This window comes from Cannabis sativa, chromosome 4, assembly GCF_029168945.1.
Source record: "Cannabis sativa cultivar Pink pepper isolate KNU-18-1 chromosome 4, ASM2916894v1, whole genome shotgun sequence".
NCBI lineage: Eukaryota > Viridiplantae > Streptophyta > Magnoliopsida > Rosales > Cannabaceae > Cannabis > Cannabis sativa.
In genome coordinates, this window is record NC_083604.1 from 52,796,429 (window position 1) to 52,868,517 (window position 72,089).

Consider the following 72,089-nt stretch of genomic DNA (forward strand, 5'->3'; position numbering starts at 1 on the left):
ATTATACTTTGGTTAGAGACTCGTGCTAATAACGTACTATAAAATAGGGAAATTTACACCCATTACTGATTTTTCCCAATTTATTTCTTTTATACTGTTGTTACACGCTGGAAACAACGTTTATACTGTTTTTTTTTTTGGCAGTTTACTGCCTTGAAACTTTATTATGTAATGGGCTGGTGATTGCCACTTGTCACGATAGGGTTTTGCCACGTTTTTTTTTTTAAAAAAAAATATTATTTTTAATTGTTTGATTTTGACGGTTATGTATTCTTATCAAAAGGTATTGTACTTTTGCATTTTTCTTTTATTTTTCTTTTATTATTTTCGAATATAAAATTTGTAATTGCAAATCTCTCTCCCCTCAACTGTTCATCTTCTTCCCCATTTTCAGTTTTCTTATACGGTTGTAGTAGTGGGTGGTTTTAGCATTTTAAAAAATTTCAAATCCCATCCCACTTTCTTAAACTTCCCTCTCATTTTCCCTCCTATTTTTATTATTTTTGTCTATAAATACCTTCATAGTTCCTGATAATGGCCGTTACTCGTTCATCACCATCTCCGGCTAAAGTTACAAAACCCACAAAACAATCGCAGAAAACCAGACCCAAATCAAAAATGGGTAAAAAAAATCTGAAAGAGAACCCTCCTAGCCCCACTTCCCCTTCTGTTAAAAGAAAAACTCTTGCTGGACCTTCGAAGAACACTCGAGGAAAAAGACCTCGAACTGTTGTTGAAAATTCAGACTCAGATTTTGAGTTGGATTCTGAATTTCTTAAGTCGCCTGTATCTGTTAAGGTATTTTACTATTTATCTGTTGTTGTTTTTGAGGTTTTTTGTTTTTTTTTTGTTAAATTCGATTTTTGAAGTTCATATATCTGGCTATATGTTTGTTTTTGTCTCTGCATTTGTAATGGTTTTATATATCTTGTTTGATTTATTTATGTATTTTTGTTAATTTTTTATTTGTTGTTTTGTTGGTGTTGTTTTGTTTTCTTTTAGGGCAAGGGTAAATCCCCTGTAAAGGTGTTGCCATCATCAGGTGTTTCTGAGGAAATTCCTGTTAATAGGATTGTTGAGGTTTGTCATGTTATGCATTCTGTTCTATGTTTTTTTTTATTGTGTTTTTGTTGTTGTTATTTTCGTAGTGTTTTATGGTGTTTTATCAGTGTTTTTATTATTCTGTTTTTTAGGATTGGGAATGCAAGTACACCCGATCTCAATTCTATCATTCTAGAGTAGTAACATCTGGGTATTACTCTGTACTTGGAGACATTAAGAGAATTCTAACTGAAAGCCAATTGGAAATTTTTTCAAAATCTGTGTTTGGTTATTTTCTTCGGATTCCGGAGTACATAATTCATTACCAATTGCTTCATTGTTTGCTGTTGAGGGAGGTTCAGCAGCCTAATGGGTTGGAGTTTTGGGTTTGTGTCCAAGGGAAATACCTTAGGTTTAGTATCGAAGAGTTTGCGTTGGTCACGGGGTTAGATTGTCATGTTGATTCTGATTTTTATCAGTTTAAGCAAGATGATAATGAATTGGTCAAACATTGTTTTAAGGGGTACAAAAAAATTACCAAGGGTGCTATTCAGACTGCTTTTATTGCTGACAATCTTAAGGATAACGACGATCTTGCAGTCAAGTTGGCTGTATTGTATTTTGTGCAGTGTTATTTGTTAGGTGGTCCCCCGGGTAAAGTTGTTTCGTCTGAGGAAATAGATGTTGTCGATAGTGGTCGATATAATGAATTTGGTTGGGGCAAGCATTGTTTTGATATCACTATGCATTCTTTGAAGGGTAAGATAGATTCTGGTTATAAGAGGGTAGTTCGTAGTGACGAGGATGGTGGGTATTACAGGTTATTGGGTTTTCCTTTGGCTATTCAATTCTGGTTTTTCGAGTGTTGCCCGTATGTTATTGGGAAACTGTCGTTGTACTCAAATGTTGGCATTCCAAGGATTTTGAATTGGCCTAAATTACCCAAGGACAAGGAGGGTATGGTGAAAATGGATGTCATGAACACCCTCATTTTCGATCGGTCTTTGAAAGAGGTAATCCTGTTGTTTTTTACACTATTTCCACTGTTGTTTTAATGTTGTTTTTGTGTACATTATTTATACTTTATGTTTTGATTGTTGTTGTTATTTTATAATTTCAGTTTCATGTGCATATTGTTTTTTGTTGGTTTTTGTTGTTTCAGTTAAAATTAAGAAACATCACTTGAGTTTGAGCCTCACTGATTTTTTCTCTGGTGAGACTACTCCCGAGGCTGTAAAATTCAAAATTAAAGGTGGTTCCAAGCCTGCTGGTCAACCTGGCTTGATGGGTGCTTCTTCATCATCTGCTCATGAGAATGTCTCCCGAGTTGAGTTTGAGGAATTTAAAAAGTGTTTATCTGTTGTTGTCAGCCAGCAAGGGATACTTATGAAATCTGTTGCTGAGATGAACAAGATTCTGGACATTCTTATTGAGGTGTTTTTTTAATTGTCATTACTTTTTCTGTTATTTTTTTAGTAGTGTTTTTATGTTTTTTTATACAGTAAATTAATTTTTTAAGTTTTTTTTGTTCTCAGTCATCCCAAGGTGGTCTTACTCACAATGGATCTCAGTCTGAAGATGCTCTTCGTACTTCAGAAAATGAGGATGATGAAGATTCCACTTCGGAGGAAGACGAGGATGATAAATTCGACGATGACAAAGGAGATGATAATCATGACGATGAAACTGATGATGATGATGATGATCTGGGTGGAGATGGTGTTGGTGCTGGTCAGGATGAGGCTCACACGGGCGATGTTCGTAACGATGAGGGTGTTGTTGTCCCCGAGGTTGTTTTGAGGGATGATGATACCGGCAAGGTGGATGATGCCAAGAATTCTGACCCTGTGGAACCTCTTGCAGAGATCAAACAGGTGTATTTCTTGTTTGGACATCATTTTTTTGTGCTTTTTGTGTGGATTTCTGTGTTTTGTGTTTGTTTTAATAGTTTTTTACTGTTTTTTTTGTTGTCAGCCTCAACAGTCTCAAGGTGGGGAGGAGAACATTGATGTTGATGCAACAATTGCATCTGCTGTTAAAGCTGTGGAGAATTTGGTTTGTGTTTCTGTTTTTGTTCCTTTGTAATTTGTGTTTATATGGTATTCTATTGTTGTTTTTATGGTGTTTTGATTGTACTATTTGAAATTTAAAAAAAGTCTTCTTTTTTTCCTTTTTCTTTTTTAGATTGGTTCCTCAACTCATGCCCCTGCTTCTGTTGAGACTTCTGAGAAGACTGATCTTGAAATGGTTGTTTTTCAAGAGACTCCTATTTTACGTCCTCAAAAGAGGGATCGGAAGAAAGGAGCTGTTTTGAAATCCCCATTCACTGAGCTTGCTTCTGGTGCATCTAAATCAGGTTCATCCTCAGTTTCTCCTGATGATTCTGTGTATAAGGTCGTTAAATATGTGCGTGGTTTGTGCCCGTTGGACAACAAGATTGGTGAACCTGTCGATCCGCAATTGGAAGCTGAGTTTGTCAAGTGGGTTGATACAGGTCTTAGAAAGCATAAATCTAAGTAAGTATTTTTGTAGGTGTTTTCAGTTATATATCTCTTATCGTTTTCTATTTAGTTTTTAATTTTTTATTTGTGTTTTGATATTTTTTTATTTGTTTTTTTTAGCACAACAACTAATGTGTATTGTAAGGGTAAGGACACAATATTTCCGCCTTTTCGTTTTGGTGTTGAGGACATTAGCAACAAGATGTGGTTTCACAACCTTGCCTACCCTAATTGTTTCCTTACCAATTCTGTAAGTTTTTTTTTTATTATTATTATTATTTACATATTGTTTTTTTTATTTATTTTTTTTAATGTTTTTAAGTGTTGTTCTGTTAGTTTTTTTTTATAAGTTTGAATGTTTTTTTTACTTATTATTTTTTTTTTGTTCAGCACATTGACATCATTTTGTATTATCTTCGTAAGAAAATAATGTACTCAGCCGAGCCGAAAATCAAAGTCACCACAACTGATTGCCTCTTTTGTTCTAGCATAACAAGTTTGTATGAGAAGTTTGTTGAGAAAAACAACGATATATCGGTGTTGTCTCTTTCTCACAATGTGGCCCAGTACATTCAAGGTGGTAAGATATTATGTGCCACTCCTTGGCATTTGGTTGATCATGTTGTTATGCCTATCAATGTAAAATTACAGGATCATTGGATTTGTGGTCGTCTAAACATAGCTGAGCGGCGGATATATCTGTACAATTCATTGCGTTCTGGGAGGTATATGACAGCTGCCAAAGAGGCTTGCAAGCCTTTCTCTGTTATTTTACCATATTACTTCTCTATGTTAGACTTCAAAGGCCTTCGCAACGAAGCTAAGTTTAGCACTATGGAACCGTTCCCTATTGTTGCTGTTGATGGTTTACCCGAGCAGGTCACAACGTAAGTTTTATGTTTAGTGTTCAATGTTTTTCACTGCTTGTTTGTATTTTTATTTTTTGTTATGTGAATTTGATTTTTATTAGTGTTCTCATAGTGTCTGTTTTTGTGTTTTCTTGTTGTTTTTTTTCCAGTGATTGTGGTGTTTTTGTAGCATCATTTGCTCAGTATTTCATTGATGGCAAACCCATCCCATCCTCTGATTTTGATGTGGAAATTCACCGCGATCGTTTGGCTGTGTTATTTTATCAATATGACATGAAGAAGCAAACTGAGAACATTGAAAGTGAATCCGAGGCCCCTCCCAGCCTTCCCAAGAAGTGATTTGTTTTTTCAATCAGACTGTCATTGTTCTTATAGTTTTTTAATGTTGTTTTTATGTTTTTTTATGTTGTTTTTCGTAAACAAACATTGGTGTTCTGTTATGTTTCCTTACGTTTTGTGTGGACAATATGTAATCTTTATTTTTGTATGTTTTTTCTTATTCTTCTTATGTACAAACAAGTTGGTATGTTAAAGTTGTTAGTTTTTTCATTTCACATCCCTTCTTTTTTTGTTTTTTTTTTTCTTATAGTTTATCTATTTTTTTGAATACAAATATTCATTTCAGTATTAAAAACACAAACTGTTTCAATAACAAACTTCATATATATATTCAATTTAGTATCCAACATCTTTTAATATCCAATCTAAAGTATCAACAATTCCCAATGTAATCAATGTTTTTCAAATAAAAACTGTATTCCCTTTGTATTTCAGAAATTTAAATTCCTCAATATCTCATTCTCAAAACGTATGTGTAGTTTTCTTTTGTTTTTCCACTGTTGTTCTGTTGTTGTTTTTATTCCCTTCTACGTCTTCTGCTGCATGTTCTTTTGTTATGCCCCAATTCACCACATTTGCTGCACTTGTTGTGTTGATCCTTTTCCCATCCAGCCTTCCTTCTTAATGTTTTTGGTCTTCCTGATTTTACTCTTTCATGTGGAGGCAAGACTATAATATTCTTCACTTCTTCCGGTACCTCCCACTCACTTTGGTGTCCTATTGGGTAAACTGTCCCTGAATAAGTTGCCAGCCAATTTTTTTTTGTGTAGTAATCTGAACAGTAGGTGTACGGGTCCATGTTCATCTCCCTCATCACGGCCACAACGTGCCCGCATGGCATTTCATCTATTTGGAACCTGTTGCACGTGCATGTTCTTTTTTCTAGGTCTACTTCCCACGATTCTTTCATTCTTGTTACCTCAAACAAGTAATCTGTTGTTGCTTTAACCTGTTTTAAATTTTATTACAAAAAAAACAAACATAGCTGTAATTCCTACAACAACAATACAAAACTATTAAAACAACACTACAACAACACCTTTTACTTACTGTTTGTTTTTTTTTTTTTAAAAAAAAAAGAAGCATAATTAATATTTTACCTCCAGATTCAATGAGTATGTGTAATTTTTCAACAGTATGTCTTCTCCAGTTGGTGATAGCTTAGTGAAGGTGTTGTGTGCTTTTGTCCTATTAGTATGCGTCCATTGTTGCACCAATGCTCTCAAGCATTCTAGCAGCGTTGTAATTGGTAGCTCCCTTGCTGCCAAATTTGCAGCGTTCAGTGATTCTGATATGTTTGAGGTCATTGTGGAATACCTCTTGTTTTGGCTATGAATTCTTGACCACTTTTCATAACCGATTTTTTTTAGGTAAGGTCTTATGCGTTTGTCCAATCCATCCAATTCAGCCATGTGGAACTCGAATTGCTTTTCTGTGTAGGCTTTGACTGCTCCAAAGAATGGCAGATTGTATTTGGCAGCATGTTGTTTGAAGCTTGTTTTAAGGTTGCTCAAAATGTGGTAACCGCAGTAACTGTGTGCAATTTCTGGATAGATTTCTCTTGCTGCTTTGATGAGGCTTTCATTCCTGTCTGAAATTAGGCATTGGTGTTCCCGTACCCCATACGCTTCTTTAAATTTTTTGAAGAACCATTTCCAAGATTGGTCATTCTCAGAATCTGCAACACAAAACACTAGTGGAAAAATATGACCTGCTGCATCTTGTGTGCATGCGCACAACAAAGTTCCCCCATAAGCTGCTTTGAGGAACGTTCCGTCCACAACAACTATCGGTCTGCATGCTCCCCACCCTTTTATGGATGCATCCAACGCCATGAAAACAAAGAGCAAGCTGTTGTCTTCTGCCGTTTTCAGATCGACAAATGATCCAGGGTTTGTTTTTTCCACCATGTGTAAGAAACTCGGTATTAGGCTGTACGAGTCACTAGCATTACCTCTCAAGTCGTTTACTGCATGTTCCTTACTTCTCCAAGCTTTCATATAGTTCATTTTGATGCCATATCTGTATTTCAACTCCCCTTTTATGTCCATCGGTGTTGCCTTGGTCTTTATGTTCAAGAACTTCGGTTTTATGCATCCCCCTATCAGTTTCGATGTTGCTTGCCTTTGGTCTTCATGCCTAATATTTATGGGGCATGTGTGCATATTTGAGAACCTATTGAAACAAAAAAACAACAAAAACAACATTAAAAAACTATTAAAACAAACCTGTTGCAGATATCAAACATGTGTATTTCAGTACAAATTGTGGAAAAAGGGCATTTGTTCAGGCTGACAACAAAAACAACATTAAAAAACTATTAAAAACAAACCTCCTGATTATGAATGTGTTTGTTGGGCCATTTCTCGATGCTCTTAGTGACCAATTGCAGCTTTCGTAAACACATTTCAGACTGTACTCTTGAGAGCAGGACTTCCACACTTTGTACTGAAAGTTGTTTTCGATTGCGTAGTAGCTGAGGACATTTTTTAGAGTTTCTTTGTCTTTGTATGCCTGTCCTTTTTCCACTTTGGGGTGTTGCTTGTCTGTTATTAACTTTGCATTGTTGATGTCGATTTCTGGATCCAGTTTTTTACTGGTGTTTTCAAGTTGTTCTACCATTTCTTCAGCAACCAGATTTGCATAGTCAATTATGTCGAATTTGTCCTCCTCATCTTCTATTGTTTCTGACTGTTCCCCTTCTTCTGTTTGCTGTCCCGTTGTGTATGATTCTGTTGTTGTTATGTTGTTTTCAAGCGTTGTTGTGTTGTTTTCGATCATTGCCACATTATATTCATACGGTGTTGTTGTGGATATCGAATTTGGTGTTGCAGCAGGTGTTGTGTTGTTGTTTTGCTGGTTGACACATAGTGGATATGTAGTGAAATCTGTTTCCTTCATTTTCAATTCCAAGTAAAAGTAGAGGCTTCGATCGTTGCATATTTTGATCGGTGGTATTCCTTCTTTAGCTTGGTACTGTATTTGTAGTGTTGTGCTGGTGTTTTCGCACCCTAATGAAGTAAGCAGTATTTGCAGTAGCTCTTCGTACTTGCATTTTGTTGGTATGAATTCTCCACTAGCCACATAGTTCACATAATTGTGATCTTCATTCCATTGTCCATTGCTCTTGATGAGTACTGGTAGACGTTCCATTACCTGTCATTCCAGGGTCTTATTTAATGTTAAAACAATAGTACAACAACAATAAAACAATAGCAAAACAACAAAAAAAAAAAAAAATCAACAAAAAAAATAAAACAACAACAATAAAACAACACAAAAACAACCAAACAGAAATATCCATTATATTTTTTGTTAGTTTTTATTATTATATTTGTCTGATACATATATGTAGGAATGTTTTTGTATTACTAACCGCAAAACAACTTTAGAACAACCCTAATTTTTAGTATGAATAATTGTACTAATTTATCAAATATTTTTTTCGAATCATTTTGTGTTACAAACGTCAAATTAACAATAGAACAACCCTCATTTATCTTTTTGCATCATAAATTAAAGAATATCACATTTGTGTTTTCGTTTTTTTTTAAACTTCAGATCTAAATCTGGTCTTTTATTTTTTTTTATTTTTTTTGGTTTCTTAAGAATTAAATTATTTTTTGGGTTTTGTTGTGTTTACCTCTGTTATTTTGGGGGGACAGTGTTCTGTACGTCTTGTTCTTCAATTCTGATTCCTTTACAAAAAACTCTTCGCCGGATTTAATGGTTTTTTCTTGGTGATGTCCGTCTCCGGCGACTCCCCACACACGAAGCAGGTTGTTTTCCCGTGTGTTTTACTGTTCACAGTATAAATGTTATGTTGTTGGGCTTGGGCAGTACAAAAGTAAAGAAATTGGGCTGGGGCAGTAAAAATGTTGTTTTTGCCGTGTCCTAGTATTTTTGTAAAGTTTTGGTCCAAAAACAGTATATATGTAAATTTCCATAAAATATTATAATTTAGAGAAAGAAAATAAAAAAGTTATGAGAATTTTTTTAGTATCTTATTTCAATAAGTGATCTCCTATTTATACACATATGAAAATTAAATATTAGGAAACTAAAAAAGAATAGAATATTAATTACAATTAATAATAATAAATAAAATACTTAAAAATCTATATATTTATTAATATTTATAACCGTAGCTATTATATTTTAAGAAAAAAATTTAAAAAATCAGATATTTTAAAGAAAGAATGTAAAAAGTTAGTCTAAAAATGGTAATTATTCTTCAGTTAAACTTAAACCCCTCCGACAGTGTTGACTGTTGAGTATCAGAAATGGCTCTCTCTGTCACCCCTACCACACCCTACTACACTACTTGTTCCCTCTCTTTCCGCCATGAACGCACTATCCCTTCCTCACTCCATATCAATCAACTCCACCACTATCCCATTCTCTGTTGCGCCGCCGCCAAGTCCCAAACTGGTCCAGTCGAGAAGAACCGCCATTCCTCTTCCGCCAATAAGAAGAGGAAGAAAAAGCCCAAGCGACCCATTGACCAACGCGACCACATCGACGATTCCGAGGGGTTGAGCTTCAGTGAGGTTGAAATTGTCAAGTCTGAGTCTGTTTCGCCTGGGGTTGAGGCCTCGATTTCCGGCTCGGATTCTCGCTCTTTGGGTAACTATGCTACGCCAATGCCGAAACCACCAGCTGGGTTCTTGGTGGATGACCATGGAAAGGTTCTAATGGCTTCCCATAAGCGAATCGCTACCATTGTGAGTTATTTCACTTATGCTCAACTTTTGATTGATAAGTTTGCTTTAGTCATGATTGGTTGGAATAACTTGTTTTCCCTTCCATAAAAAAATTCACAATGGTTACTAACCATACTCATACAAAGAGAGAAGTTAATGGTATTACAAACATGATTCTTCCTTTACTTTCCCGTATAGTTTGTCTGTAGATTCTATAGGATTGATCAAAGCTAGGAAATAATTTGCAAGATGGTTATTGTTTATTAGCCCAGCATGAAGGATACCAACATGGTTATCTTCATCTCTGACAAGTTAGTTTCCTTACTGTGATCAAATTGTACTTTATAAGTTCGACGTCCCCCACTTATCTGTCACTCAAAAGAATGGAAAAACCTTTTTCTTACCCCTTTAAGGTTGCTCATGAAGAGAAAGAGTTACCAGAACTTGCATTTTGCATGTGGTTTTGTTTTAATTAGGCCTTCTCTGGATTTGAGCAGGTAGGGATGTGAGAGATTGAGTTTGAAAATATTATATGGGTTAAATGGTGCAACAGAGATGTCATATATATATTTTCTTTCCTTCTTCTTTATTATTATTATTATTATTATTTAAAATATAATAATGTTTATAGAATAGGCCATAGGGTGTTTATTGTACTGCTCGATGGAATCATTGTTATTAGGAAATGTATTCTGAATTGGTAAAGTGCAGTAAGCACCTGGCTTTAAGTTCATATAGGGTATATTGCAAAAGTAATATTTTTCACTAGGAAAAATTGTAATAATAATAATAAACTAGACGTTGTTGTAGGTTATAATCTCTTGTACAATTTAAGTTATGGAACCAGGAGCAAATAGAAAATAATAAATTAAACAAATGAAAAATGGAAAAAAAGAAGTCAAATGAGAAGAATATGTTGTTGTATTTCTAAAGTTGATGAAGAATGCTTTGAAAGTTCTTAGCCCTTCTGCCTCTCCCTCCACAAGATTTAGCAAACCTATCCACCCTACTCTTGTCAGTTTCCCAATACTTTTAAGAACTGTTTGTTTTCAGCTTTAGTTTTATATTGGTGAAACTAGAAAGTCATTATTTATGTTGCTCTAGAAAATAATTATTCCCTCTCCAATGCAATGTATTGTATTATCTGGTAGGTTGACTAAAAAAATCTTACTGTGAAGCATTATCTGTATAACTCTGACAGACACCCAATCGTGTAGTGAAAAACTAGCACACAAGTACAGAATGCTGAACAGGAAATAGGACATGTTTTGATTGAGGGAAGTCTTCTGTTTTACTGAAAATCTTAGAATTCCTTGTGCAGAGCAAGAAAGGGTGAAAGAAGAAGTTTAGGAAAATATGAGAATCTGCCTGCCTCCAAATGAGAAAACAGAATTTACTGAAGTCTTGCTTAGATCATTCTTCTTTATCCAACCTTAAAACATCACTCCCTAACAACCTAGCCGTGTCAATGCGGTTCAGATCAACTTCAGCCACTAGACTCAACCTCAGTTGCTTTCTTGACTCTCGTTAATTAAACCTACTTAATTGAGGGGTTATCAAAGTTAACATCTATATGTATAGTGTGTGAACATAAACTATTATTATAAATTTGATTTTATGCTAATTTTTTTTTTTGACTTCATGGTGATTTTGGAATATTGTTTTTTTTTAATCTTTATATGAACTTTGAAAAAGTCTAAAGAAATTGTGAACAGGTGGATCCTACCAATAATTATCCTTTGGAGTGTGTTATAAGGAGGATATTCAAAAGTTCGCGAGGGGATGATTGTATGTTGCTATGTCCAGCTGACATGTAAGTAACATATCTTAATTGACTGCTTTAAATACCAAAATATAAGAAGCTATGCTATTCTGCCTATTAATATGTACATAATATCTCTTGCAGGCCTGTTCAGATATTGAAGAGCACAAATATTGAAGGCTGGTCAGCTGTATGTTATCGTGTTGCAAATTTTTAATTTTCTTATCTTCTTGAGAATGAATTATTGATTGTGGAACAAATTTCTATTCAAATTAAAGCACTAGAAAAACTCGTAATTAATTTGCGATCATGGAAGTGAATAACCTCTTTTTGTCACCACCCAGGTTGTATCCCCCTTCCCTTATTGAATGAATAAGTTTGGCTGGTTTTATCAAAAGCTTGTTAATCAACATATGATAGTTATGATGAAAATAGGATAATTATATATATATATATATGCATATATCGTTTTCAGAATATTTGACTTTATTGCTTACTTTGGGTTACATTTTAGGTAAGCGATGGAGAAGTTGAAGCAATTCTTCCCTCTGCTGATTATGCCCTTGCAAAGATTCATATGCATTTAGTACATAGCGGGTAGGATGTAATTGATGAGCTTAGTTTTGATGTATATTGACATCTTTCATCTTGTTTTTTTTTTCATCCTTAAAATATGTGAGAAGGAATTTTTATTCGTTACCTGTTTTGCAGATTCTGCTATACAGCACGAGGAGGATTTTGCTACTCGGAAGATGATATATTTGATTTTCGCACAGGCAATGCCAGTTTTTATTTGTTTGTCCTCTCTTGTAAAACTTTTTTAAAGTATTGTATGCCTCTTTTACTGTTTAAATGTTTTCCTTACATGTTGAGAAAATTCAAAAGATAAATGAATATATAACAAGACTAGATGAGTTGACCAGGTGTTCTCTAAAAGGAAAAGCTTACTAAACTGACATCACATTTCAGAATTTCACACAAAACCCTCACAAGAAAATTAGGAGGGAACTTCAGGAAATCCTTAAACAGCAAAACCCTCAAACATCTCAAATATCTGGTATCCCACGTAAGAACCAAATTTTCTTTTTATAAAAGAAAAAAATCACTGTAGAAAGAAATCTGAGAGTTCTAATATCCTTCTTTTACATCCTTCGAGATAGATGATGCCAAATACTGCCAATATTGCTGAATTCAGTTATTTTATGTATTTATGTTTCTTTTACTTTTAAGGACCTCATATTTGGTACCTTAACCCACATGGACTAATAAGTGGGGAAACTGGTATTTTTCTGTACGGATACTATTTAATATCATTTAATGTTAGCTGTTAATTGAGTGCTTGTTCTCACTGTCTTGCAGATGACGGTCAAGATGTAGATGGGTTACCAACTGAGGGTGTAGAAATTACATGTTTCCATTTGGTAATAAACTATACGATCCTTTTCAATTTTCTTTTCTCATGTTTATTTTCTTAGTAGAAAAACAAGCTCTTTTTTTTTGTGCGACTCTTTCTTGAAAAAACTAGTTATGCCTGATTAAATCCTTTTTCTCAATGAGTTATTTTCTTATGTCAATGTAAATATATATTTCTAGAAAACAGAAAGAAAATTCATTTAAGTTCTGTTAAATTTGTTTCTCTAAAAGTTGTACAAATACATATTTTGCAACATTGGAACTTCAGAGTTTAAAGCATTTGTTAGCATCATCACCAGTAGATGGCAGAGTTTACTTTTATCAAATATAACTTTAATATTTAGCTTTCTCTAATGGTTTAGTTTCTTTGGCATGCTAATGCACCAGAAGAGACTACCCTTTGGAATTATATATATGACAAATTGTAATAAACTCTGATTGGTAATGGCCATAGATAAATAAGCTTAACGTTGTATTTATTTTCTCCCGACATTTTATGTCACAGTTTTAATATTTGCAGGATGGTACACATTACATGATATATACCCCATCCGATCCACTTCTATTTGTTGCCGTAAAGGTAACTACTTTTTTTTTTTCCTGCCAATATCCAACTCTCATGGCATGTGAACTCTCTGTATATTCTGATGGAGATTTGATTGTTGGTAGCGGAACCTTATTAAGTTGAATCTTGTTTTCTGCAGGACAATAATGGACTTTTGCAAATTGCTGATGATGTAAGTAATTTCACTCAGATGTTTTACAGTAGCCATTCTGTTAACATCTTATTATATATTCTAATCATTGTTTAGTTCGTTTAAAGGTCAAATTCTTTGGCTTTATTAAAAAAATCCCTGGTCTTGCCTCAGTCAGTGACTGATTTTCTTAATTTGAAACAAATTGTGATGATTTAGATGTTGGTGTTGTTGTATGTTGATGAGTGATTTTATACTTGAAGAATTAAGTAACAAAAGGTTTTTATTTTGGGTGTATTATTGGAGCATTGCTATTGGGTACTAGTAGTGCCCAACACCTTTTATAGCTGGCGCCCCATGATTGGCTAGCGATATTCTCGAAAAACTATTTTCTTAAGTTATATGGGACTCGATACTTAATTACACCAATAGCTTTATAACACCGAGAAGAGTGCTAGGCACCACTGGTGCCTTTTAGCAATTCTCATATTATTGAGTATTTTTTGCTGCAAGAAATAAGTAATATGGAGTCACATGCACATACCTAGCTAGAGATTGTGAAGAAGAAAAATAAGAACATGTAAGAGTTAGTGTTAGGCTGCTGGCTTTCAATACCATTGGTTATTTAGACCAAACTTCCAACAGATCTATCTCATGTGGTCAATATTACTGTTTTTTGAGGTCATCATTATAGCACCGAAAATGATCATTCTTCAGAGCCATGGGCAATGGCTAATGAAGCTATGATGGTCAAACATCTCTTCTTGGCTTATCCCCTGAGAGCTAGAGAGGAAGTAAATAGGTTTAATGTCTAATACCTAGGTAATTGCTGCTTTCAAAATAAAAGACTGAGTAATGAATGACTTTCAGAAATTTCATGTTTAGTAGTTTAGTATAGAATAAATATGCATGTTTTGGCCATCTTTTTTATTTGTTCTTGGAAATAGGATCTACTGGATGACCCTGCTATAATAAGCGCCATAGATGAGGAGACTGAATTCAATGCTTTGGTGGTATGTCGCTATTATCTCTATTCTCAGTGGACTTCTATGTTAAAAGTGACAGTCTGCCAAATTGAGTTTGTCTTTGTCATTATTGTAGGAAGAGGAAGCTGCTCTACTTGATTCTTTGTTAGGGAAAGAATAATAGTGTAAAGTAAGAAGAGCTGCCCAGGGGTGTCTGGACTGGCCATTTATATGGCTGTAAATGTGGGGAAGAACTTGAAATCTTGCACCATTAGATGCCGTTAGCAGCATGTTTTATTTGGTGTATATGGTAAATTTTGTTTCCATGTTTAATACGCGAGGACTTCACTCTACTGAGTGTACTCAATATCAGTTTTAGGCATTTTTATTAGTATTAGTGTAATAGTAACGATGTTTGAATTTGAAATAGTGGGCCAATGATATGTTTTTATTAGAGATTATTTCATAAATACCCAAAAATAACAAAAAAAGTTAAGAGGCTGGTTGGCTTTACAGTTTAAAAACTGTTTTCAGTTTTTTAAAACTAAAAACAGTTTTTAAAAACTATTAGGAGTTGTTTGGTAAAAATTTTAAAAACTATTTTTTAAAAATTGACTTTTAGAAACTAGAAAACAGAAAACATCAAAAGTTGTTTTTCAATTTTCAAAAACAATTTTATTGTCTAACATATTATATTTTATATTTTGCTCACATACTCAGATCCTAGATCCGAAACCATACTTGAACCTAGACCCGGATGGGTTAATGTCATTGTATGGTGCTAAAATATTGATTTTTGTTTCGTAAGAAAAAAAATCTAAAAACAGTTTTTAAAAATTTGTGCTAAACCCCATTAAATTTTTAAAATGACAATTTTTTTTTTTCTATTCTCACTTTTAAAAACACAAATTTAAAAACTGAAAACTGAAAACAAGCTCTAATGTTTTAAGGATTTTTTTTTTCTTACCTTCTGTTTTTAAGCTGCATAATTTTCTTAAACATTATTCTCCAAATCACAATCTCTCTCTACGATTCTGATAGACCACCTATCACTTATGTTTATGCTCGAAGGTGTATGAAAAAAGTTGTAGGGAATTAAAGGTGAGTTGGCAGTTTTTTAGGTGAGTTTTGTTCTGGTGTGGTGAGTTTTTGCTACACCCATAAGCTTGAATAAAAGTTAGCTGGTTTTGCTTTGCGCAGGCATGAAAATTCTGTTTAGCTTGTAACCAATTGTGGGAGAGAACTAGGCTCAAGAATTCCTGGGTATCAATACAAGGTTGCTGCCATTTTTATCATCCAATACTCTACTGTTATTCTTCTCTTCTTCTGCAACTTTCATTTTTTTCTTGCTGGTTTTGCAATTGAGATCACGTTGACGGGGGAGATCCTATCAAAGTGGTATTAAAGCATTTATGATCCAAGACATGTGGCTTAAGAAGGACACTACAATGGAGCAGATGGATGAAATTATGTAGACCTTGTGCCTGGAAGTTCAGAAAGAAATCGCAGAGGTGAAGTCCCAGCTGGGCAAGGAATTTTTTGAGACACGGGTAGAGATCCAGAGGTTACCGGAGCTGTTGATGGCACAGATGACCCGATTTGTAGCTGTGGGTAAGGTGCCCGCCGAGACTACTACGTCCAGCCATGATCTCCGTCCACCGATCGTGCCCATAGATGGGTCATCGTCAATCGGGCCGATGGAACTTGAGATTCGATTCTCTCCCACACCACCGCACTCGACATTTTTTGCCACAAGCGCCTCCTCCTCCGAATCCATATTCTCCAACCCAGTATCCTAGTATTGAATCTCGACCACCGAGATTGGAGTTACCAGTGTTCACTGGAGCCAATCCCAAGGGGTGGATTTACAGAGCCGAACGTTATTTCCTCATATTTCGTCTCTCCGAACCACTCATGCTTGAAACTGCTGTCATCGGGCTCGACAGGGACCCCCTCCCTTATTCAAGTGGGAAAATCAGAGACATCCCATTACCTCGTGGGCAATGCTCAAACATATGGTGTTACAGCACAGCTCCGATTGGGTCACTGTTGGAGGAGCTTCTATCCGTGACTCAAATCACCACCGTGCGTGACTATAGGCTCTGTTGGGAGGCGGCGGCCTCTGGATTACCAGGAGTGCCGAAGTATATATTGGAGGGGAGCTTTGTTAAGGGCCTTAAGGAAGGGATTAAGGGAACTCTACATGTGTTGCAGCCTGTGGGCTTGGCACAAATCATGGATACGGCACAGCAGATAGAAGAGGGAAACCAACTAAGTCATTTGAGCCAACCGATTAGGAACGGTAGACCTAACTTAAGCCCAATCACACCTCCACGACCACATCTGAATGATTTCCAAACTAAGTCACTCACAACCGCACCAACATCAACTCCTTCACAGACAACAGTGGTGACTGCAGCTGGGAAACCACCAACAATGCGTCGAATGTCAGAGACGGAGTACCAAGAGAAGAGAGCTAAAGGGTTGTGTTTCCGTTGCGACAAGAAATACCACCATGGCCATGAGTGTGAACAAAAACTATTGCCAGTAATGTTGTTTGCGGATGAGGATGAGCCCCAACTGACCGTGGAGTCGCCCCCCCCCCCCCCCCCCATCTTTGGCAGGGGATGAAACGGATGCTACTGTAGAAACTTTGGCCACTCTCTCACTGAATTCCATGATTGGAATTACTTCAGCCCACACCATGAAGTTGGCTGGAAGAATTGGTCAACAGGCTGTAGTGGTGTTAATCGATAGTGGCGCTACACATAATTTCATCTCTCTGGGGGTGGTTAATGCCACGGGACTTGAAATTAACCCAACTAATGGCTACGGAATTCTCTTGGGCACAAGGGATAAGGTCAAGGTGGAAGGTGTGTGTGCTAATGTGACCTTAGAGTTGGGCGTTCTACAAGTGGTGACTCATTTTTTACCGTTGGAATTAGGAGGGGCTGATGTTATTCTGGGGGTCAAATGGTTGGAGACCCTAGGCAATATGCAAGTGACTTGGCAGACAATAGTAATAAAGTTTGAACGTGGAGGTGTTGGAAATTATTTTACCAGGATCTTAGATCTACTCACAAGTATGTTTATTAACACCCTAAATATGAACTTTCTAAAACGATGAAATAAACACATATAAAGTTAAAGAAACCTTACATTGGGTGCAGCGGAATAATATGACTCCTTCCGTTCAAATATCTAGCCCTTGATTCCTTTCTGTAGCAGAGCATTATCAATATCTGAACCTGGATCTCTTTCTCTGAATCTTTGATGCTGAAACTCCTTCTTGCTGAAAGTCTTTCTTCACGATCTTCCTCACTATGATTGAGGTATCACTTGCTGTGTGTGGGCACTACTCTTACACTAAGGATTTCGAAATTTGAGAGAGAAGAAAGAGAGAGTGGGTTCGGCCAAAGATAGGGAGAGAGAAGGCTCAGGTTTTTCTGAATCAGAAGTGTCAAAAGAAAAGTGTAGAAATTTAGTGTAAATTTCCTGAAGCCTTCACTATCTATTTATAGCATTCCACTAGGGTTATGTTTGAATTATTTGACATTAAAATAATGAAAATATCAGAGGGAAAAACCCTACGAAAGTGGCCGGCCCTATACTTGTGGATTTGGGCCTCACTTTTTGCAATTTTGCAGTTTTATCTTTTCTGCATCTGATTTTCTCAAAAACGCCAATTTTCTAATTCAACCATTTAAATGCCAATTCTAACTATTTAATAACTATAAATAATTATTAAATAATATTGTCATTTATCATATTTATTAATTGAACCATACAAAGTATCATAATTAACAAATATGCCCCTATAAACTCTTTCTTTACAATTTTGCCCTTACTTAGTGAAAAATTCACAAATAGACATAGTCTAATTTGAGAATTATAATTGATTAATCAAAACCAATTACATGAGTCTTACAAGCAATATTATCTCAACTAGTGCGGGGACCATGGGTCTATATAACCGAGCTTCCAATAAGTAGATCAAGAATTTAGCACTAAAATTCACTAACTTATTAATTCTTCATTGAATCCACGCATAGAACTTAGAATTGCACTCTCAGTTATATAGAATGCTCTATATGTTCCACCATATAGACACATCATTAGTTATCCATTGTTATAATCCTAATTTGATCAATGATCCTCTATATGAATGATCTACATTGTAAAGGGATTAAATTACCGTTACACCCTACAATGTATTTATTCCTTAAAACACTTGACCCCGTATAAATGATATTTCAGCTTATGTGAAATGAGTACTCCACCATTTATGTTCGTTTGGTCAAGCTCGAAGGAGATCATCCTTTGCTTACTATTCGCCAAATAGTAGCTATAGATTCCATGTTTATGCTAGCGCTCCCACTCAATTGCACTACCGTGTTCCCAAAATGTACGTATCACGCTGACCTAAAAGTAGGCTTAACTAACAAATCAAAGAACACGAATAGCCTCTCGAGATTGAGCCTAATCATATCAGGATTAAGATCATTTGATCTAGGATCAACTAGGCGATATTGACTTGAATAGATATTACGGTAAGTTTAATAAATCTAAGTCAAAGTTCAATATCATTCCCTTCCGATGCATACTCCATGCATCCAACCTGAGCTTTACTTTAACCAATGCTCGGAAAGAACATAGCACTTCTCCAAATGCAAGTAAACTCTGTTGTAGATTATCATATCAGCAAAACCCTATGTCTGATAAATCTAGGAAACTTTATTCACATAGTCATGTTTACTTTCCAATGTGTTGACAGCACAATAAACAGGATTAAGTATGTGAAAAGGGTTTCAGATGAATTCATACATTATGTACATATAATCATGAAATAAATCATGTGAACCATGCAACATTAAATGTTATTTCTGATCTATATTAATAAGTAAATCTGATTATATTGAAATGAGTTTTATTTAGGGCATAAAACCCAACAGGAGGTACATGGGTGACCTTGCAAGGAGATCCCACTCTTTGTAAGTCTCCCATCTCATTGAAGGCAATGGTGCATACGGTCGAGCAGGTGGGGTGCAGTTTTCGAGTACATCTTGGGTCACTACATTCGCAAGCCAGTGAGCAAGAGCAGATGGTGCCTGAAGAATTGATGGCGTTATTGGAAAAATATGATACGATATTTCATATGTCGTCCGAGTTACCTCCGAAGCGCGCTGCAGAACATTGCATCACCTTGAAGGAAGGAGTTGGGCCAATCTCCGTCCGTCCTTATCATTATGCCCAAACTCAGAAGGATGAGATAGAAAAATGGTGAGAGATATGCTTCAGTCCGACATTTGTGTACCAAGCAACAATCCTTTCTCAAGTCCTGTTTTGTTAGTTCGAAAGAAGGACGGGAGTTGGCGGTTTTGTATTGACTACCAGGCCTTAAATAGAGAGATGGTAGCCGACAAATTTCCTATTTTGGTCATTGATGAGCTCCTGGATGAACTACAAGGAACGAAGGTGTTCTCAAAGTTAGATCTCAAATCCAAGTACCACCAGATCCGAATGGCAGCAAAAGATGTGAAGAAGATCGCTTTTCGCACACACGAGGGCCACTGCGAGTTCTTGGTGATGCCTTTCAGCCTCACTAACGCACCTGCCACTTTTCAGGCTCTAATGAACACCATTTTTCGAGATCTCCTTCGCCACACGGTGCTATTTTTCTTCGACGATATCTTGGTGTATAGCCCATCGATGGAAACACATGTCAACCATTTAGAAGAGGTTCTAAGACGCCGATAACAACATCAATTATACGCAAACTGGAAGAAATGCGTGTTTGGCACTGACACCGTGGAGTATTTGGGGCACATCGTCTCAGCCCATGGAGTTTCAGCTGACCCGACAAAGGTGGCAGCCATGTCACAATGGCCAATACCAAGGACTATTAAAGAGCTGCGATGATTTTTGGGGTTAATAGGTTATTATCGGAAATTTGTGAGGAATTATGGTTCTATTGCTCGCCCTTTGACAGACCAGCTTAAGAAAGATGCTTTCGGATGGACCTCGGAAGCCCAACAAGCCTTTCTCCAACTTAAGGAGGCTATGTGTTCAGTGCCGGTACTCGCCTTATCCGAATTTTCCAGCCCTTTTATTGTGGAAACAGATGCTTCAGGTGTTGGATTGGGTGCTGTCTTCATGCAAAACAAGCGCCCCATTGCTTATATCAGCGAAGCTCTATCGCCTCGAACCCAAGTAAAGTCAGTCTATGAGCGGGAGTTGATGGCTATTGTGTTGGCCTTTCAAAAATGGTGTCCTTATTTGTTGGTTCACCGATTTATAGTCCGCACGGACCTGCGAAGCCTTAAGTACTTGCTGGAGCAGAGATTAGTGGCAGAGGAACACCAGAAATGGTTAACTAAGTTACTTGGGTATGACTTTGAGATTCAATATCGCCTTGGGATCGAGAACAAGGCGGCTGATGCACTTTCACGGGTTCTACTGCCCACTTCTCTAGCTGCCATTTCTGTTCCCCAAGTTATTTCGATTCTGGATTACAATCCCAAGTGCAAACGGACCCGATGTTGTCCAAAGTTCTAGCTGAATTGTCCAAGGGACAAGTTGGGGCGGATATAGCTTGGTCCAAGGGGTCTTACGGTTCAGGGGACGGTTAGTATTGCCCTCCACCTCACCTTTCATTCCTTTAATTTTATAAGAGTACCATGGCAGCCCAGTTGGGGGGCATTCAGGCATATTTAAGACCTTTCAAAAAGTGGCGGCTGATCTATATTGGCCAGGAATGCGGAAAGATGTTCAAAAATTTGTCGCTGAATGTGCCATATGTCAACAAAATAAGTATATGGCACAGTCTCCGGCTAGTTTATTGAACCCTCTTCCCATACCGGAACAAGTTTGGGATGATATCTCAATGGATTTTATTGAGGGACTGCCCATGTCTCATGGGTTTGATTCAATCTTGGTGGTGGTGGATTGTTTGACGAAATGTGGCCATTTCATCCCTCTCCGTCATCCATACACCGCAGCGACGGTTGCTGAAATATTTGTGCGTGATGTGGTAAAACTCCATGGTTTTCCTCGTTCAATTGTGTCTGATCGAGATAAGATCTTCCTAAGTCTCTTTTGGAAGGAGTTGTTCCGCTTACAAGGGACGCAATTGAAACAGAGCACCGCTTACCACCCCCAATCTGATGGACAAACTGAGGTGGTCAATTGTTGTCTCGAGACCTATCTCCGGTGTTTCGTGGGAGTCCAGCCCAACAAATGGGTTAAGTGGTTGGCTTGGGCCGAATATTGGTATAATACTACTTACCATGTCTTTGTCGGGATGACCCCATTCAAAGCACTCTATAACCGTGAGCCACCCCCACTACTTCGATTTGAACCAGCCAGTACGAAAGTTTTGGAAGTCGAGCAACAACTCCAAGCACGAGATGCTACTATTGTATTGGTAAAGGAGAACTTACAGCGGGCTCAATAGAAGATGAAGGCACAAGGTGACAAGAAACGGAGAGACGTAACTTTTGAAGTGGGTGATTTGGTGTATGTCGAACTCCGGCCATACCGACAAAGGACAGTCGCAAAGAGGATTAACGAGAAGCTCTCTCCTCGGTATTTTGGTCCATTTCCAGTGTTAGCTCGGGTGGGTGCAACGGCATATAAGTTGCAGCTGCCTGCACATGCTAATATTCACCCTGTCTTCCATGTGTCACTCCTTCGGGCGGCCTTGGGACCACAACAACAGCCAATGGTTCTACCTCCGGGACTTACTGCTGACTTGAAATGGATGCTCGAACCCGAGGAAGTCTTGACAGCTCCTCAAGCTCTCATCAAGTGGTGCAACCTGCCTGCAACAGAGGCCACCTATGAGGAGTTCTCTGTCATTCGTGAGCAATTTCCGCACTTTCACCTTGAGGACAAGGTGAGACTTGTTGGGTGGGCGGGGGTGTATTGATAGACCGCCTATCACTTATGTTTATGCTCAAAGGTGTATGAAAAAGGGTTCGGGCAATGCTGTAGGGAATTAAAGGTGAGCTGACAGTTTTTTAGGTGAGTTTTGTTCTCGTGTGGTGAGTTTTTGCTACACCCGTAAGTTTGAATAAAAGTTAGCTGGTTTTTCTTTGTGAAGGCATGAAAATTCTGTTTAGCTTGTAACCAATTGTGGGAGAGAACCAGGCTCTCAAATTCCTGGATATCAATACAAGGTTGCTGCCATTTTTATCATCCAATACTCTATTGTTATTCTTCTCTTCTTCTGCAACGTTCATTTTTTTCTTGCTGGTTTTGCAATTGGGATCACATTGACGGGGGAGATCCTATCAGATTCCTCCATAACTGTAATTGGTTGCTGTTGACAACCTCAAACGTCAAATTGTCCATCGTTGATTCACTATCAATCACCTTCCTCAGCTTCAATTGTTGTCGTGGATCATCAATAATAGTGCTAATCATCTTCTCCACTATCGAATCAACTTCTATTCCTTCGACGACCTGCAAAACATAAAACGTAAAAAGAATCTGCAACAACAAACAACAAAGAAAAACATTCGATTAAAAAAAATAAACAAATTGACCAAAAAACAGAGCAATATATTCATTCACTCCAACAAATTTACAAAATCTTCAAAACAAGTGAATTCGTTCTACACAAAATTATATTTTTTTATAATGATAAAATAAAATATGAAATATAGATAATAATAATATATTGAAGTAGAATTAGAATTTTTAATTTTAATATATATACACGTACATAAATATAACACTAGTTCTGACTACAAGAGCAATAACTAAAATATCACATTAGAACAGGACACATCAAAAATTGATAATAAAAGATGAATTAAAAATCCAATTCTAAATAAAAAGAAAAAAAAAAGATTATAAAAAAAACCAAAACAACACATACACAAAAAGATAAAAAAAAAAATCAATTCCAATAATGAAGTTACAATGCAATGCTAATCATACCTTTTCTTTTAAAATGCAAGAATGGAACACATCATTTGTGTAATCAAGAATGGGGGCCAATAGACAGACGATTATAAAAACTAAGATAAATTGCATTAGAAATAACATCGACATCTGCTACTATATATCACTAGAAACAACACCAATGAAGCTACTAAGTGATAACTCCCTCATGTTTTATATTGAGCTCAGAAAGACACAGACATGAGTAATTGATTCTCCACTATGCATCACAGCGATAAAAGAGACACATATACAAACATTAGAAAATCCTCCTTCTGAACTACCGATGCAAATACAAAAAAAGATTGTTAAAGAGCTAGTTCTATAAATACACAACTAACTATTCAACAAACAATTCGAGAATGAAAGAGAGGATTCAATTGAGTACAACCAGGTAGAAAGCTCTCCAAACATGTTCTAAATAGCTGGAGAAGTTACTGATTTTATTATACAAAAAAAATGAAGCAACAAAAAGAAATTATCGCAGATTATATGGTCTTTGAGATCAACGAAGGAAAAATATACAGTTATAAGTACATTCTGAAAACTACAATCAATTTTTATGCTAATGAACACAACTTTCAAATTAGAACTAAAGGAATCCATGGTACTTGTGTAGATGCAAACTGTAACTGGTTTCTGTATGCTTCAAAACTGAAATATACACAAACTTTCAAGGTCAGAAAATATGTCAACAACCACACCTGCTTATTGGATGTTATAATGGAAGATCATAGGCAAGCAAGTTTTTATGCATTCATCTACTCTTATTTATTCTTGTTTTAAGTTGTTTTCTTTGAGTTTTTGGTTGGATTTTATGTGTTCTCAGTAGTGTGCAATATTAAGCTTAAAAGGATAAAATTACGAGTAAACGGTACACATTTGAGCAAAGGACTGAAACCAGGAAGTGCACGAGTTGAGAATAAGCAAGTGATGAAAATTGGCCTTCGAAGCTATGGTTCCTTGATGTAGGCGCTATAGCACATGCCTGGAAAGAAGAAAAAAATGATAAAAAAGATGATTTTCACATGTTCGCAAATTTGAGAATCTTTCTTGGCGCCATAGCACCATCCGTACACGTTTTGAGTTCTTATCTTTTTCATCCTTTGTGGCCTATGAAAAGAGCATTATAATTTTGGCTCCAAAACACCGAAAGATAAAGAGAAAACACAACTTTAAAGAGAGAATCAAGTTTAAGAGATCAAGGAAGCAATCATAAGTTGTATTCAAGATTTTATATTGATTCTTCTTCTTATTTCTTCTTTATTTTTTCAGTATTATTCAGATTATAAATAATATTTTGAGATGATGTGCCACATTATGTATGGCTAATTTTCTTAGTTGTTAGGTTTAGATGGATCTCAAATTATGACTTTGATTTTATGATTTAATGCAATATTTAGTTTAGTTCAATATTTTTTATGTGATTTTACCTTGTTTAATTGCTACCATTATTATGATTTATATGTGGTTTTACTTTATGTGATTATAATTAAGGCATTCATCTAGATTGTGAGATTTATTACTCGAGAGGGAACTTTTAAGCAATCGGGCATCGGGTAGATCAACTTAGGTGGTGTAAGATCAAGAGATAAGCACTTAGGTAACCGAAATAGTTATAAATTGTGAAATTGAGAGATAGAATATTTAGGATTGTTTTTAGACTGAGACTTAAGGAAGGTGAGGTATAATGGTGGTATAGAGATATAGGCTATTATTTACTTACACATTCTTTATGCGACACTCGAGAGAGGGTATAAAGATACAATATTGCTCCAGGCTCTTCAAAATATTAGAATAAGCTAGTCACATTAATGATAAAAATCATAGTTATATTAAGGTGAAATCGAAACCTTAACAATTATTCTATCTGATTATTCTCAACTCTAATTTATTATTCTCGTTCTTTCTATTCTCTTTTAATTTTCTAACATAACTCAAAATCAATTGTTTAGATAGAATTAGATTTTAATATTTGTTATAATTAATTATTTTAATTATTTTTTAATCTTTGTGGGACGATATCGGTCTCTTGACTACTATTATTATTTGTCGATTTGTGCACTTACAAGCATATATATATATATATATAATTTGCAAAAAAAATTTGGTGGCGTTTCTAGGGATTAAAAAGTTTAAATTTTTAATTAATATAGTGAAGAAATTGTAAAATTTAATCTATTTATTATTATTTATTTATTTAGTTTTTTTAAAAAATTTATTTTTAATTGTTGTTGTGTGCATGCACAAAGCTCGTAGTTCACCTCTCTTACCTTTTGATCCTGAAGTTGAAAGAACTTTCAAGTCAATCAGAAGAGAACTATGAGCTAGAGCAAGAAAGATGAGTGATAACAGACTTAACAAAAATATCAATAACAATGTTGCTAATGGTGCCAAATCTAACCGGACCTTGAGAGACTATTTTAAGCCGGTTGTCAATGATGATTTTTTGAGTGTAAAAAAAACAGCAAGTGAATGTGAACAACTCCGAATTGAAACTTACATTAGTTAGTATGTTACAACAAAATCAATACTCTAGTTTGCCTAATGAAGACCCAAACATTCACTTGTCTACTTTCTTAAAAATTTGTGACACAATAAAGATAAATGAAGTTCCACTAGACATAATCAGACTTAGACTCTTCTCTTTCTCTTTGAGAGACCGAGCTCGTTCATGGTATCAATCTTCGCCTCCTAATGCACTCACTTAGGAAGAGACCGCTCAAAAGTTCCTCACCAATTCTTTGCTCCTTCCAAGACTTCTAAATTCAGGGCATAAATCACTCAATTTAGATAATTTGAGATGGAGAAACTTTATGAGGCTGGGATAGATTCAAGGAGATGCTTAAAAAGTAGGGCTATTTACAAAAATATGGGAAAATTAAAATAAGTTTTGATATATATAGGGACACGATTTTGTGTCGTGATGTACTTTGACGGAATGTATTTCGTGGGACATTAGATGGGTCTCAGGGTACGTTACTATTTTTTAACTTTAATTACCCCTAGATCAACCCCAGTCCTCAGATCAAATAACTCCCCCACCTAACGGTTGCTGTACATCACGAAATACATTCTGTGAAAGTTTGTCCCGTGTCCCTATATGTATGGCATAAATACTTAATTACACTAAATATAACATTTTTTTTTTAAAAAAAAAAAACTTATAAATATAGGAAAAAGTCACAAAAATGTCATAAACATCTTTAAATTTATGTGTTTTTTTTTTAATTTTTTAAAAAATAAAACACAAAAATAAATAAAAAATGATCTCAACTGTAGATGCTGCTTTTTTTTTCTTCAGAAAATTAAACCTATTTTTTTAGGGAAAAAAACAAAAAAATACAAAAAAGGAAAAAAAATTACAAAAATACTTTGGGCCGGCCCATTAAACATTTATACAGTCCATATACAAATATTTACAAAAATACCACATGCACTAAGCCTTCAGCTGTACAGAGCGAACCATGAAGATGAAAATACGCGCTCGTTTCAAAACCGCAAAACAACCAAAATGAAACCAAAACGAGAAAAATACAACTATTACATCTGGCAAAATCAACTGGAAAAGAATACCTGTAATGATCTAAACTGAAAATGACGAAAAAAAAATCAGAAAAACTGTGAAGAAACTGAAATTACACATTTGTTTTCTGTTTTATTCGATCAAAACAACTCCCCCTAATATCGAAATCCAGATTCATGAAATGTAGATCTGTAACAAACAGATCTGGACCTCCCACCAAATTCAAAACAATGTATGATGTGAAAATTTTTAAAAAAACCTCATGAATAATACATCTACGTTATATACAGTTACATTTTGATATATTTTTTGTTTTGGTTGCCTTATAGTTGCATTATCGTTTTATGATAGTTTATATATTATGCAAGAATTTAATTTGATGGGGACTAAGAAATAGTAGTTATACATAGTAAGTTTTGTGCAAATAGTTGCATATTAATTTTATAGTGAAATAACATATGCAAGTAGCAAAACTATAATAAAACTACAAAACAACTGTATGCAAGTGCAAATAGTTGCCTTATAGTTGCATTATCGTTTTATGATAGTTTATATATTATGCAAGAATTTAATTTGATGGGGACTAAGAAATAGTAGTTATACATAGTAAGTTTTGTGCAAATAGTTGCATATTAATTTTATAGTGAAATAACATATGCAAGTAGCAAAACTATAATAAAACTACAAAACAACTGTATACAAACTAAAATACAGGAAAAACTCTTTGAACATCAACATCCATGATAAATCTCATTGTTACCCATTGATGATATAAAAATGGACAGGAAACAACTAGATAAAAACATATTAAAAAAATACATACACAAGGTGTAAAATTTCAAATATGGGAGAAAACCAAAAAGAAATCGAAAACAAACCTCGGTTCGAACATCAGCACCAACATTAGCTTTTTTCCCAGAAACGTTGACAATGAAATCTCTGCATTATTTGTTGAGCAAACATACATAAGAAGCACAATGATTTCCTAAGATTGTGCCTAAAACCAGTGAAAATATTTTTCATTTCTCAGAACACTTTCCTTGACTTCGACTATTCTTTATTATTTGATTTTGTCTTCAGGTATTAGCTTTTGTTGTCTATACTCTTTGTGGCTTTATTCTCTACACAGTCGCTCCATATGTTATCAAGGTCCGTTTCTTCGTAAGAATATATAAGAAACTAGCTTTACAATTAAAAATTAAAAATAAAAATAAAAGAAGAATTGTTATGTAAAAAAATTAAAAATTAAAAACTGAAATAAAATTAAAAATTAAAAATTAAAAACTGAAATAAAATTAAAAATAAAAAGAAAAGAAGAAAAAAAGAGAGTGAAATGATGGATTGATTGATAGAAGTCAATCCTAGACCTAAGCAACAATATATAAGAAACTACCTTTACAATTAAAAATTAAAAATAAAAATAAAAGAAGAATTGTTATGGAAAAAAAATTAAAAATAAAAATAAAAAATTAAAAACTGAAATAAAATTAAAAATAAAAAATTAAAAACTGAAATAAAATTAAAAATAAAATGAAAAGAAGAAAAAAAGAGAGTGAAATGATGGATTGATTGATAGAAAATGAAAAAAGAGAGGCAAGAGAGTAGGATTTGATTGATGATGGATGGAATGATGACTAAGTGGTATTTGTGTAATAAAACTAACATTGTAAGTAAAAAAGTTGGTATAGGCGTGTAGGAGTATTTTAGTAATAAATTGTGCAAAAGTGATTTTTCATGTAAAAATTTCTTTTTTTTATTTAAATTACTATTTATTTATTTATTTATTTTTTTGTTAAAAACTAAAATATGGCATATCAAATACCATAAAAAATTTTAAATGTAAAAAATTACCATAGAAGAATAACAAACCTAAAAATGTCATATTTTTGTAATTTTTTTTTTTTATAAAATTCCATATTTCATGTTTCACTTTATATAATTATTAACTTTTTAGTTTTTCGACCACTGCAACAATTTCTTACACAGGTGTGAAAAAAAGGACAAAGCTCCATATTTATGACAATTCCCTACGGTAAAAAAAGACCATTAATTCGTATTAAAATACAGATGACATTTACAGAACTTGAGAAATAATGAAATTTATGGTGTCAAGGTTCTTCGGTGATGATAGTTTTGGGTTGAAATGTGTGAATAGCATCTCCGACGGAGGGAAAGATGTTGCTCTCCCCAATCTCATCTGCAAATTCTGATTGGTATAGCTTCTCCATCACAGTTGTACATGGATTTGCTAATCCAAGCTATATATATCCCAACCAACCAAACATTAATTATCATTATCACCAAACAACTACTAATTTTTACTATTATATCGTCTTCTTCAATCAAACTCAATTCAGAGTTTATCAAATTGAATTAAATACTCTATAATTGAGACACTTAAAAATGTTACATATAGATTGATTACCTGAATCTCTCTCTTCTGAAGGTTCTTGTATAATTCTTCCAAAGCATGGATGCCACTGGTATCAATGTCAGTAACAGCTACAATAAAACATTATTTGTGATGATCAATGCCAAATATAATCACTCCATAACCACTATACAAGAATGATTTTTGGAAGAAATTATTTTTTTTTTATTGAAAAGTTTTAAAATAAAATAGAGGTAGTAATAAACAAAAAGTTTCTTCCAGTCTAAAGTATCAATTTCGACAACTATAATAAAAATCACCACACAATTATTATTGAAAAAAGATAATTATAATAATTAATTGCTTACGTGACATCTCTACAATCAAATGTTGAATTTTTGGTAGATGACATTCATCCACTCGCTCTTCTTCCTCAGTTAGCCACCTCAGAATTCTGACACCAAAAGTAAAGTTTGACTAGTTCGATATATGCATCTTTCTAATAATTTTTATAACAATTCTCACATCTTCCTAATTAAATAATTAATAATAAGAGTGCTGATTAAGCATCTTCCTCACTTTTGTAATATAATTTAGTAATATAAACTATAATCACAGCATTAGATACCTGTGTTTAATATAGTTAGAGTTAGTAAAGTAAATAGCAGAATCAACTCTGATAATTAAAATTCCAGGAATTTGTCTTGCTTCTGGGTATTGCAGGGTGTTCCTGTACACACTAGTCATAGGTAGCTTTCCAAGTACGGCAGTTCGTGGTCTCGTCACTTGCAAAAGAATTTTAGCAAGAGATAGAGAAACCTATAAAAATAATTATAGTAGTCATTGTTATATGTATAATAATTAAAGTTACATGATATACAAAATTAATATGAGTTAGTTAATTAATTACCGCAATTAGTAAACCAATCTCAACAGAAATGAAAACAACGCCGAAGAAAGCTCCCATGCAAGCGAGGAAGTCTAGTTTGTCGATCTTCCATATGAGAATTGCAGCCTCAAAGTCAAGCAAGCTTATCACCGCAGCAATGATGATGGATGCAAGGATAGCGCTGGGTGTGTACTTGAATAACGGTGTGATCAGCTGTAGCGTTAGGAACACCACACCCGCCATTACCATGTTCGACACGACCGTGTGGCACCCTGCCATGTTATTCACAGCCGTCCGAGCAAACCCTCCTGCCATTTTAAATTAATAATCAATTTCTGTTAATTAATTCACCTATACTCACTTAAAATAGAACACATGCACAATCGTTAAGTGTAGCACTTAAAAGTACGGTGTAATTATTGCTTTGTACTTTTAGTACATCGCATTAGTTTGTATATTTTATATAATGGCTAAATCATATGTATTTAGTGCTGTCAAGATATTGTATATATGTCTGTTTGTGAAGTTTTCTAAATTATCTTTTAGCCGTTGTTTTGTTAAGGCTAATTAAAATTTTTGCTCCCGCTTTCTGAATTTTTAAGGTCGTTTAAAATACCCCTGAATTATTGAGATTGTTGGATTTAAGGACTTTTGTCTAATTTCATTCAATTTTACTATTCAATGATTGTTTATGTACTAAACCATGCTCCCCAACTTTGATATTTATCAAATCATGCCCTCGAATTTTCACATGTACTAAATAATGGTCCCTGAACTTTCATCCATGTTAGACTTTTTTACTAAAATTAAAAAAAAAAATCCTTAAATCCAACCATCTCAATAGTTTAAGGGCATTTTTAACAACTTAAAAGTTGAGGGGCATGATTTGGTACATCTCAAAATTCAAAAGGCAAAAATCCTAATTAGCCTTTTCTTAATCGATCTGATCAGTACCTGTAGTTACATAACAAGAGGTCAAAGAACCAACAATGTTCATCGTTCCTAATGCCACCATTTCTTTGTTGCCATCAATCTGATAGTCCTTCATGGCTGCAAATGTTCTTCCAATTGCTATTGCTTCCTGATATATTGATTAAGAAAACAAAATGGCCTTATAAATAGTTAATTAATTTTGTTATATTATATGTTCATAGGAGAAACCATTTGGCTTTCCAATATAAAATTTTATCAAGCATTAATTAGTACTTACTGTTAGCGCTATGATACCAGCCACAACGCCTATCCTAAAGGCTTTACCAACATATTCTCCAGAGAGGAATAGATCATTAGCTGAGATTGGATTTATGCCCTTTTCAATATGGTTCACCTGAATATAGCACAATTAATATTCATTGCAGCTTAACTCATGAGGCTAATTATTAAATCACTAAAACATATTATTGGTAACACTTGTACAAGATCCAACATACTATCTGAACACCATCTTTATCAGCACGAGTTATGTAAACACAAAAAGTGGACACAACAACAGAGATCATAGGAGCAACTGCCGGCACCCAAAAATACTTCTTGTTTCTTTTCCCCTGTTCATCCAATCCAAACAAGGTAGAAAAAAATTAATTAAAAAGACTGAATATTTAATAATATTTAAATTATAAGCAACAAAAAGTTGAAGAGACATATGGAATTGGATTGTTCTTACTATGTGTTTGGCGGCCAGGAGAAAAGCCAAGAAAGTGACCGCTATTACTATAGTTTGCCAGTTCCACTGTAGAAGGAAATATAAATTGATTGAAAATTGTTATAATTCATATCTAAAGCTAAAATAATAGCAGTAGGACAAAATAATAAAATTAAAATTAGTTATATTTTCATTGGTACCCCATGGTGGGCTGAGTTGAAGACTGAGCGCATAACAGAGACAATATCAGTCTTCTTTGTGAATTTCTTTTGTATACCAAGCAAACCTTTGAGCTGCTGAAGTGAAATCGTTATAGCAGCTCCTCCCATGAACCCAACAATGGCAGCATGAGATAGAAACTCAATCAAGAAGCCCAATCTGAAATGGCAGCAGGATCCAAGGCAGCCAATAAAATCAAGAAAAGAAGAAAAAGTATTTGCTACTAATTATGAATATATTTGAAAACTATAATTAACCTGAAAAAACCAAGTGCCAATTGAGTGAGTCCGGCGAAAAATGTAGCTGTAAAAGCGAGACGTCTATAGGGAATGGCATCTTTAGGATCAATCTCAGCCTGAAGAAGATCTCCAAGCAAAAGAGACACTACAGCCACTGGCCCTATGGCTATGTCTCTTGAGCTTCCCATGAAAGCATAGACAAGAGGTGGAACAAAGCTACTATCTGCATATATATATTTATATGTTGAGATTGACAATTAATTGTACACACGTACGTAACTAGTATATATATGGAAAAAGAAATTCAATCAAAGCTAGCTCTTCTAACTAGCCAGTGACAAAATTACAAAACTCACATAATCCATTTTGAGGAGGCAGATTAGCAAGCTTTGCATATCCAATATCCTAGTATATAACAAAAAATAACTATTAGAAGAAGCTTGTATGTAGAATATATAGATATAAAAGTCATGTGTTTGTAAGTGTAGTACCTGAGGAATAACAAGGCTGGCAAGGGTGAGGCCAGAAATGAGATCTCCTTTAAATTTGGCAAGACTATAGTCCCTACCCCAATCAAAGATAGGGAAAACTGCTTGGACACAGAGCATCAACTGTTTTGACTTTGGTTTGTCTTTGAAAGAACGCAAAGGATCATCTGAAAAGAATGTCTCCTTGACAACATTGGTGATTTCCTTGAGCAGGTTTTGCTTGGGAGGTTTTCCCACCTTGTGAATATATGGCAGCCTCCCTGAATGGTCACATGCTTCTATTTCCTTCGTTTGGAATTCATCACCAACTCTTCCACTCATGATTAATTATAAATTAATAATTATTAATGCACCTGCAAACCAACGCACGTACACAGTACAAGTACTAGTTAGCTAGAGAGCCCATTCTCTCGAGACTTATTTGGCAGCTTAAATGGTGTTGAAGGTAATTAATAAGGTTGAGACAAAAGGATTTGGTGAAGAGAATAAGCCTTGCTAGCTAATTAATCCAAAATCGTACCAATTTGGGTTTACAACTTTACGTGCCTAACCAATCATTAAACATCCCTTTACACACTCCCTTGTGGGTCTTTCTAATATTCTCTCAAAAGACTCAATATAAGGGCCATAGCACCATAAGAAATTGATAAAAGGAAAGCCAAAAATAGGACAATCTTAGATACTATATTTCAATAAATAATAAGATGTATAATTAATAGAACTGTTTGGCTTTTCATGTAGGGCATGTAATCTACAAGTTATCAATCACATCAATGATTTTTTTATTGAAAAAATAAAATAAAAATGATAATTCTATATACTATATATATTGGATATTTATGCATTCACCTCCGCCCACACGAACGTACAGGGCCGGCCCTAACTCTTAGTGGGCCATAGAAAAAAAAATTATTTTGGGCCCTTATTTAGAAAAAATATGGTATTTTTGAAAATCAGTAAAAAAAATTGTATAATTTTAAAAGGAGAATATTTTTTTTTGGGCCCCTGGGATAGGTGGGCCCTAGGCACAGGCCTAGCCCGCCTATGCCCAGGGCCGGGCCTGCGTACACAATAAGTACTAGTTAGATCTTGCATTTAATTACCATCAAACTAATAATAATATTATACATAATAATGATGATGTTGTAAATAAAAATTTTATTTATCTTTAGTAGAGTGAGAACCAAAAAAACAAAGATGATGATTCATGAAAATTATCATAGATAGTTGTTAATTAATTATACCAGCTGCGGAAGAGATGACTGGATGGAGATAGCTATAGCTAGCAAACAACTTCTTATACAAGTGAAACTAGAGCTATCTTCAATATTTTCTTTGGAGAATGTTAAGGCACAGTCTCTGCTTTTATAGATTAATTGTAGAGGAATAATCATTAATTATGATTGGAAAGAGAAATTGATGAACTATGTACTAACACAAGGTCAAATAATAAAAGAACAACAATTGGTCTTTGGAGAACCACTGAAAATGAAAGTAATACATACATGGTGTAGGTATTGATTGGAGCAGCTCTCTGGTTGACCATTGACTATCTTTCATTGGGTTTAAACTGAAGTTGTTATAATATCTATTCTATATAAAATGTGCCTATATAATAGAATTCTTGTTTTATGAAAAATTCATGAGTGATGAGTTTTTATTTATATTAAAAATAAAATGGTTTATGAGAAATTCATGGATCACTTTTTATTTAACTATAATAAAATAAATAAAATAAATCTCATTAAATCTAAAAAATACGATTAGGTTTTTGCTGTTGTACATCTACGATTCAGTTTTTTTTAATTATTTATTGTATTCCTTTTCCTGTTACAATTTGGACATTCCTATGGGATCACACATAATATTCCAATCCGCACTCTCTTTTTTCTTTTTCACAAGTTAATAACAAAATATATAAGTAATAATAATAAAAAAAGAAGTGTGACTTTTTATTTTTTTTCACAAGATAATAATAGAAACTTTTCATTTTTTTCTTTTTTTAATCAATTTTTTTTTTTTTTGAATAAAGATAAATATAAAATTTTAATCGCATAGAGTTTTATTATAATAAAATATAGTATTTTAAAATAATTTAAATTCAAATAATTTAATAGTATTTTGTTATAGAATACTATCACTTTTTGTTAAACATGGTTTTCACTTTTTTGTCAACGCTACCATATTCATTTTATCAACGAAAAAATGGACAATCCAAATATATGCGGACCCGGCTAGAATAAAAAGTGCAAAATACAAAAATTACACTATTGTCTCTATCGAAGCAAATGAAGATTGAAATCCACCAATGACTATCATTAGTTTTCTTATCTACAATTTTTAAACAAATGTTATCTTCAATCATCAACAATTTAGAGATTGATTTTTAATTTTCTTTTTATCTTACACCCCTTTAAGTAATGTTTCTTTTAAGTATTGGAACATCAATTTTTAATTTATTTTTGGATTAACTTAAAAATATATTTAAATCATCAAGCTTTCTTAAACATTAATATATTGCATTCGGTATTCACTTTTCATTGACAACATTATAAACTATAATATTTAGATACACATAATAATAATCTCACCTAATAACTAATTATATTTTTTCTTTAATTTTTAATTGTATCACTTTCAAATAACATAGAAAAAAACTAACATAAAATTTTGTATACGTATCTCGCACCTAGTTTTTCGATAGTATATAAAAGTATGAGAAATGCGAAAGGCATCAGTGGTGCCTATCATTATTGATCTAATTAATTAAGTATTAAGTCTCATATAATTTAATATAATAATTTTTAGAGAGTATCGTTTATCAATTATAAGATGACATGTCTAAGAGCACTAAGTACCATTAGTACCCAATAGTAATGCTCATAAAAGTACATTATAAATAAGACCATCTCCCATGCCATGCATGTTGTAAATTTTACACACAGAAAATGACTTAATGCTATAGGAATATAAGACCACTCCCATGCCATGCACATGTTGTAAATTTTACACACAGAAAATATAGGGGCCATGCTATATTTGTTGTGCTCCAATAATGAAGATGTAAATTAAACAAATAAACGTCAACTTTTATCGATGATTATTTGATATTTATTAGGTATATATACAAAAATTGTTTTAGTAAGATATTGTGTCTAAAATTGTCTCAATTCTTAGATATTATAATTTGACACTTGTAATACTTATTCAATATATTGACTTTCTTAACAAAAGCATATTAATAATTAACGCTTTTTATAATAACAATAATATTAACATTTTTTTTTCTTTTAAAAAAAGAAATAAAAATAATAATATTAATTTATTAACGTTTGTTGGTACCCTTTCTTACATCTTATATAAATATATATTAAAAGGAATCATTAGAGAAGTACATATAAATCTCTTATTAGATATAATTTTTTTTCTCTCTGAAAAATTAATTTTAGTACGATAATTTTTATACGTTATTAGTGTCTTCGGAAAATTTTACAAAAGGGAGATCATTTTTGTCTCTACTAAGAGAGATTTATTATAATTAAAATTTTCTTATATAATTATTCACATTTATAGTTATGGTAAGTACTTTATCATATAAAATTTAGAATACTTTATACTATATCAAAAATGATTTATATCTACATTTTTGTCTCTACAAATAGGGACATACTTATTTTTAGCATTAAGAGAAATTATAATAATTTTTTTTATATGATTATCTATATTATAGTTATGGTAGACACTTCATACCTATTTTCGAAAAATGTAGAATAATTTATATTGTCAAATACAAGGTTCAAAACTTCAATTATACACTTGCAATATAAAATCAAGCATACATGAAACTAAATCTTTAAATTATGTTTTAGACATCATAAATTATTTAGAAATTTTAAAAATAGATAGAATGTCTACTACAACTGTCATATTGATAGATGTTCGTTATATATATATAGAAAAATAAATTATAATTTTTAAAATGCTAAAAATATAAATGTCTGTACCAATAGGGACAAAAGTAGTGTTTATATTGTCGTCTTCTTCGTATTTTATATTGGGATTTGGAGTAATATGATCATTAATCGCGTATAAAATTAAGTAAATGCTAGTGTTTTCAATTTTGTAGAAAAATATTTTAACTATTTTCTTAATACTATCAAATTATATTAAAAAAAAAATACAAGATGTATCCAATAGTTTGGGAAAGCTGCCAGTCATGCATTTAATGCAATGCTTGGAACCAAGATATCTAAATGATTATATTTTTCTTAAGACTCGCGCTAACGTAATCCACTACAGTTTCACAAAGCTATCTTGCACGCATTCCATTAAAAAAAGTAATCTCCACACACAATGCCACGTGTCATTTCATTTCAAAACAATAAGAAGTAACCACAAACTATTTATTTGAAATCCAAAAAGGTTCCTCCTTTTAGCCTCCACCTGTCCTCATATCATTCGGGAGAGCAAGTTGACATAACCCCTAAAGTTTCAAAAGCTTAGGGTGTAAATATTATTTGTATTTTTGGATGAGGACATGTGTAATTCCAAACGCAATGCAACTCATCTACTTCAGGCTCAACAGAAGGCCTAATTAAGAGAATGGACCAATTCCATTAGCAAAATCATGACTTCTGGATGCTGAACAAATGACTCATCTGGGCGAGCAAACTTCAAGCATAACATGTATTCAGAAGAACTCAGTTAGAGTATCCAGATAAAGAATTAGCAAGCATCTAGACATCCAGTTCATTATCCTACTCATTAACTAGATCTTGTAATATCAGGACTTAATCACTAAGATCTCGTCCGAGGATCATATATCTTCCCAAAATAGAAAGATAGTAATTAAGGATCAATCATTAAAGTGTCTTTATTATCCACAAAAGTAGGACACAGTTTGACAACTATGAATGTGATATGACATCCAAGTCAACATACATCTGTTATCCTAATTTTCTCCCGTATGACGTGGCGTGTCCATGTGGACAAGATTGATGCCACGTGGAGTACATCTTGTCAACAAGAAGGCCAAGTCATCATGCACAACATATCAACTTAACAACCCACGAAAATAAGAGATAAATTTCAATTATTTACCTATTCTTGGGGACTAATTAACATGTTATTTGTTTATTGTTTGAATGTGTAACTAATAGGTGATATCTCCTCATTTTAAGGGATATCAACCTATCATCTCTTGTAAGCTCTCCTATATAAAGATCACTAAACTAAACCTAATCTCTCTAAGTCTAAGTTCTGAGTTCTAAGTGCTTTGAAGCTCTAAGTTCTAAGGCCTTAGCTCTCTCTCTCTCTCTCTTCTACACCCGCTAGCAGTGTATAAGAGACTAAATCTCCCTCATTTCACTTACTTGAGATTTGCCTCTTGATTCTTACTATTCTAATCTTAAGAGAGCCACTCCAAAATCTACAACGCTTGTGATGTGAGTGGTATTATCTCTAGTATTAATACAATCAAAATGGCAGTAGCTCATTACTCACCGTCTAAGGGGGGCGAACCTCTATAAAATACCGTGTCCCTTTGTATTTACTCATTCTTCTTGTGTACACATGGTGATATCAGTCATAAATATGACTTTGCTATCTGTTGGCAAAATTAAAGGTCAATAATTTGGTACTTTCATTGAGAGCATTGTCAAATGATCTGATCTATCACCATGGCTATAACAAGGAGACATCTGGTTATAACCTCTGCCTCATCAGGTCTTCCTTAAGACACCATGACTGCTAATCTTGATGTTTGTGTTCCAACCACCACTGGATCTCCACAAATCCAATGGATGTAGCCAACCCTACCAACCCGGCTAGCACAACAAACTTGACCAACACAAATGGTCAGGTCGACCCTAACAACCTGGCTGATCCCAATGATCAGCCTCTGCCACCCAGGGAAAATCCACCATTGGCACCTCATACTAAGGGTTTAGCCAATGTTGAGCGACCCTCGGGCACCGTAACTGAACCTGGTCCTCTTTATTATGTTGGGGAAACAGGGCCAAAAATTGGCGAGCCAGCCATTGGTAAGCCTCATGTAGATTTGGGAGAAGATTTTGAATTGGCCAAACTTAAAAAGGGTGTCTGCCAAGCCGGTCAAATTAAAGAATCACGTGTTGTTGGTTGCGATGCGTTCGCACAACAGAGACGCAAATTTTGAGATGGATGGATGACCAGGAGTACATCCTCTGATTGTTGGAAGTTATTTTACCAAGATCTAGATTTACTAATATGTATGTTTGATTATATTCTATAACCTAACATTCTAAACATGAATTTCCTAAACTAATGAATTAAACACATATACAGTTCTAGAAAACCTTATATTGGTGGAAGTGAAATAGTATGGCTCCTTCCATTCAGATCTCCAACTCTTGTTCCTTTCTGTCGCATAATAATAAGATCTGAACTTGAATCTCCTTCAGGTGTTGGAATTCTTCACAATCTTTCACACTATGATTGAGTACTGACTTGATATGAGTGCGCAAGGTACTCTATCATTATAGGACTTTGAAATTTAGAGAGAGAGAGAGAGAGAGAGAGAGAGAGAGAGAGAGAGAGAGAGAGAGAGAGAGAGAGAGAGAGAGAGAGAGAGAGAGAGAGAGAGAGAGAGAGAATTCGACCATGCTTAGAGTTGTCAGGTTATGAGCCTCTCATATTCTATTTATAGGATTCCTTCTAGGCTTAGAGTTTAAATTATATGGAATAAAAAAATGGTTAAATAATCACTTAAGTGGCGGAGCATGCTTGTGGACCCCACTAGTTACAATTTTGCCATTTTATTTAGCAACTTATGTTGCTTTTATAAATGTCATATTTTAACTCTAAACCTTTTAAATGTCAAATCTATTTATTTAATAATTATAATTATTATCAAATAAAATTACCATTTAACTTATTTATTAATTAGACCTTACAAAGTCTTTTAATTAATAAATAAACCTTAAAACTTCTTTTCTTCTCAATTAAGCCATTGCTTAGTGAAAATTTATAAATAAGACATAGTCTAATTTAGAATCCTAATTGGTTAATCAAAACTAATTAACTGAGTCTACAAGGCAATATTATATCAACTAGTGTGGGGACCATGAGACTATATAATCAAGTTTCCAATAAGTAGATCTAGAATTTACTAAGTAAATATCCTAACTTATTAATTCTTCCTGACTCCATTATAGATTCGGAATTGTACTCTTAATTTTATAGAACGATTTATATGTTCCAAATATAGATACGCTATTAATTATGGGAAATTTACAAAAATACTGGAATTTGGGTTAATTTTTACAAAAATACTGTCACACGGAAATCTTCTCAAAAATACTGTGTTTTTATAAAACACCAGTAAAACACAAAGCAGAACAACTCGAAACAACAGTAGAACACCAGTGAAAACTTAACACCATATACTGCAGTATGAAACTTATAAAAAAAACACAGTAAAAAAGTAAAAAATACCGCCTGGCAGTATTTTTGTAAAAAAATGGCAAAAGTTAGTATACCATGTAAATTTCCCTTAATTATTCATTGTTATAATCCAAATAATTAAAGATCCCTTATAGATGATTTACATCGAGTAAGAACAAATTTAGCGTTCTGCCCTACAATATATTTGATCCTTATAGTCCATGGTGCACTGGTCTTTTACAATAAGGCTGTGAGACTTTAAGTTGTCATCATGAAGCAAGAAATTAGCCGCTCGTAGGCCATATAAAAATTCACCAAGATCTCATGCCTCTTTTGGACCTCTGGTATTGGAATTGGTCTCTATAGCATTTGAAAATGTGAGAAAAACAAAGCATTAGTAAGAAAATCCAGTCATAAAAAGTCTAAAACTCAAAACCAAGATTTTAGGAATGATTTATACTTACGTAAAATTTTGAATCAGGTAGTGTTTATTGGATGGAACCTTGTTGTTAAAAGAAGTCCTCCTTAAACTCCTTTTTATTGGGAAGCCTAACAATAATTTTGTGGTCGATGGTATGGGTCTCCAAGTAGTAGAGAGGCCTCCTAAATAGTATTTCCTCATAGGACAGGCTTTAGTAGAGTAGAAACACAGAATCTCGAAAGGGGTTGGGCAATCCCATCCTAAGATATGGTAAAGTGACTTCAAGCATGTAAGAATTCTGTAAGAATTGAGAGCGAGTTAAAAGGGTGTAATTCCGAGGTAATTACAAAAGTCCTTAAAGTATTGCCTAAGGGGAAGGATAACCCTTGCTCTAATATGCTCAACACTCCAAGCTCCTATCCTTGAAGAGTCGCTAGTGCTGCAACCTTCATCTTTCAAGATGCCAGTTGGGGGGAAGCATTTAAATTTGCCAGGTGCGACTGAGCGTATGCAACACCCTTTTTCATTTTTTATGTAGTAAGATCTTAAAACATCTCCTACATTATCTCAAAAAAAAATCTCCTACATAAGGAGCAATTGATCTGACCTTAGATTCGATCAACTCTGCCTCGAAAGTTACACTAGGATTCTGAGGCATCTTAGAATTTTGAGCTTTAGAAGCCATAATCTCAATTTCCAGATCACTTGGTGGAAAAGCAACAGTGGCTCGAGGTAAAATAATAGTTTTGCTAAGGGGATTTTTACTAAATTAGAAAATTCAGGCCAAGCTGCTTCTCATAAACAACGACGTCTACCCTCAATAACTTCATCTAAGAATAGCCTATAACGAATGCATGTCTCTTCTTGATTATTCCTAATGGTATGCTCCCTAATTCTTTCATCATTTATCTTAAGTATGGATTGAGGTTTACGACTTTGAGGTTTAAAAGTTATGGCTTGAAATTGGGGATAATCAAATTCAATATGGTCTGGGTGTTCATAATCTAGATGAGAATGGGACATTGTCTTGTTCACAAAAGAAAATCCCAAAAAATTCTTGAAATACAGAGCATAGAAACCCAAGACCTGCAAATTGTGTAACCTCAAAATTTCTAGCCCTAAGTTACTAAAAGTCCATATAAATCCCATGCAAATAATATATGATGTAAGAAATATATGGAAAGCAACTATTGACCTCAGATTTGGCCAACCGACAATGGAGTAGTATGTTGGGTTTTGTGCCCTAAATAAAACCTTTTACAATCTGATTAGTTATCAATATAAGAAATTTGAAGTAATTTATGTTTGCATGAATTTTACATGCTTATGGTTTAATATGTTTATTATATTAATACACAAAATCTGTTAAGTCCAGATCATATGTTTATTCACGATTACAGTATTGTCAACACAGTGGAATGTGATTGTGATTGTATGAATCAAAAGACTAAGTCCCTGTTTCATCAGTATTTTGGATTTACACTGATGTGATAATCAGCGATGATGTGTACTTACACTTGGAGTAAGTGTTATGTTCTTTCCAAGACATTGGTAAAGTATACTAGTTTCGAATGTATAGATTATACATTGGACTGGACCGATATTGAAGTTAGTTAAGATATTATAAACTTACCGTTGTATCTTTCCAAGTCAATATCAGTAGTTGATCTTAAGATTAAAAGAATCTAAATCCTGATATGCTTAGGCTCAACTCAGGAGTGTTATTCATGTTCTTTGATTTATTAGTTAAGCCTACTTTTGGGTCAGGGTGATACGTATATTTTGGGAACATGATAGTATGATTGAGTGGGAGTGCTGAACATAAATATGGAATCTATAGCTTCTACTGGTGTATAGAAGTCAAGTGATGATTCCCTTCGAGCTTAGCTAAATAGAAGTAAATGGATGAGCTCTTGTTTAAGTGACTAATTCTTAGATTACTGAACATCATTTACAGGTAGCTAAGTGTTTTAAGGGGCAAAATATGTTGAGGGGTGTAAACGGTAAAATTATCTCATCTCGATGTAAATCATCTATATAGAGGATCTTTGATCACAATAAGATTATAACAATGGTTAAATGAGATAGAATATCTATATCGTGGAACATATAATATGCTCTATATAAGTCTGAGAGTGCAATTCTAAGTTCTAAGAGTGGATTCAACGAGGAATTAATAAGTAGGGATTTACTTAGTAAATTTGGTTCACTTATTGGAAGCTCAGCATATAGATCTATGGTCCCCATTCTAGTTGAGACTATACTGCTTGTAAGACTCAATAATTGATTTGTGATTAATCAATTATAATTCTAAAGTTAGACTATGTCTAATTTGTAAATTTTCACTAAGCAGGGGTGAAATTGTAAAGAAAAGAGATTCTAGGTTTATTTATTAATTAAGAGACTCTATATGTCTAATTAATAATTAAATTAAATGATAATATTATTTAATAATCTATATTAGTTATTAAATAATTAGTTTTGGCATTTAAATGGTTAGAATTAGAAAATTGGCGTTTTTGAGAAAATAGAAATAAAAATTGTGAAAACTGCAAAATACAAGTAAGGCCCATTAACACCTATGGCCGGCCACTTAGTGAGCTTTTTCCAATTAATATTTTCATTATTTTAATGCCATACAATTACTAACCTAAACCTAGTAGTTGCCTATAAATAGAAAGTGATGGCTCAGTCAAATAACAAGTTTTTCAACATAACCTTTTTCTCAGAAAATCAAAGATTGCCTTTTCAGAAAAACTGAGCCTTCCACTTCTCTCTCTATAGCCGACCCTATACCTCTCTCTTTTCCTCTTCTCAATTTCGAAACCTTAGTGATAGGGTAGTGCCCACACACAGCAAGTGGTACCTCAATCATAGATTGGAAGACTGTGAAGGATCACACACAAAGAGAAGGTCATTCGGGCTCAAATCTTGATTATACTCTGTGACAGAAAGGATACAAGGGTTAGAGATCTGAGTGGAAGGAGACATTATTCCGCTGCATCAATGTAAGGTTTTCTTAACTTTATATGTGTTTAATTATCGTTTTAGAAAGTTCATATTTAGGGTGTTAAACAACATACTTGTGAGTAGATCTAAGATCTTGGTAAAATAAATTCCAACATTGTATTTATTACTGATGATTACTATGTGTTACACAATAAGAACAAAGAAGTAAATAAGACACGAGATTTTATAGAGGTTCAACCCCTTTAGTTAGCGGGTAATGACATACTCCTCTTTTGGTTGTATTGATACCAAAGATAATACCACTCAGATCATAAGTATTGTAGAATTTGAAATGGCTCTCTTAAGATTACAATGCGAAAATGGAGTTGGCAAATCTCAAGTGATGGAGAGAATATGCCTATGACGTGAGAGAGAGAGAGAGAAGAGAGAGTTGAGTTTCAAACTTAGAGCTTGAGAGTTAAAACTGAGAGCTTAAGACATAAGGAATAAGTATTTAACTAATGCTCTTTATATAGTAGAGCTTACATCACTAATAACCCATTAAAAGTAGGTAAATAAAGTTATATTTACATAATTAAGTAATAAACTTGAAATGAATTAATTATCCCTCAAAAATAGGGAAGTTGCTAATATTTTCCCCTATTTTTGTAGGTTTTCAAGGCCCAATTCGCTGCTTAACTTGATGTCCATGGATGAAAGCTGCACACTAAAGGCCTGCCAGGAAAAAGTTGGTTGACCATGCACCTGCGAGGTACAGGCTGGCTGGCCACACAGTGCTTGGAAGCTGCCCAGCCTATGCTGGCCATAGGGTCGGCCATGGGTGGTCGGCCAACCCCCTTAGGGTGGCTGGTTTGCATGTCGTCATCCCTCCTCAGTACTCGGACCCCTCGTTGGTTGAAGTGTTGAGTAGATGGCTTGGCCTCCTTGTTGGCGAGTTGTACTCTGACGTGGCATTGATATTGGCCGCGTGGACATGCCACGTCAGGTGGGAAAAATCGAGATAACAGCAACAAAGAGATTTTAATCAAAAGAGTAATGATGGATATTCACTTATTGGTTCGTAGAGAGAAATGGAGTCTCAAAGAATTCCTTGTTGAACACTCCTAGTGCAGAGAGTTTAAACCCTGGCGATTCTGAGATTAAGGAATAAGATCAACAAAAACTCGAAGGAAGTATGTGAGGGATAGTGAGGGTATGCAATTTCGAGAGAAAAATGGCTGAAATTTTTAAATTCTAAGCTCTATGAACGGTAATGGCAAAATAAGGGGAAGGTCCAAGTTTTATACCCAAACAATAGAAATAGTTCGATTGTAATGATAACTGATCGAATGGATGGGAACTAATGCGTAAAGAAGAGTCAAAGTAATAAATATTGAAATGATGCTTACATCAATGTATTGAACTGCCAAAATGAAGCATGCAATTTCTTTTAAGGAGGGAAAAATACGATCATACCCCTGGAAATTAAAAAGTCCTTTTTATTTTTAAAAAAATACTTTTTAGGAAGCTATTGTTATACTCATATTTTGAGTAACAATATGGTGTTGACACATGTAAAAAAGCTAGAAAATAAACCAGCTCAAGTTTTAAAGCAATAAATGCATTCAATCAACTCGCCTCGAAAACTACAATTAGTAGAAATATTTGAACTCGCCCTTTTAAAGATAAGGACGAACCATGAATAATAACTTTTAATTGATGAGACCAGCAAGACGAACAATAAACAAAGAATATTCATCTTAGGATACACAGAATACACAATAGAATGATAATGTTTAGAAAAGGTAGAAAATGAATTATTCAAAGAGCTCGCAGCTCATTGACCCACATACTTATGAGTATGTTAGAAGATTAGCAGAAGCACTCCCATCATGATTCACCTCAAAATTATCACACTACGATGGTGTCTCGCTTTTTTTTCACTCAATGCTTATAGTAGGACACGAGAAGTATTATTTAAAATATTCTTAGGCATTGAGAAGCCTTGTTAGGGTAAAGCATCTTGAGAAGGCTGTGTGTACCACTAGATGAATAAAGCATAGTCAACATAATTGTTTACAGATAGAGACAAAGAGCGGTTATGGCAGTATTTATTATTATCATCCCATGTGATGTAAGTATGAAACGTGGGGATTGTCCACGTTTCAAGAACAGTTACAGGGACAAGATCTCAAGGGATTAATTGTCATCATAAACTCCTATAAATAGGGATAGAACTTAGGGAACAAAGGATGACCAATTTGAGAAAAAGAGAGATATTATATCAATATTTCCTTGTATTTTGTATTATGTATACAATATTATTTATTTAATTCCAAAATAAAATAGACTTGTAGACTATGAAGAATTAACTTCAAAACCACGTAAAAAATCTTCTTGCCATTTGTTATCCCCTTTTTTGCACTCTGACGTGGCAGCACATGTTGGTGACACGTGAACCTGATTCCCCACATCTGCCCGAGAGCGATGCTCCGAGCAGGGCATAGCGTACACCTGCACAAACGATGTCTTCCTAGTCGAGCAGTGGATAATCTGAGCAGCGCATCAATACTTAGCAATTCCAGAATTTGCATTGTGAAGCACAAGAGTAATTCCTATCAATCTGGGATCGTATCACAAAGATATGAAAAGCTGTCCAAATCCCACAATATGTGCATTCTAAATATGTAATATATGTTCTTACCAATTATAGATATTGTAAGCAAAAGGGAAATCTTCCTTCAACCATGTAGCCCTATAAATAGTGATCCATTCTCACTGGTAAAGGGGTCGAGAGAATTACATTAAAGAAATCTAAGAGAGCATACTGAGAGATTTCATTGTGAGAGCTTCAAGAGAGGAAACACTGTGTTCTTTGCTCTTAAGTTAATACAAATCAAGGGGAGTAAGCTATTACCGAATTGAACGGGACCGAACCTCTTTAAAAACCTTGTGTTCTTTATTTATTTGCTCATATTATACGTAAATCATTTTCTTAATCGCTTATTATTAGACTCATTGTCGTTGGCTAAAAGCGAGGTCAACACAATTTATTATTATTATTATTTAATTCTAGAGTTCATTTATTACAAAAAGACTTACTTATTGGTTAACGAAAATCTTCATTAACAAAACCTTTTTAGAAATTAATATTTTTATTTTTTTTTTATTTTAAGGAAATAAATAAAATCAAGTTAGTATCAAGTTACATGTAATTTATTAATTATTTTTAGTAAAATTTTAAATTAATCACAACCGTCTAATAATGATCTAATGAATAAGAGTAAATGTAACCATCATGGTTACATATTTGATGTAACCATTGAAATCTCCTCCCATTAATTATGTGTATTTATACATATATTTATATACAATTGTTATGTCTTTGTTTAGTTTTATTTTTGGTATATTGTTAAGTTTCTTGTGAGTATTTTGTAACCGTAATTTTTCTGTTCTTGGTATTGTTCTTGTTTGGTTTTGTTCTTTGTTAGAAGATTATTGATTTTCACACACAGTTTGAAAAGGACTTTTGGAGTGCCTGAATAAGATAAGTTTTTCATATTTTTTATTCTAATGCAATTTATTTTTGGTATTTGTTAAATTACTTAGTTTATTGATTTAAAAGGGTTCTCATTATTTCTTTTTTAACATTTTTGTAGGAGCTTTTATTGTCGTTAAAATAAATTATGTGAACATGTTGATAGCATTAGAGGAGTTTTCACTAGGGAGATTTGTAGAAAGTTGATTTTGTATTTGTAACTCGCATGTGGATTGCCTATTATATTCTCTAAGAGATTTTTTTTTGTTATTTGAATCTTTCATAGATAATTTTGTTAGTTAATTATCTAATTTCTCTGAGACATCTCTGATTTATGTTTATTGTATACATGAATTATCAGTTTGTACACTCATGGTGGATGACGAACTAATTTGAATAAATAATTTCTCATATTTTTTGATGAAGATGTAAACTTGAATTATTTTCAATGAATGCTCATTGTTCAAAAAAAAATTAACATACTTGATATCAAATTCACAAATAATAAAAAATCCAATAAATAATCTATGTATAAAAGAAAAAAATAAAAAATAATTCAATTGATACCAACTCATGGTGAGTAATCAACAATAATCAATATAATTACTATAATAAAATCAAATTGAATGTTTTGTGTCTTTTTTAACATATAATGATTATTTTCATAAATATACTATACATATAGCTAGTTATTAAAAATATCACTATTGAATAATCTATATATCTATATAAAGGAGAAGTATGAGGCGGTAATGTGACGGTCTAAAATCTCTCTAAAACTATTTTTTTCACCTTAATTCTCTCAATTTTTTTAATATTTTATTAAAGCATAAATTTACAAATTAATATTTTACTATTATTTTAATAAATTTTCTACAAAAATATCTATCTTAAATTAATTATTTTTTAAAAAAATACATAATAATAAATATACATTAAATTAATAATATTAAATTAAATAATTATTTAATTATTTATATATATGTGTGAAGGTTTTTTTTTTTACTTTGCAGAATATAAGAAAAGTATTTTTTTATATAGAAAAAATTTATTATGAATTAAACAAACAAAAAGTAGGTGTGAGATTATGTAGAAGAAGAAACAAGTGTCAGATTATGAATCAAAATTTTTCATTATTGTAGTTGATGTCATATAGAGTTAATGTCATTATTGTAGTTCCTATTGATATCCTTAAATTTCTAAACTTAACACTTAATTTATCGTTCCGTTAGTTGATCAATAAAATGCCACTTGTAAATATAGTATTGGCCAAACTAATCATTCTTTTAGAAAAAATAAAAATTAATTGAAATAAATTCATATTATTCAAAAAAAAAATATTATATACATATTAAATGAAATAAAAATTAATTTTTCTATCTTCTTCTAGCCATATTATCTTTACAGATTAACAATAAACTTTTTTTTGTAAGGAGATTAACAATAAACTTTGATTCTCAATTCAAATGTTATTATTTAATTCTATTTTCATATATTCAAAATTCTTATTCTATAAATTTTCTACTAATATTTTTCAATCAATGAAACGAATAGGCAAACTTTAATTCCCGTATGAAAAATCAAACTTTCAATCCCAATAATCAATAGAAACAACATCAAATTTTAAGTTCTCGAAATCTATAAAATAAATAATAAAAAAACAAATCTCATAAACACAAACTCAAACATTAGAATCTTAGTAAAACACTAAAACTCAAACATTAAAAACACTCTCAACAAAATTCGAACCCAGAACTTAACACACACATCAGAATAAAAATTAAACCATAAATAAAAATTTATGTTACTATTTTTCAAATTTCGATATTTATTAGCAACAAATTTAATATTTTAAGTATTTATGTCACAAATTTTTTAATAGTAAAATTAAAATTTTAATATAATTTGATTAAGTAATTATTATTAATTAAAATATATAATTTATTTTTTATGTATAATTAAAAATATTTTATATATCCGTCGCGAAGCGCGGGATGTTTACTAGTCTATATCTATTCTATATAAAGTGTGTCTATATAACTGAATTCTTGGTTTATGAGAAATTTATGGGTGACTTTTTATTTATCTTTAATAAAATAATAAAATATTATTTATATATAATAAAATAATAAAATAAAAATAAAACAAATCCCATTTAAACTGATATTTGATATTTGAACTAATATTATTTATATATATATAATATTATATTCTACATCAATCGTGCATATTCATTCTCCTCTATTTTCATTCTCCTCACATAATACTTTATTTTAATTCTTCTCCTGCATATTCACTAACAACTCATAATTTTAGTCTAATTCCTTGATAATTCATGAAGTGTATTTGTTATGTAACCTCTTTTCTCGAGTAAGTAATTATATTTTGGTCTTACATTGATCAAGAGTGATCATAATCAAGCTACTATAATTATAACTTTTGTTTTCTTTCTCTCTTAGTTGTATATATCCTTCAACTATTCTCCAACCATTAATTTCTATCTACACATTTATATTATTAGGGAAATTTCATTATTTGTCCTTAATAATATAACCTATATCAAAATTTATACCCTTTTATAATTTGTACAAATTTATTTCTCTAATTTTAAAAGATTCCTAAAATACCCCCTAAATTAAACTTTCCCTCTCTCAGACGTTCCCTCTCTCTTTCTGACGCTCCCTCTCTCTCTCTCTCTTCACGATCACGAACCCACAACCCACGAAACCAGACGTTCCCTCTCTCTCTCTGTCCTCCTCAGTCCTCACCCCTCACGAACCCACAACCCACGAAACGGGCTCACGAACCCACGAAACCCACGAACCACGAACCCTGGAACCCACGAACCCACGAACCCCACGAAAGTCAAGGCGACCGACGACGACGAAGAGGACGAACACCCACGGCGGCCCACGGCGATCCACGACCACGACGAGGAAGCACTGAACCACTGAACCACGAAAAGGTAAGTTTTTTTCTGTTTAAATTTTAGACATTTCAATGCGAATTTGTGTATGTGTTTCAGATTTTGTGTGTTTTAGGTTGTATATGCGAATCTAGATGTCAATACTTGCATGTTGTATATGTTGGATATGTTTCAATGGTGTTTTGTGTGTTTTGACATAGTTATCGATGAAATGTCGATAGGATATCGATAGGATGTCGATATGTATAGGTATCTGTTTATGTGTTTGAACATTGTTGTCGACAGGTTGTCTACATCATGTCGACAATTTGTCGATGGTTTACCTTTGTTTGATGTTATGTAGTTTTGCCCTAGAATGTCGACAATTTGTCGACTATATGTCTATAGTTTGTCGATAATAAGTTGCAGTTCATTCTTTTGGTAGTTTACTGTTAGAATGTCGACAATTTGTCGACTGTATGTCGATAGTTTGTCGATAATAAGTTGCAGTTGATTCTTTTGGTAGTTTACTGTTTGAATGTCGACAATTTGTCGACTGTATGTCGATAGTTTGTCGATTATATGTTGCAGTTGATTCTTTTGGTAGTTTACTGTTAGAATGTCGACAATTTGTCGACTGTATGTCAATAGTTTGTCGATAATAAGTTGCAGTTGATTTTGTTGGTAGTTTACTGTTAGAATGTCGACAATTTGTCGACTGTATGTCGATAGTTTGTCGATGTTGATTGTTTGTCACTGCTTTTATGATAATGTCGATAGCATGTCGATTGTATGTCGACGATTTGTCGACCAGTGTTGAATGTTTGATAATGTCGACAGAATATCGACATGATGTCGATGTTATGTCGACATTTCTTAACTTTTTTGACATTTAAATTTTTTTGGTCTTTGATTTTTCAGATGGCTCCCAGACTCATTATTCCAGCACCCAAGCATTTTACTGACCGCGTCACATATAGGGGCACTGGAATTTTTGCAAAAATCAAAGCTCGGTTTGAGGAGTTCAACCTTAATAACACGGCGAAGGAAAGCCGTTTCGGGAGCTTCTAGAATGCCGTACCCTTGACATTCTCCTCGGTGTTATTTCACCAGCTGATGCTCCACAAAATGGAAGTGGATGCTCAGGAGGAGTTGAGGATGCGGTTTTATGTTGGTCGGAAGGAGGTCAGATTTGGGGTGCTGGAGTTTGCACTCATTACAGGCCTGGACTTCTCCTCGGGGCCAACAGAAGAGGAGAAGGCTGCGCAGGTCGCGCGCTCGGGGTCAGACCGATTGATCAACAGATATTTCAACCGGTCTGATAGTGTGAAGACAGAAGCACTCCAACTTCAGTTCACAAACTGTCAGAACCCGGAAGACTTGTACAAGCTCGGCTTATGCTTGTTTGTGGAGTCAGTGCTTCTGGGCCGCGAGGCAAACGCGCTGATTACGCCTCACATACTTAGATATGTGGAAGACCTCGAGTTCTTCTTCCGGATTCCTTGGGGGAAGCACTCATTCGCTAGACTCATGCACTCGCTTCAGAAAGACATGTTGAAACAGAAGGCCAACTACGAGAAGAAGCTGAGTTCGGATGTTCAGCACGAGTGCAAATACACAGCATATGGCTTCGCACCTGCAGTACAATATTGGGCGTACGAGGCCATTTTGGAGGTTGGGAAGAGGTATGGCACGAACCACGGGATTCGGTTCCCCAGGATGCTTAGCTGGACGAGCAAAGGCGATATTGGGAAGAAAGACGTCAGCGCATTATTTTCTAGACGGGTATGATTTTCACTTATGTTCAGAATAATTATTTAACATAAATGCTTGTAATAAATGCTAAATGGTTTTATTTTGATATTTTTTGAACCATAAACAGAATCTTGAAGTGGTGAAGGGGCTACTTCCACGGACAGAGGAGGAGGCATTTGTGAGGACCATATCTTACGATGGTGTGGAGAACCTGGTTGATGATGCTGTGGATGACACAGAGGCTGAGGCAGGTAGTCAGGTACCAGAGACTCAGGTCCCAGACACTCAGAAATGTACACTGTGTACCAATTTTTGGAACTTTTTTTTTATGTCTTTATTTTTTATTGTTTTTGTTTTGTGATATTTGTTACATTGTGGAATTATCGTATGCTTACCGTATTTTTTTGATATATATTTTTTCAGGCCACTGGTTCAGAACCTCAGCCCAGTGCACCATCTTCATCAGGCGTTCGGGGTGCCGAGTACACTGATTTAGTGGCGAGGTTGGATAGGATCGAGGCTGACACTCAGGGTCTGTATGCTGCTCATGTCGAGCTGAAGAAGGCATACGAGACCAGCCATGTAGAGCTGAAGGGTGGTCAGAACGTAATTATGGAGCAGCTCAGAGACATATTGGCCATGTTGAATCATCCGCCAACGACAGCTTCAGCACCGGAGGCCCCAGCAGATCCATCTACCCCACCACCAGCTGCCTCACCCCCAGTAGAAGAGGATGAGGTCTTCCCCGACGATTACGATCCTTATGAGGGAGCTCCAGCAACTCCGATCGAGGCACAACCTCTTATCCATGTACATGACACCGAGTCGCAGGGTGAGATTCTGTCGATAGAGGCACAACCTGCAGTGGTTAAGAGTCGGAAGAGGAAGACAAAGCCTCGTGTATGGTTCGGTGACTATACGGAGATGAAGAGGAGACATAGGCCATCTTCGACTTTTGATCCCCTGGAGCCACCGGATGAGAAATTGTTAACCACTTTCCGAAAGTGGTGTGTTGGACTCATTCCGAACCACCGACTTCGGGATTTGAGAAGTGGTGATTACGGTCCAGGATTCTTTTGGATAATGCTCACACCAAAGGAATGGCTTACAGATGACGTAAGTAAAGTATTTTATAATATTACTTCACTTTAGAACTTTATGTGCAATTAATATATTTTTTTGTCTAACTGACATTTCTCTTTATATGCAGCATATAGATGCAGCAATGCATATGCTGAGGAGGCGACGCACCGACTATCCACTGACATTTCCTCAGAAGGGTGTCATTCTCTCCACATTCGTGACCGCCATGATCAGCAGTGCATGGACGAGCCACAAGGGTCCGAGGAAAAACTTTGTGTGGGAGGATTATATCCTGGACTACTGCAGAGGGGTTCATAAGGTATTGTTTTAGTAAGATTTTAAATGTTAATTGTTGGGGAAGATTATTATGGTTTGTTAATTGTTTCGTTGTTCTCTGTAATTACAGTCCCAAGTCTTTGAGAGATGGAGGGGTAACGAGTTTATTTACTTCGTTCTGAACCTTCCCGAGGCAAGGCACTGGGTCACAGTTGAAGTCGAAATAGAGCTGTGGAAAATTAATGTCTACGACTGTGATTCCAGCGTCTGTCATTGGACCGTCTTGGAACCCATCCTGAAGCTTTGGGGAGAACTGCTGCCCTCGCTAATCCTTGCCACCGGGGAATTTCCACATAACAACCAGATCATGGCGTTAGCTAACTGTGACATCACGGTGCTTCCAAAAATGCACCCGACTCGAGCCACTCACGACTTAGTTCCGAAGTCAACAACCAGGTACATAGCGATAAAAAAGTACTATAGTATTAAAATATGTTTTACGTTAGACTGACTTTACATTTTATTTTGCATTTAGTGGTGATTGTGGCGTCTATTGCATTGAGTATGTGGAGCATCTCATGATGCAGCGTGGATTGACCGATGTGACGCCAGACCGGATAGCTATGTTTCGTCAACGGTGGTGTGTTGATTTATTTTACCAAAATGTCGGCTGATTATATGTGTAATTATTGGGACATTGTATATTTTGTGTAATTAACATTACAGTTATGTATATATAGATTTTCTTTTCGTTCAAATTTTGATAATTATTCGTGGTTTCAAATATAAAATATCGATATTATTCAACAAAAATAACTATTAAACCTAAAAATAATTAAAATATTTGAAAAATATTCAACCTCAACAAAAATAACTATGACAAAATATGCATCATTACAATATATCAAATTTCCCAACGAATACGTACAAGACGCCTCAGATGCGGGCTTTGCATGTTGCTCTGTTGTGGCCTGAACTGCCACAGTGGCTGCAGTTTCGTGGTATAGAACCTTTTTTATCACCAGACAGGAAACGGTTCTCCCGTCTTCTTCCAGCGTTGCTTTTTCTTGGACGACCTACAGGCTTCTTTTCCACAGGTACCCCAACTTTCATATTCTTGATGTGTTCTGGGAGAACCCAATCATCCTCGTCACCAGCAAAATTGATGGTATCATCGTAAATCTTCCTCCACGTTTCTTTTGAATAATAAGGTGAGCAAAGCGTGTACACACTTGTGTTTGTTTTCAATGTCGCGGCACATGCATGAAGGCAAGGGAGTTTCAATAACGTGAACACGCCGCAGGTGCATGTTCTTTCAACTAGATTCACATCACCACCTCTTTCACCGTTAGGTCCCCTACCAACGTTATACAAATTGGCTCCATTTCGTTGGACGCGCCTGTACCTTGCATTTTCATGAATTTTTGCCAAGTTTTTTTCAAAGAGCGTGGCCAAAGGGGTGGCACATTTGTCAGCATTTTCGAGGCGATCAGCGAACCACGATTGGAGTGTGAACCTGATAAATTCAACCAAAGTAGTTATTGGATATTTCCTGAACTCTTCTGTGACACTATTGAAGCTTTCAGCAGCGTTGCTCGTCATGATGTTGTATCTATCGCCCAAACAATAAGGGTGAGCCCACTTCTCAAACCCTATACTCTCTACATATGCAGCAATGGCCGGATTCATCTTTCTAAGCTTCTCGAACTCTCTATCGCATTCAGTCTTCGACCATGCGTAAGCAACATTATATATTTGGTTGTGAAAAGCATCAGTCTTGAATTTGGCGTTCACGTTCATAACAATGTGGTGATAGCATGCACGGTTGGACCGCTTCGGGAAAAACGAGTTCAACAAAGCATGATCAATGCTTTGATGCCTATCTGACACAAACACTAAGTTCTCAACCACGCCAATTGCTACCCTCAACTTCTGTAAGAAATACGTCCAGGAGTCGTTATTCTCACTGTCAACGATACCATAAGCAACCGGCAACAATTGGTTGTTCGCATCGTATGCCACAAAGAATCGACATTATACCGCCGTACTTCGTCTTCAAGAAGGTGCCATCGATACTCAAAACAGGCCGACAAAAAGAAAAGCCCCGTCTACATGCACCGAGTGATATAAAACAAGATTTCTGAACCGCTCATCCTCTAGGTACAAGTCGCAATGGTACTGGATTCTTCGTTCCGGCATGTACAAGTACCCAGGAAGCTTCATGTATGAAAACTCAGGCGTACCCCTAGCATACGTAAGTCCCATCTCCCTGCACCTCCACGCCTTCACATAACTCATACTGATACCGTAGTTGTCAAACATGTCCCTCTGTATGTCTTTAGCCTTGTACTTAGTTTCGTCTTGGGTGTACTTCCCCTTAATAAGGTGGCCAACTACCCATGGTGCTGCTTGACGGTGATCTGAACGTCTCGCATTCAAGTTACATGTGTGTTCATTGTGAAATACAGTGACCTCAAAGTTGTCAGAATGCATCTTCTTCCTCCCCCTCAATCTCCATTTACAATCTGCAGCCTTGCATGTAACGTACAACACATCAGGGGATGACTTCTTCACCATCCACTCGAAATTGTTATTAAGTGCAAACCTACCCACTACTTGTCTCAGTTCTTCCTTGTTTTCATAAAAATTACCAAGCTCTATCACCCCTGCTTCCTTACTTTGTAAACAAGTAGTTAGCTCATGATTTTCCATTATATCTTCCTTTGTCCACATGGGAGCTTTGAACTTGGTACAAACTTCAAAAGAGGAGAACGTTGAGAACGTTGCATGACGAGCATGTTCTTCAGTTCTTCCTGGTCGACTACTGCTAGTTCCAGGTGTAGTGCGATTTTCACTACGAGGTTGTCGTTCTCGCTGTGTACCTTGGTTACTCGGTACACACTCTAACCTCAACAATGGTCCCGCTATGGCTTCATCGACTGCTAAATCATGTTCATCGTCCATATTCAAATCTACAATAGGATCGTTATTGTAGAAGGGTGTATCGAACTCTTCAAACTGATGAAATCCTGTCGCTTCTTGTTCTTGCCCTACATTGGTCGGAACCTCTAAATTGGTCGGAACCTCGAAATTGGCCGGAACCTCCTCATTCACACCAATCCCAACATCTGTTTCGGGAACGCAAGACCCTACCACACTCCGAGGGAGAGGATTAGTAGGCGGCATCCCAACTTTTCTCACCTTGGTCACGAATAATGGCATAAACTCTGTATTTGACATTGTTGCCCTCATCTCTAAAAACGTTCTCAGTTGGCATTCTCTCTTAATAACCTCTGGCGCAACCATTTTTCCCTTCATGTACAAGGAACAAATCTCCAACTTTAAATCATACGCTACCGGATCAACTTCCAACTCTTCATATAAAATTTGTCGCAGTTCTTGTAGGGTTGTCTCAGTTGTAACTGTCAACGTCAAGCTGCTATTTGCTTTGTAGATCCAATTATAATTCTCACATAACCAAACACCATCGTACGATACAACAAGGAACACTTTGTCTCCTGCAATTGCAAACCAACAAAATAAGGTGAGTAAAGGAAAAAACACCCAAAAAAAAATTAAAAATCGACATCCCATCGATATCAATAGACATAATGTCGATAATCACAACAGCAGAAATAAGGGCACTGATTGTCGACATTGTGTCGACATACTATCGACATAACGTCGACAACCACACCAAGCATGCTCGCCATCGACATAATATCGACATACCATCGACATTCAATCGACAATTAACAACGGTTACACATTTAATGTTAATAAATTTCACCTACGTTCCCAACAACCCTTCCCAAGTGACACGTTGCATGTCAGACACGTGTCCTATCGACAAGCTGTCGACATGATGTCGACATGGCATCGACAAATGAGTTAGCAGTGACACTAAATTGGCATGTTGTCGACATGATGTCGACATAGTATCGACATTCAGTCGACAAATACACAATTTCATGCGTTTTACCTGTACAGTTACGCATTTAATGACCATTAAATTTTCATACATTCCCAACATGTTTACTGCTCTATAAAAGCAAATCCCTTTCTTATTCATAAGTGCTCTTGTCTTCTACTTCTCTCTTACTCTTAAAAATTTCTCTTATTCTTAAGTTCTAAATATGGCCCCAAGAAAGAACAAAGGCAAATTCCCCATCTTAACTCCTGAAGAGCTGAAGCAGGAGCCTGATGTTGGCATAGTTACTCCTGAAATGCAGAAAGTTTTTGACGCCCAAAGAGCTTTCGAAAGAGAACGATGTGGGAACGAGTTCAGGTTCAGGAAACTTGAAGCACATTTTTGCAAAACTGGTGTATGGCCGGCTCCACCACCAGGGTTCCCCGAAGGATGCCGTCGTTGCAAACTAGGCATCTTTAACGGTAAACCGGTGAAGCCTGGAACATTATGCAAGTATTGCAAGGCTCACCCACAAGCCAAAGAATTTAAAAAAATAAATAATTTGCTATGTTATGGCTTGTGGTGAGTTTTATTTAATGTTTGTTTTTTTTTTTATGAACTTTATTTTATGTTTTTTTTAATGTTTTTTTATGTTATGTTTTTTTTTCTTATTTTAATGAAAATTCCCTTTTATTTTATGTTATTTTAATGTTATGTTATGTTATTTACGGCTTTTTCTCATTTGCATCGATATTTTGTCGACATGGTGTCGAAAAAATATCGACAACTTCTAAAATGAGATAAATGCTTGTTGTCGACATGCTGTCGACATAACGTCGACAAAATGTCGACAAATTGGAAACAATATGTTTGTTGCATAATGTCGACATAACGTCGACATTATGTCGACATAACGTCGATAATGGTCGTCACTGACCTTTCCTTTTGTAATCATCGACAAACCATCGACATAGTATCGATATATCATCGATAACACTGGAAAACCTGCATTCGATCGAAAACCGTATCCGCCGTATCTCAACAATTTCAGACCAAAAAACAGCAGTTCCAACAAAAAACACACATATAACAATTTTAAACTACATAAAGTCAAACAAAATGCTTAAAATACAACTTACCCATTATAATGGTGTAAGATTCTTGAGTGATATTGAGTTGTGCTTCGGTTTTCCACCAACACCCACCGAGAAAACAACCATTCAAGAGGGAAGAAAGAGAGTGACGAGAGAGTGGGACGGATAGAGGGAATTTTTTTGATAAATTTTTCAGTTTTTTTCTAAAGAGAGAGAGTGGTGCACGAGAGAGAGGGAAGAGGGAAGAGAGAGAGAAAGATCAATTTCAGATTTTAGCTATTTTTTTTTTTAAAAAAAAAAAGGGTAAAATGGGAAGTTCATGTAATTAATGGACTAAATTTGTACAAATTAAGGAAGGGTATAAATTTTGATATGGCTTGTATTATTAAGGCCAAAAATTGAAATTTCCCTATTATTATACATATACACTCTAACCATTCTCAACTAGCCTATTTTTTTTCCCTCTAGATAATACATATATTCATGTTGATTTGATTGTATAAATTCAGTGTTATTAATATAAATGTGATACCTACATATATACATATAACTGAACTCCTTTTTTGGTGTTACTTCCTTCACTTGTAACATATCTCTGTATATGTACCACACAAAATAAAACTTACCATAAAAAAAAAAAAATGAAAGGTCACAATATTTATGAATGATTTTTTTTTTTTTTTGCATGTGTACACAATTTATAATGAGAGGCTTTTAATTTTACCTTCAAACTATATATATATCTATTCAAACTATATCTATTCTATATAAAGTGTGCCTGTATAACTGAAATTCTTGGTTTATGAGAAATTCATGGGTGACTTTTTATTTTTATTTAATAAAATAATAAAATGTTATTTATATATAGTAAAATAATAATAAAACAAATCCCATTAATATTTGAATTGATATTTGAACTGATATTAAATATTCAAGAATCACAACCCATTTAAAAGAAAACAACCGAGATTTCCGCAACTAATAGAAAAAAAAAAAAACAACTCCTAGAGTAGATCTCAATGGAGCCGATTTGGCGAAAGTTACGCCAATGGTCGCCGTAGGAAGCTGCTATCATTGAGGTGTAGTTATAACCGAGGTACTTGTCATCAAATAAATTTTTTCGGCGGTTAGCTAAAACGACGTCGTTTTTGGTGAAGCATCTTCGGCTGCGCAATGTGATGATACGATCACAACACGGTTGGTACTGAACCAAAGGGTGAAAACGGTGCCGTATTTTGTTGCCAGGTCGCGGAAGCATCTGTGGACAGGTGGCTTTATTATATGAAGATGGCCTATGAGTGGGAGAGGATAAGGTGGGCTTGGTGGAAGATTTTTGTATTGTCGTTTTGGGGTTTTGATGAAGAGTTTATATACTAAAACGACAATGATTAGGCCGATGAGAGCTGTGTAAATATAATTCACTCCTGTCTCTTCCATTCTTCGATCGATAATAGTACTTGAATAACTTACTTGCAAGCTAATGTATAAGTTAAATAATTTCTATATATATATTTTTTAATTGAACAAGCTACGTACAAGTTACGCCCTTTTCATGAAATTATATTTTTTTGCTGTTGTAAGAGTTAGCTGAGAATAACAATATATCTCATCAACTCAAAATCCATTTATATCTCATCTCTTCTCTCTTTTTTTCCATCCCAATATATATAACAAAATCATATACCTCTAATTTTTTTTGTTGGTCGTTACACCACTTCTCTTCTTCTCCAGATTTTTATCTTTGCTTATTCTCCCAAGTAATGTTAATATTCATCACTTTAATATCATATTTTTTTTTTATCATTTTTTTTTTTGAATAAAGATAAATATGAAATTTTAATGTTAATATTCATCGCTTCTTCATTTGTTTCTTTTAAGAAGAATATATCTTCATCATGCATCTCTCTCACATTTCGTTCTTATCCTATATTATTATTATTATCAATTTCGTTTCTATCGTTTCTAATCTATTAACTTTCAGAAACAGTAATGACATTGATTGATTGTAAATTAAAAGAAAATATAAAAAGAAAGTAGTTGTAACAATTCATTGTGAATAATGGATATTGTCCAAATGTTATTGAAGGCCTCTTAAAGAAAGTTTCTTTACACCCCAAACTCCATAGCCTAATATAAGAAAAATGAGTTTATTGGGTTAAGAGAGCTTAATAAAACTCTAGCAGTAAGTGATATATATCTTTATTCAAATATAAAACTCTATACTATATTTAATCATATAAAGTTTTTCTTTTTTTATCTAACCGTTTCATGTAAGTATGGATTTTTTGAATTATTATTATTTAAATTTAATGTCTGCAATTACTTTATTACACCATCTTTTTTTACTTGTGTAGATTAGATTCTTACAATTGAAACATATATTTTCTGCATTAGCATAATGACACATAGTAAGATGTCATACACAAAATACCTAAAACTTAAAAATGTGTTTTGTTTAAGAGAAACTAATGCATATGAAATTAATGTTCATAATTTAATTTTACAAGATCGTGACAGAGAACCTTCAAAGAGGATTCCATATAAAGATTTTCCAATCGAAAAAAAGAAAGAAATATGTGAAAAACAAAGAGAGAGAGAGAGAGAGATGCTAAACAAAAATCCTTGAAGATCCGATTAGTGTAAGTAGTAATCCCAGTCATATTGATCTTCACACATATATTGTCGAGAACACGGCAACGTCAAGTTAACAACATCCAAATTTTCTTTCTGACTATGCAAGTATTGTTGAAGAAGATATTCTTCAACAATCATCAAAAAGACTGCGAAATGATACTACCCGCACTACCATAAATGAAGATGAATCTTCTTGTGGAGATAATGTTTCTACCAATGTCGATTGTGAAACTAATTCATTTGTATATTCATCATCTTCGGGCAATGTCAATTTCAATCAGGTTTGCATTTGACCCTTATTTAAATCATTAAGCTTTCTTAAACATTAATATATTGCATTCGGCATTCACTTTTAATTGACAACATTATAAATTATAATATTTAGATACACATAATAATAATCTCACCTAATAACTAATAATATTTTTTCTTTAATTTTTAATCGTATCACTTTCAAATAACATAGAAAAAACCTAGCATAAAATTTAGTATACGTGTCTCGCACGTAGCTTTTGCTAGTCTATATATATACTAGGTGATTGTTACGTGTCAAGCCACGTAGTGTTAGTTTTATTTAATATTTTAGTTTTTTATTTTAATTAATAATTAAAATAGTATAATTATTTGAACGATTTGTTTTATAAAAATAAAATATGTGTCAGTATATTTAGTAAGTAAAACATAGTTGTGTTATAATAATGTATGTTATTAATAGTAAAATGTACATTAATCTTCTAATTGAAAAAAGTTCTATTATCTCATTTCATATCTAATAATAGCTACACAACTATATATTTATAGACTTTCACATTCTTTGCAAATTACTAATAAGCACCAATAATATTTTCATATTCTAATATTTTTCAACCTTCTCCTCTTGGTGGTAAAATTAAAAATAAAACTAAAAATAAGCACAAACATATAAGGTAAATACTAATTACAGCCCATTTCATCTTTTATTAATATTTAAAAGATTGTTTATTTAAAAGATTATTTAATTTTTTGGTTTAATTATTGGGTTTATTTTTTAACGGGAGATCAAACCTAATCGTTAAATTTAACAGAATATTCTTTTATTTTTAAGTATATTCTGTTAAACCAAGAATGTTAAACCAAGAAATGCCGTTAGATAGGCACTTTTAATATATAAAGATATATAAAGGAGGAGTATAAGACGGTGATGTGGCAGTCTAAAATTGTTTTACTCACCTCTATATATTCTATCCTTAATTCTCTCAAATATATATTTTTTTATATATTCTATCCTTAATTCTCTCAAATATATATTTTTTTATTTAGTTTAAAATTTTATTATATATATTTTCTCTAATATTTTTATTTTATTTTTTAAAAAATAATTATTTAATGGTAACCTTTATCGATTGTATTTATTTTTTAAAATTTGCATGTATATATATAATAATATACACACATAAATTATATTAGCTATATATCTATTAATCCTAATATGTTATATTTATATCTCTTTCTTTTAACACACGAGAGCCAAGCTTCTTTCTCCAACATCAATATTCAATACTGGAATCAATGGCTTCATAATTCTCTAAATTTTCTTTATTGATTATTTTATTCAAGCTTTATAGGTATGTTACTTTACCATTTTTTCTCTTTTTTTTTGGTTTTATTATTAATTACTTAGAGTTGTCTTTTATGGTACACCACAAGCAAGTTACTACTCTTTTGCCAAGTATAATTAATTACATATAGATATAGAAATATTCTTTCTAATAATACCATATTTTTTTATACATTTTATGTTATCAAGAGTCATTTAACTAATTAAACTTTTTTTATTGAGGTGTTATCTTTCTTTTTTTTTTTTATTTCTAATGATTATTGAAACTTTTTTCATATAATTATATACATTTATATGTGTGTGAATTGGACTTTTCTTAATTATTTTGTTAGAATAAATATACGTATTTTTTTAGTTTAATATTTTCTTACTCGATATTATTTGATTGATGTATTATGGTATTTTTAAAAATTTGCACAATCTCTCCTTTACAGAATAGAATTGCTTCAAATATATATACACATTACCTCCTTAAGTCTTTATTTTTAAATTTTTTATTCTATTTTTTTTTATGAAGTCTGTCAAACTCAAGATTTTGTTCTTAAATACTTGCCTTAGCATGAATCTTAGTAATAAAATCTGAATTGCATGCTTTTAAAAAAGAAAGAAGACTGTAGAGAAGGAAAGACTATAGATAGGTCTCCCCTTACTCTATTTCTTGCCGGAAATAGCGGGGAGTTCTCTTCATCGTTACGAAAGGTAATGAAAGGAGACCTTGCGATTTTCATGTCAATGTGCATTGCATTCAAGGGGGTCTCTCAAAAAGTTTTTTATTCTATTTGTTTCAATTTTTTTTATTCTATTTTGAAAGATCTCATATCTTCTTTTATGGTTCATCACTATATTTAATTTATAATAGTTTTGAATTAAAATTTAGAAATAATTAATATGAACTATTTGTTGTTAAGAAACTTTATTTAATATAATAGTTTGTTGGATTAATTAATTTATAAAAATATATTCTGACATGTAATTTTAATTTTGATTACGATTTAGTTTGTTTTATGATTTTATTTTTTGTCAATATATATAAACATAAAATATAATAAGTAATTTTTTTTTTTTTTTGAAAAAAATATTATAACGGATCCCAAAAAATATCTTTAAAACATATATATATGTATGTAATTTAAATTACAATTTGATTTTTTAACGTTTTTTATTAATTAACTAATATATAATTAAAATTTGATTATAATGTATTTTAATTAAATATCTATAATAATATGGTAAATATATATATATTTCAGAAAAAAAAATATTCTTGGATAAATAATAAAATGTATAAAAAAACTACTCATAATTCAAAGAATTTACATTTATTTATCTATTTTCTCATTTTTTTTTATTTTGTATAGAAAATCGATCATAATTCAAAAATAATATTATCTTATTTGGTTTCTTAATTTTCATTTAATTTTTTTGAAGAAAATTTTCATTTAATTTTATTTTAAATATTATGCTCAACAACCTTTTAATAACATATAAAAATATCTTATCAACGATCTTTATTTATAAAAAAATTCATAATTAAATAATAAAATAAAATTGATTCATTCTTTTCTCTGAAAAAAGTTATTATATTAAGCTACTTTTAATGATATATAATCATTTTTTTATTTTTATTGTATTTTTAAAAATATCAAAATTATTTTTTAAGTTTGATCTACTTAAAATAAGTAAAATATGTTATATTATTTTATAATATAATAAGTGTAGATTAAAATGTAGTAATATATATTATTATGTGAATAATATGTATTAGGTGTTTGGTAAATAAATTGTGTAACATATAATTTATTTAACCTAAAATTGTAACCTACACTTTATAACATGGAGAAGAGTTACAAAGTTAATTGCTTTTGTAACTTCTTTTGGTTGATCATAATATTGTGTAATAAAAGAGATGTTACACAATTTGATGATAGGATTCAAATGGTTTGAAATATAGTTGTTACAAACTATATTAATGCTCATTATATGAGAGAAATGAGATGGTGAGTTTGAATTCTAAGAGTGATCACCTAAACACTATATAAAGGAGTCTAATGTGCTCATTGTGAGAAGAAGTTTTCTATCAAGAAAGCACTTTGCTAGAAAACCCTAAAGCTTGATAATTCCCAAAGCTATTTCCTAGAGAGTTCCCTTAGTGCTTAGAGATAGGGGGAAATAAGCTTTTGGACAAAGGTGTAATACCTTGTTCAAGTCATGGTGATCCCTACTAATCTACACTCAAGGTTGTGAGTGAGTGTATATATATTATTCTCTTGTTATATATATACATATTTTATATTACATGTGTTCTTATCTTCTTCTATATTTCTTATATATAATATATATATAGTGTATATATGTTGTATATTATGTTGTTGTAACATTTATTTAATCTCTTTGTTGGTCCTTGTATTGTATTACAATAGAGTTGTAATATCTTGATTTTCTTTCATTATAATAAAATCTCTAACAATCAAAAGCTTATCCCTTTTCAATGGAAGAGGTGATAAATCAAGATTGTGAGAATACAAGGATAAGAGATTTTATGTAAAAACCATTCATGGGTGAGCATGGTGGTGTATATTATGTGATTTACTATATTTTATATAATAGTAATATATATTATATATATATGAGTTATATATATGTGATCATGTGTTTATATCATATTATATATATGATATTTGAAATTTATATCATGTTATTTTATGTATATATGTGAGATATATAATATATAACATGTATATATATGAGTAATATATATTATATATATGTAGAGCGCATGTGATATAATATATATTAGTGAGATTAAATATGTAGAAATAATTATTTTTATGTATTTATATGAGACATGCATACATAATATATGTTATATATGTGTATATAATATATATCATGTATATTAAAGTGTATATATGTTATATATGTGTGAGGTGTGTAACATATATAGTTGTGTAATTAATATATATTATGTGTATATGATATATATGTATATTATAGTATATATATTATATACATATGAGATATGTAACATATATATTGTGAATTTAATATTGATCTCACGTGTATGTTACATATAAGATGTTGATTAGTAACATACATATTATATTAATATATGAGTTATATAGTATGATAATAATGTTGATAGTAATAATATAATATTGTTTATTGCTATTGATGTGGAAATTATTATCATCTATTTTGTGAATAAAGAAATTTTGAATTCTTTTTCAATATGGTGGTGAACATCTCACTTTGTGAGATAATAAAAGATGGCTTTTGAGAAGTTACATCTTTTATTAGATTATAAGAGATAATCATCTCATATTTGAGATAAGGAAAAGTGGACTATGAGAGTTACACTTTTATTGGACTTGCATTGTCATAAGCAAGAACAAATGGATTAAAAGTGAATCCAAACTTGTGAAATGAGCCATAAATTGGAAGAGCAATTTTGGACTCAAAAGTAAATGAATCAATGTGGATTCAAAAAATAGTGAAAAGATAACAAAAAATAGAGAAGCAATTTGGAATCTTAAATAATCAAAGTTGTGAACAAAATTGATGAGAATTTTGTTAACTTTGGTATAATTTTGGGCTAATCTCAATGAGGAGATAGCTTTAAAATTATGGTAAAAATAATCACATTATTTTATGAGTAGTAATGTGAGTTTGACATTTTAGATTTATTGAGAAAACTAAAAATGTCAAATGGTATTTTTAAAGTGGCCTTAAAGAGTCATTTGAAGAGGAAAATACACAAAAGTGATATTTTATATACACTTTATGGTAAAAATGTGGGGGTGAGCCACAAATTTAATCAAAATGTGTTGAGACATTATTGATTAATTTATTTGATTTTGAATTCAAATTCTAAATCAAATTTGGCTATGTGTATATGTAAAATTTTGACATATTTTGGTGTCAAAGTTAAGTGAAAATAATTTCAAGAAGGAAATTAATTAAAAGAGTTATAGAGACAAAGTGGTCTTCTATATTTTAAAATCAAGATATTATCTTGATAGTGAAATGTGAAAGTGTGGGGGTGATACTCCAATGTAAAAAGTTTAAGACATGCTTGGTGTCTTAAAATAAAGTATAATTTAGACATGTTTGGTGTCTAAATTAGTGTTTAATTTGATATGCTTGGTATCAAAAATATTGAGAATTTGAGTTGTGTGAAAATTAATCTTTTATGATTGAATTTTAAAAGCTTAAGTACTTAAGGAGAAAAGTGGTCACAAAGTGAACACTATATTTTTGGCATGCATGATTCACATGGAATCAATAGTGAGAGGTTATAACAAATCGCTTAATCTCCGTACAAGATTAAAGCATGAATTTTCTAGGGATGGGACCTAAACTCCCTTAGTGTTTTGCTCATTGATGGTAACCTATCTTAACACTAGTAAACATCTAGTCTTAAGTTCAATAGGTAATAACAAGTCAATAGAGTGAATATGGTACTCAATTGTCTCATCTATGAATGAGTACATGTGGTGAAAATTGAGGGTTAAAACCGAAAGGTTTTTTAATGGAGCTTAAGCTTAAGAAAACTCACTTAAGCTTAAGAAGTGTCTAAAGAGTGGTGAGACACTAAAACTCCACCTATATGGGCTAGAGGTGGTGCCGCCTCTTATGAGAATTGGGAGTCTTCTCTAGAGAGTCCATGAATTGGAATTTTGCACATGGCCATTAACGGTGCAAGAGCGAGACACGCGGTCTCAAGTGAGCATTAGCGAGGGTGTGTGTGTTATCACCGGTTTGTATTAAAGAAATAGTGGTTCAATGTTACGGCAACAAAAATTTCATCAAACTTTGTGGTAACTACACTAAGGTAAAATTCAAGTCGAAAGACATTTTACCTAATGCACCTAAGCAAGACTTCTTTGAAAGTGTGTATTTATTCAATCAAAGTGGGGGAATGTTATATTTTGATATAATATTTTGATTGATTAAATAAATGTTACAAGTGTGTTACACATTTTAATCTAGTGGGGGATTGTTATATTATTTTATAATATAATAAGTGTAGATTAAAATGTAGTAATATATATTATTATGTGAATAATATGTATTAGGTGTTTGGTAAATAAATTGTGTAACATATAATTTATTTAACCTAAAATTGTAACCTACACTTTATAACATGGAGAAGAGTTACAAAGTTAATTGCTTTTGTAACTTCTTTTGGTTGATCATAATATTGTGTAATAAAAGAGATGTTACACAATTTGATGATAGGATTCAAATGGTTTGAAATATAGTTGTTACAAACTATATTAATGCTCATTATATGAGAGAAATGAGATGGTGAGTTTGAATTCTAAGAGTGATCACCTAAACACTATATAAAGGAGTCTAATGTGCTCATTGTGAGAAGAAGTTTTCTATCAAGAAAGCACTTTGCTAGAAAACCCTAAAGCTTGATAATTCCCAAAGCTATTTCCTAGAGAGTTCCCTTAGTGCTTAGAGATAGGGGAAATAAGCTTTTGGACAAAGGTGTAATACCTTGTTCAAGTCATGGTGATCCCTACTAATCTACACTCAAGATTGTGAGTGAGTGTATATATATTATTCTCTTGTTATATATATACATATTTTATATTACATGTGTTCTTATCTTCTTCTATATTTCTTATATATAATATATATATATATATATAGTGTATATATGTTGTATATTATGTTGTTGTAACATTTATTTAATCTCTTTGTTGGTCCTTGTATTGTATTACAATAGAGTTGTAATATCTTGATTTTCTTTCATTATAATAAAATCTCTAACAAAATATACAAATATCTCCAGCTAATTTTTTGTTACTCATGTATCAATTCAATATATCTATTTATTAATTCAAAAAAAAATATATATCTATTTTTAATTAATTTTATTATTTATTCATTTTTTTTCAAAATATATATAATTAAAATAAACCTTAAAAGTTCAATTCATAAATAAGTTGAAATTACTGAGTTAGGGCTCACAAAAACCTAAGCTCAAATTAGAAGATGGGTGTTAGTAAAAGAAAAAGAAAAAAGAAACGGGTTTCAGAATTAGTAAAGTCAGGGTAAATACCATTTTGGACCCTGTGTTTTGCAAAAGTTATTGATTAGACCATGTGTTTTGTTAAATGACAAAATGGACCCTGTATTTTCCAAAATAGTAAAAACAGGACCCTGAGCTTAATTTTTGACAACTTTTTTTTTTAATATAATCAACTTGAAAACAATTCCTAATACGAACAGATACAGAAAATATAAAACAATTTTGTGATAATACTTTTAGATCGGATTATAATTAAATTTTATTTTGATAAAAAATTAATTCAGGGTCCTATTTGTACCATTTTAAAAAATACAGGATCCATTTTGTCATTTAACAAAACAGATGGTCCAATTGATAACTTTTGCAAAACACATCCAAAATGGTATTTATCCTTAATTTATTATTATTATGCTTTTAAAAGAATTGTTGTAGTAAGTATTTTTATATAATTTAAATTTATAATTTTATAATATATACTTGAAATAAAAAATATGATATATGGCTCTAATTATGATATATGTCTTCTAATTATTTGGAGATGCATACAAGATATTATATGGTATGGATGATATTAAGTCTATTGTAATTGTGTGAAAGAAAAAAAAATACAAAATTTTAATAAGTTATTAAGTTAATAAAAAATAAGAAATAATTTGGTAGAATAATTACTTATTTATTAACAAAATATTTTTATACAAAATATTAAATTATAATTTTATAAAATATATTACACAATTATTATCAAATAAAATAATAAACTTTTTATGTATAATTTTTTTAATCCTATATATGTAATATATAATTATTTTAGGATATGGGTTGAGTAACTTGAGTTGGATTTGTTTGTGCTAACAATTTTAAACCCTTGGCTAACCCATATAAATTCGGTTTGAACAATTATTGATTGTGCAATCTAATGGTCCACTCGCGTAGTAATCAATAAGGTCGAATCCGGTTTGGATTATCGAGTTGATTTGATCACTCTATAATTTGTGCACCCCTCCATAAAATAACTAAAATTGATTAAATAAGAGTAAAAGAGAAAGAAGTTTAATCGGTCAATTCATTCTTCTATTATAGTATAGAAATACACTAGCTGTGTTATTTGCAAGAGATGCAAAATATGTTGCTTCCCAAAGAACGAGTCTTATTATTCGAGTCCCATTATTTTCATGAAAGTCAATTCACAAATCACAAAAATCTAATGGAAATCTTGGTTGTTATGGTTTGACATCGCAATTGATGCATTGCTTCTTCATTTTTATTTATTTGCAATCATATAATAAAATTAAATAATTGTTATTTCAACTTTCAAACGTCTAATTTCCTCTCCATATGTGTGAAAGCTCGGTACACATTGGATTATTTATTTATTTATTTATTATTATTATTATTTATCAACACATTGAATAAGAATATTAAATGATGTAATCCTTTTTTTTCCGTCCAAAAAATAATCAACTAGCTAGAATGTGTACATTAGTTGGTAACAGACTTTCAAGTTATGAGAATTATTTTTAGAGATTCTAATAATGTTATTGTTTATTCAAATTTTTAGGTGTTAAACTATAATATAATATGAAAATAAAGTATATATGAACGATATGTAAAGCGGAATAACTACAGATATATCGAAATCGTATATGTGATGAAATGATCGAAATACCTCCAGCTATTGATGTTTGAACTTCAATCCCAACGATAGCTTCGATATAGAAAATTGAGCTTCCTCACTCTCTCAACTTTCTCTAGATGAAATTTAGTTGTTTGCACAGAATAAGTGAAGAGCTCAGGGACCGAGACTTGAAATACTCTATTAGTATCTGCACCACATTAATTGTCAGAATATTTTAACAATTAATTCGGGAAATCAAATCGGATAATAAATATCGAAATCTAACCATATATAGAATATCACTCAATTAATACTGTCCAAATTCAATGAATATAAAATATTTATTTATCTCGATATTAATTTTTTTATTTTATTCCATAAATATAAAATATTCTAATATTCTCCCACTTGGTCAGTATTTAGACTAAAGTATTCAAACCAAATGTTCCTCATTATATAATAAACATATGAATCATAGCGACATGTCCTCATTATGTGTCAAGTATTATCTTCCATGTATTACAATATATTTACTATATAACAATGTACTTTATGTGGCAACGTACTTAAGTGAATATAAACTTTATGTTTATTCTGGTCCTCTAAAATTTTCTCAAATATAAAATTAAGATGCGCATAAATATGAGAAAATATATAATTAAGAGTTTCATTAAATAATTTTAGTTTTACAGCCAAAAACTGTATTAGGGGTAACTGGACACCATATTTACTTTACGATCCTTGAACTTGCGTTGCGACATGTCTTTAGTCAAGAATATGCGATTACCCAATTCAGTATTGTGTGCTTAATGACCACTTATCATACCTCTTTATGGCTAACTACTTAATGTCGATATGCTAGTTTCGACCAGTGCTCTTATAGTTCTTAGCCATAAATACTATAGTTGAATTTGTCACAAAATTTTCTTAATGACCTGAAATATAATTTTAAACTCTAGGCCTAGTATGAAACTCTAGAATATACCATACGAGATGTATTCTCAAAACAATAAATGAGTTTGACTTCTATAATAGAAATAACAATTAAATTTCTCCACAATACAACTTACTGGTAATCTTAAGGACGTAATCAAATGTTAATTTACGTGAATCAATATAGCCATTAAAGTATGTTGGAATCTAATTGGTTAACTATATTTTTAGAATGTCAGTTCATCTCAATAAAATATGTATGAATATAATATTTAGTATCTTAAAGATACCTCATCACTTTTTATTAAAGATAAAGTGGTCTTAACTTTAGTTATCCTGATTCTACTTAACAATCCTGAAACAAATGCAATGCAAAGTCTTATTCAGACTCTAAGGCATACATTAGGCTTCTAAAAATAGAAACAAAGGAATGTTCTTAATTTATTCTCATTCCAAATCATTTTACAGATGCTGGTGTGAGTTAAAATTATCACACTTAAAGATAAAGCAACATGAGAATACATAATTTTATTAAATCAGTGATATTGTGACTACTCTCTAATTAATTAAAATTATATATGTTATTTATATTCTTTATCTTAAAATAATATTTGAGATATGAATTATTTCACCTTATATATGAAACTTTTATCATCATTTGCAAGTAATATATTGTATATATAAAACAAATATTACTCCCATTGACCTTCTAGTATACAATTAATTCTACAATGCTCTTTTCAAACCTAAAGAAAAGAAGACACAATGTGAAATTCCGTATTTTAATATTCCCAGTTTGATTATTTAATTAAATGATTAATTAAATGCGGAATAATAAAACTGGTACTGAAAACAGTTTTCTGTAGTTACAGAATGCAACTCTGTAACTCCAGAGAAACCCAGAAAAACAAACAGTGCATAAAAGTAAAAACACACAAGATTTTTGTACGTGGTTTCAACAATCCTTTCAGATTGTTACTAGTCCACGGGGCCACGCCCAGAGATAAGATTCATTAGATCGGTATCAAAAATACAAAGTAATTGACTTATGCATAAATAGACTCCCTCTTATTGTATGCCGCAAGCTTGATGTATTCCACCTACTAACCGAATCTTGATAAAACTCCAAGTGCTCGAACTCCCTTCGATCACCTTGAAGAGTGCTTGAATCCTCCCGATTCAAGGCTTAAAGGCTATCTCCCGAAAGCCTATACAACCATCTCCCGAAGGTTGTGTGCTTGTATCCTCCCGATGCAAGACTTCAAAAGCAATCTCCCGAAAGCTTGTAAATACCCTTCTCCCGAAG

At 33.0% G+C, this 72,089-nt stretch overlaps 5 protein-coding genes across 11 annotated transcripts; 3 read left to right on the forward strand and 2 right to left on the reverse strand.

Moving 5' to 3' along the window:
• Nucleotides 1–245: 245 nt before the first annotated feature.
• Nucleotides 246–4,965, forward strand: LOC115713317 (uncharacterized). Of its 6 annotated transcripts, XR_009687386.1 has the most exons (6): nt 246–798; nt 1,003–1,080; nt 1,194–2,254; nt 3,016–3,096; nt 3,226–3,557; nt 3,663–4,965. XR_009687386.1 is itself a non-coding variant. In XM_061114185.1 (3 exons), exons 1-3 carry the CDS (start codon nt 535–537, stop codon nt 2,094–2,096), a joined length of 1,245 nt encoding a protein of 414 aa, XP_060970168.1. In that variant the 5' UTR covers nt 246–534; the 3' UTR covers nt 2,097–4,965. The 6 variants fall into 6 exon arrangements, 1 of the variants encoding a protein (XP_060970168.1); XR_009687385.1 differs by having other exon boundaries at nt 1,194–3,557; nt 3,663–4,119; nt 4,194–4,965; XR_009687384.1 differs by having other exon boundaries at nt 1,194–3,096.
• Nucleotides 4,770–7,903, reverse strand: LOC115714834 (uncharacterized). Its single transcript, XM_061113785.1, has 3 exons — nt 7,083–7,903; nt 5,851–6,925; nt 4,770–5,699 (listed from the first exon to the last, which is right to left on the reverse strand). Exons 1-3 carry the CDS (start codon nt 7,901–7,903, stop codon nt 5,268–5,270), a joined length of 2,328 nt encoding a protein of 775 aa, XP_060969768.1. The 3' UTR covers nt 4,770–5,267.
• A 1,033-nt stretch (nt 7,904–8,936) lies between these two features.
• On the forward strand, nt 8,937–14,749 carry LOC115714624 (uncharacterized). The gene is made up of 10 exons (XM_030643370.2): nt 8,937–9,474; nt 11,169–11,266; nt 11,360–11,405; nt 11,730–11,812; nt 11,927–11,991; nt 12,575–12,636; nt 13,149–13,208; nt 13,333–13,365; nt 14,271–14,336; nt 14,425–14,749. Exons 1-10 carry the CDS (start codon nt 9,034–9,036, stop codon nt 14,467–14,469), a joined length of 999 nt encoding a protein of 332 aa, XP_030499230.1. The 5' UTR covers nt 8,937–9,033; the 3' UTR covers nt 14,470–14,749.
• Nucleotides 14,750–28,619: 13,870 nt separating this feature from the next.
• LOC115712360 (sulfate transporter 1.2-like) lies at nt 28,620–34,018 on the reverse strand. 2 transcript variants are annotated; one of them, XM_061114186.1, is made up of 14 exons: nt 33,853–34,018; nt 32,612–32,961; nt 32,477–32,525; nt 32,139–32,343; nt 31,863–32,040; nt 31,684–31,749; nt 31,451–31,564; nt 31,231–31,347; nt 30,975–31,101; nt 30,042–30,328; nt 29,760–29,950; nt 29,500–29,585; nt 29,186–29,262; nt 28,620–29,018 (listed from the first exon to the last, which is right to left on the reverse strand). In XM_061114186.1, exons 2-14 carry the CDS (start codon nt 32,927–32,929, stop codon nt 28,869–28,871), a joined length of 1,965 nt encoding a protein of 654 aa, XP_060970169.1. In that variant the 5' UTR covers nt 32,930–32,961; nt 33,853–34,018; the 3' UTR covers nt 28,620–28,868. The 2 variants fall into 2 exon arrangements, with proteins under 2 accessions (XP_060970169.1, XP_060970170.1); XM_061114187.1 differs by lacking the exon at nt 33,853–34,018 and having other exon boundaries at nt 32,612–33,392.
• A 17,890-nt stretch (nt 34,019–51,908) lies between these two features.
• On the forward strand, nt 51,909–53,743 carry LOC133037261 (uncharacterized). Its single transcript, XM_061114188.1, has 3 exons — nt 51,909–52,714; nt 52,809–53,000; nt 53,088–53,743. Exons 1-3 carry the CDS (start codon nt 52,211–52,213, stop codon nt 53,466–53,468), a joined length of 1,077 nt encoding a protein of 358 aa, XP_060970171.1. The 5' UTR covers nt 51,909–52,210; the 3' UTR covers nt 53,469–53,743.
• The last annotated feature ends 18,346 nt before the right edge of the window (nt 53,744–72,089 follow it).

Bases quoted from the DNA above. Each gene is read 5' to 3' on its own strand.
- LOC115713317 (XM_061114185.1), top strand. From the start codon at position 535: ATGGCCGTTACTCGTTCATCACCATCTCCGGCTAAAGTTACAAAACCC. The intron at 799-1,002 runs GTATTTTACTAT...GTTTTCTTTTAG, and splicing joins AGTCGCCTGTATCTGTTAAG to GGCAAGGGTAAATCCCCTGT. The intron at 1,081-1,193 runs GTTTGTCATGTT...TCTGTTTTTTAG, and splicing joins CTGTTAATAGGATTGTTGAG to GATTGGGAATGCAAGTACAC.
- LOC115714834 (XM_061113785.1), bottom strand. From the start codon at position 7,903: ATGGAACGTCTACCAGTACTCATCAAGAGCAATGGACAATGGAATGAA. The intron at 6,926-7,082 runs GTTTGTTTTTAA...TTGTTTCAATAG, and splicing joins AACACATTCATAATCAGGAG to GTTCTCAAATATGCACACAT. The intron at 5,700-5,850 runs GTAAAATATTAA...AATTTAAAACAG, and splicing joins CATACTCATTGAATCTGGAG to GTTAAAGCAACAACAGATTA.
- LOC115714624 (XM_030643370.2), top strand. From the start codon at position 9,034: ATGGCTCTCTCTGTCACCCCTACCACACCCTACTACACTACTTGTTCC. The intron at 11,267-11,359 runs GTAAGTAACATA...TATCTCTTGCAG, and splicing joins TTGCTATGTCCAGCTGACAT to GCCTGTTCAGATATTGAAGA. The intron at 11,992-12,574 runs GCAATGCCAGTT...ACTGTCTTGCAG, and splicing joins TATATTTGATTTTCGCACAG to ATGACGGTCAAGATGTAGAT.
- LOC115712360 (XM_061114186.1), bottom strand. From the start codon at position 32,929: ATGAGTGGAAGAGTTGGTGATGAATTCCAAACGAAGGAAATAGAAGCA. The intron at 31,102-31,230 runs GTAAGTACTAAT...TCAATATATCAG, and splicing joins CTGGTATCATAGCGCTAACA to GAAGCAATAGCAATTGGAAG. The intron at 29,019-29,185 runs GTAATCAATCTA...GGATATATATAG, and splicing joins TTCAGAAGAGAGAGATTCAG to CTTGGATTAGCAAATCCATG.
- LOC133037261 (XM_061114188.1), top strand. From the start codon at position 52,211: ATGGAGCAGCTCAGAGACATATTGGCCATGTTGAATCATCCGCCAACG. The intron at 52,715-52,808 runs GTAAGTAAAGTA...CTTTATATGCAG, and splicing joins AGGAATGGCTTACAGATGAC to CATATAGATGCAGCAATGCA. The intron at 53,001-53,087 runs GTATTGTTTTAG...CTGTAATTACAG, and splicing joins ACTGCAGAGGGGTTCATAAG to TCCCAAGTCTTTGAGAGATG.